This window comes from Salmo salar, chromosome ssa09, assembly GCF_905237065.1.
Source record: "Salmo salar chromosome ssa09, Ssal_v3.1, whole genome shotgun sequence".
In the NCBI taxonomy this organism is placed as follows: domain Eukaryota; kingdom Metazoa; phylum Chordata; class Actinopteri; order Salmoniformes; family Salmonidae; genus Salmo; species Salmo salar.
Window position 1 is genome coordinate 75,833,834 of NC_059450.1, and position 72,089 is coordinate 75,905,922.

General features: G+C 43.0%; 1 protein-coding gene across 2 annotated transcripts; it reads left to right on the plus strand.

Annotated features, from left to right (window-relative positions):
* Positions 1-14,904: 14,904 nt before the first annotated feature.
* Positions 14,905-48,802, plus strand: LOC106611946 (glutamine--fructose-6-phosphate aminotransferase [isomerizing] 2). Of its 2 annotated transcripts, XM_014212647.2 has the most exons (19): positions 14,905-15,210; positions 18,799-18,906; positions 20,761-20,865; positions 21,558-21,683; positions 23,837-23,895; positions 26,672-26,806; positions 30,022-30,083; positions 33,692-33,771; positions 34,678-34,755; positions 37,344-37,470; positions 37,559-37,722; positions 38,308-38,403; positions 40,203-40,300; positions 40,432-40,552; positions 41,616-41,888; positions 43,770-43,897; positions 44,133-44,300; positions 44,526-44,687; positions 46,368-48,802. In XM_014212647.2, the coding sequence occupies exons 1-19, from the start codon at positions 15,204-15,206 to the stop codon at positions 46,410-46,412; spliced, it is 2,142 nt and encodes a 713-aa protein (XP_014068122.1). In that variant the 5' UTR covers positions 14,905-15,203; the 3' UTR covers positions 46,413-48,802. The 2 variants fall into 2 exon arrangements, with proteins under 2 accessions (XP_014068122.1, XP_014068124.1); XM_014212649.2 differs by lacking the exon at positions 34,678-34,755.
* Positions 48,803-72,089: the final 23,287 nt, after the last annotated feature.

Here is a 72,089-nt window from a genome sequence, read left to right on the forward strand (position 1 = left end):
AGTACAATGCCTTGTAAAAGTATTCATCCCCCTTGGCGTTTTTCCAATTTTGTTGCATTACAACCTGTAGTTTAAATGGATTTTTATTTGGATTTCATGTATTGGACATACACAAAATAGTCCAAATTGGTGAAGTGAAATTAAAAGAATAACGGAAAGGTGGTGCGTGCAAATGTATTCACCCCTTTGCTATGAAGCCCCTAAATAAGATCTGGTGCAACCAATTACCTGCAGAAGTCACATAATTAGTTAAATAAAGTCCACCTGTGTGCATTCTAAGTGTCACATGTATACACCGGTTCTGAAAGGCCTCAGAGTCTGCAACACCACTAACTGGTCCTGTGTGGCTCAGTTGGTAGACCATGGTGTTTGCAATGCCAGGGTTGTGGGTTCGATTCCCACGGGGGACCAGTATGGGAAGAAAAAAAAAAATTATGAAATGTATGCATTCACTATTGTAATTTGCTCTGGATAATAGCATCTGCTAAATTGCTAAAATGTAATTAAGGGGTGGCACCATGGAGAACAAGGAGCTCTCCAAACAGGTCAGTGACATTGTTGTGGGGAAGTACAGATCAGGGTTGGGTTATAAAAAAGATCAGAAACTTTGAACATCCCATGGAGTACCATTAAATCCATTATAAAAAAATTGAAAGAATATGGCACTACAACAAACCTACCAAGGGAGGGCTGCCCCCCAAAACTCATGGACCAGGCAAGGAGAGCATTAATCAGAGAGGCAACAAAGAGACCAATGATAACCCTGACGGAGCTGCAAAGCTCCACAGTGGAGATTGGAGTATCTGTCTATATGACCACTTTAAGCCGTCCACTCCACAGAGCTGGGCTTTACGGAAGAGTGTCCAGAAAAAAGCCATTGCTTAAAGAAACAAATAGGCAAACACATTTGGTGTTTGCCAAAAGGCATGTGGGAGACTCCCCAAACATATGGAAGAAGGTACTCTGGTCAGATGAGACTAAAATGTAGCTTTTTGGCCATCAAGAAAAACGTTTTGTCTGGCGCAAACCCAACACCTCTCATCACCCCAAGAACACCATCCCCACAGAGAAGCATGGTCAAATCAAATTTATTTGTCACATACACATGGGTAGCAGGTGTTAATGCAAGTGTAGCGAAATGCTTGTGCTTCTAGTTCCGACCATGCAGTAATATCTAACAAGTAATCTACCAATTCCACAACAACTACCTTGTACACACAAGTGTAAAGGAATGAATACGAATATGTACATACAAATATATAAATGAGTGATGGCCGAACGGCATAGGCAAGATGTAATAGATGGTATGGAGTACAGTATATACATATGAGATGAGTATTGTAGGGTATGAAAACATATAAAGCAGCATTGTTTAAGGTGGCTAGTAATACATTACATCAGGATGGCAAGATGCAGTAGATGGTATAGAGTACAGTATATACATATGAGATGAGTAATGTAGGTTATGAAAACATTATATAAAGAGGCATTGTTTAAAGTGGCTAGTGGTACATCTAATTACATCAAGATGGCAAGATGCAGCAGAAGGTATGGCGTACAGTATATACATATGAGATGAATAATGTAGGTTATGTAAACATTATCTAATATAAATAATATAAAGTGGCAAGTGATAAATTGATTACATCAATACAGCAGCCACTCAATGTTAGTGATGGCTGTTTAACAGTCTGATGGCCTTGAGATAGAAGCTGATTTTCAGTCTCTCGGTTCCAGCTTTGATGCACCTGTACTGACCTCGCCTTTTGGATGTTAGCGGGGTGAACAGGCAGTGGCTCGGGTGGTTGCTGTCCTTGATGATCTTTTTGGCCTTCCTGTGACATCGGGTGGTGTAGGTGTCCTGGAGGGCAGGTAGTTTGCACCCGGTGATGCGTTGTGCAGACCTCACTACCCTCTGGAGAGCCTTCCGGTTATGGGCGGAGCAGCTGCCGTACCAGGCGGTGATACTGCCCGACAGGATGCTCTCGATTGTGCATCTGTAAAAGTTTGTGAGTGTTTTTGGTGACAAGACTAATTTCTTCAGCCTCCTGAGGTTGAAGAGGCGGCTGCGCCTTCTTCACCACGCTGTCTGTGACCATTTCAGTTTGTCCGTGATGTGTACGCCAAGGAACTTAAAACTCTCCACCCTCTCCACTACTGTCCCGTCAATGTAGATAGGGGGCTGCTCCCTCTGCTGTTTCCTGAAGTCCACGATCATCTCTTTTGTTTTGTTGACAGTGAGTGCAAGGTTATTTTCCTGACACCACACTCCGAGGGCCCTCACCTCCTCCCTGTAGGCCATCTCGTTGTTGTTGGTAATCAAGCCTACCACTGTAGTGTCGTCTGCAAACTTGATGATTGAGTTGGATGCGTGCATGGCCACTCCGTAGTGGGTGAACAGAGAGTACAGGAGAGGGCTGAAGAACGCACCCTGGTGGGGACCCAGTGTTGAGGATCAGCGGGGTGGAGATGTTGTTTCCTACCCTCACCACCTGGGAGGCGGCCCGTCAGGAAGTCCAGGACCCAGTTGCACAGGGCGGGGTAAAGACCCAGGGTCTCGAGCTTAATGACGAGTTTGGAGGGTACTATGGTGTTAAATGCTGAGCTGTAATCGATGAACAGCATTCTTACATAGGTATTCCTCTTGTCCAGATGGGTTAGGGCAGTGTGCAGTGTGATGGCGATTGCGTCGTCTGTGGACCTATTGGGTCGGTAAGCAAATTGGAGTAGGTCTAGGGTGTCAAGTAGGGTGGAGGTGATTTGGTCCTTGACTAGTCTCTCAAAGCACTTCATGATGACGGAAGTGAGTGCTACAAGGCGGTAGTCATTTTGCTCAGTTACCTTAGCTTTCTTGGGATTAGGAACAATGGTGGCCCTCTTGAAGCATGTGGGGACAGCAGACTGGGATAAAGATTGATTGAATATGTCTGTAAACACACCAGCCAGCTGGTCTGCGCATGCTCTGAGGACGCGGCCGGGGATGCCGTCTGGGCCGGCAGCCTTTCGAGGGTTAACACGTTTAAATGTTTTACTCACGTTGGCTGCAGTGAAGGAGAGCCCGCAGGTTTTGGTAGCGGGCCGTGTTAGTGGCACTGTATTGTCCTCAAAGCGAGCAAAAAAGTTGTTTAGTCTGTCTGGGAGCAAGGCATCGTGATCGGCGACAGGGCTGATTTTTCTTTTGTTGTCCGTGATTGACTGTAGACCCTGCCACATACCTCTCGTGTCTGAGCCGTTGAATTGCGACTCCACTTTGTCTCTGTACTGACGCTTAGCTTGTTTGGTTGCCTTGCGGAGGGAATAGCTACTCTGTTTGTATTTGGTCATGTTTCCGGTCACTTTGCCCTGATTAAAAGCAGTGGTTCGTATATTCAGTTTTACGCGAATGCTGCCATCAATCCACGGTTTCTGGTTGGGGAATGTTTTAATAGACGCTGTTGGTACGACATCACCAATCCACTTGTTAATGAACTCGCACACCAAGTCAGCGTATTCGTCAATGTTGTTGTTCGCAGCATTGCGGAACATATCCCAGTCCACGTGATCGAAGCAGTCTTGAAGCGTGGAATCCGATTGGTCGGACCAGCGTTGAACAGACCTGAGGGCGGGAGCTTCCTGTTTTAGCTTCTGTCTATAGGCTGGGAGCAACAAAATGGAGTCGTGGTCAGCTTTTCCAAAGGGAGGGCGGGGGAGGGCCTTATATGTGTTGCGGAAGTTAGAATAACAGTGGTCTAGGGTTTTGCCCGCCCTGGTAGCACAACCGATATGCAGATAGAATTTGGGGAGCCTTGTTTTCAGATTAGCCTTGTTAAATCCCCGGCTACAATAAATGCAGCCTCAGGATATGTGGTTTCCAGTTTACATAGAGTCCAATGAAGTTCTTTCAGGGCCGTCGATGTGTCTGCTTGGGGGGGATATACACGACTGTGATTATGATCGAAGAGAATTCTCTTGGTAGATAATGCGGTCGGCATTTGATAGTGAGGAATTCTAAGTCAGGTGAACAAAATGACTTGAGTTCCTGTATGTTGTTATGATCACACCACGTCTCGTTAATCATAAGGCATACACCCCCACCCTTCTTCTTACCAGAGAGATTTACATTTACATTTATATTTAAGTCATTTAGCAGACGCTCTTATCCAGAGCGACTTACAAATTGGTGGATTCACCTTATGAGATGCGTGTTTCTGTTGGCGCGATGCGTGAAGAAACCAGGTGGCTGTACCAACTCAGATAGCATGTCTCGAGTGAGCCATGTTTCCGTGAAGCAGAGAACGTTACAGTCTCGGATGTCTCTCTGGAATGCTACCCTTGCTCGGATTTCATCTACCTTGTTGTCAAGAGACTGGACATTGGCGAGTAGTATGCTCGGGAGCGGTGCGCGATGTGCTTGTCTACGGTGATGGTGGCAGCATCATGCTGTGGGGATGTTTTTCATCGGCAGGGACTGGGAATCTGGTCAGAATTGAGGAAATGATGGATGGCGCTAAATACAGGGAAATCCTTGAGGGAAACCTGTTTCAGTCTTCCAGAGATTTGAGACTAGGACAGAGGTTCACCTTCAAGCAGGACAATGACCCTAAGCATACTGCTAAAGCAACACTCAAGTGGTTTAAGGGGAAACATTTAAAGCCTGAATGTCTTGGAATGGCCTAGTCATGGCCTAGCAAAAATCCCAGTGGCTAGATGTGCTAAGCTTATAGAGACATACCCCAAGAGACTTATAGCTGTACTTGCTGCAAAAGGTGGCTCTACAAAGTATTGGCTTTGGAGGGGTGAATAGTTATGCGCGCTCAAGTTTTCTGTTTTTTATGTCTAGTTTCTTGTTTGCTTCACAAGAAAAAAATATTTTGCATCTTCAAAGTGGTAGGCGTGTTTGTAAATCAAATGATATGAACCCCCCCAAAAAATATTTTTTAATTCCAGATTGTAAGGCAACAAAATAGGAAAAATGCCAACGGGGGTGAATACTTTCGCAAGCCACTGTAGTTTGCGTCATACCTATGGTATATAGTCTGATAGACCAAGGCTTTAAGCCAATAGGCATCCAGGACCCAAACTACCCTGTTTCTAATGAATAATAACTCCTACTGTAACTCTGTGTTGTTGTTTTTGTCGCACTGCTTTGCTTTATCTTGGCCAGGTCGCAGTTGTAAATGAGAACTTGTTCTCAACTGGCCTACCTGGTTAAATAAAGATGAAATAAAATAAAAATAAAATAAATACTGCAGCTATCTGATAGTGAGTTAAGCAATTAAAGTAGGGTATCACAGGTATTAAATTGTCCCTCTGAAAGGAGGGTATCAGGGATTAAACTGTCCCTCTGAAAGGAGGGTATCAGGGATTAAACTGTCCCTCTGAAAGGAGGGTATCAGGGATTAAACTGTCCCTCTGAAAGGAGGGTAAAACGGGTAATAAACTGTCCCTCTGAAAGGAGGGTAAAACGGGTAATAAACTGTCCCTCTGAAAGGAGGGTAAAACGGGTAATAAACTGTCCCTCTGAAAGGAGGGTATCAGGGATTAAACTATCCCTCTGAAAGGAGGGTAAAACGGGTAATAAACTGTCCCTCTGAAAGGAGGGTAAAACGGGTAATAAACTGTCCCTCTGAAAGGAGGGTAAAACGGGTAATAAACTGTCTGTCTTCCTCTTATTGATGCCTGTCAAGGAGTAACTGTTGTCTGCTTTCTCGCTCACCTGGAATCTATCTCACCCTGATTAATAACTTGTAAATCCATATTCACAAGGTTAACATGGTGTTATCAATGTTTGAGGAACTGTAAAATAGAGTTCAAGTTAATGCCTCATCCATACACACAAATACAACCCACCCAAACCATTCCTAATGTAAAAACCAAGTATGTTCTTGACAAAAGGCTTAAAAATGATGATGAAGCGTAACGTTGAAGCAAACCAACCCTGTCTCATTTATATGGCTGAGTGCTGAATGGATGCCCATCCTTTCATATCACCATAGCGATTAGGGAACCTTTGATCTCTGAGGTGGAATTGATAGGATGAGGAGGAGGGACGGTGAACACATCATAAGAACACGCCAATGCTCACAGGCACGCACACACACCTTGCACACAAAACACACACACGACTACGCCACGACTACGCCTCTTCAAATATTTGGCATGGCCCCTCACATCCTCAAAAAGTTCTACAGCTGCACCATTGAGAGCATCTTGACTGGCTGCATCACCGCTTAGTATGTCAATTTCACCCCGCTCGATCACAAGGCCCTACAGAGGGTAGTGCGCATGGCCTAGTACATCACTGGGGCCGAGCTCTCTGCCATCCAGGGCCTCTATACCAGGCAGTGTCAGAGGAAGGCCCTAAAAATAGTCAAAGACCCCAGCCACCCAAGCCATAGACTGTTCACTCTGGTACCTCCTGGCAAGCGATACCAGAACGCCAAGTCTGGGACCAAAAGGCACCTGAACAGCTTCTACTCCCAACTGATATTTTGCCGAGGCAGAGATGATTGGCCGATACCGAGATGTGCGAGGACAGCAGTGGAGGCATAAATTCTGGCCCAATGACAACCACCAAATGTATTTTTTCTTTCTTTTTTTATATACCTTTATTATTCCCCGCAAACCCTACCACCCCTCCCCCAATTGGAGTAAACTAATAAACAATAACACTTAGGCTTCTACCTTCAGTTTATACATACTATACACATTTTACAGACACAATCTGTTTTACAATAGTTATCTTCTGTTTGTTTTTAGTCCTGGCCTTCCTCTATTTCTGATGTCCATCCAGTTTAATTTATATTTGTAACTGTGCTATTTCACAAAAGTTCTGAACCTATATAGATTTTACAGACACCGTATGTTTTACATTTGTTCTCTTATTGTTGTTAGCCCCACCCTTCAGCTCCATTCAACCCCTCCCATCTATCTCTTAACACCATCCATTTTGGATTTCTTTTTGCCATATATTTTTTAACTGTGCTGTGATGCTTCACAAACATACTGAACGTTTCTATTCACATAGTTTCTACAGATTGTAAATGAAAGATAAACATTTTTGCTGAAATAATTATTATAATATTGATCAATTGACTGTGACTTTTCAAATCACCCAGTGTTGCTATCTGCCGCGTTAGTTCTAGGTAAATGGTGCAATTCTTCATCCATTCCTGGATCTGTGACCAAAAACGGGCTACATATGGACAGTACCCAAACAAATTATCTAATGGCTCTGCCTCCTCACAGCAAAATCTGCAGAGCTGGGAAGATTGTATCCCCCATTTATATAACATTCTATTGGTTGCAAGAATTTTGTATAATAATTGAATTTGAAAAATTAGAAGTCTTGAATCCAGCATTGTTTTGCGTATCAATTCATAAACAATGTGCCATGGAATTGGTACATCGAAAATCTCTTCCCAACTATTTAGCAATTTATATGGCACAGCTGTACATTTTTTGGTCCTTAAATGAAACTGGTATATATTTTTATTTATCACAATTTTCTTTTACCATTTTTGGTCTTTAATTCAGGGTTGACAGACAAGTTCCTTACTTTTTCCCCCTTCCATTTTTTGTGGTAATGCTACAATTAGTTGGTTGTAATTTTGGGTGGAGCAGACATTTCCATATGTCTGTGTTAGCTGCATGTGTGACATAACTCCACCAGTTATTTTTTAATCAATTAGTATATTTGAGTTTAACCACAATATTTGTTGTATTATTTGTTCTCTCTTTTCAGGTGGATTAAACTGAAATTGCAACCAACTTTCTAAGGCTTGTTTAAAAAAATAACAATATTTACTTCTAGGAATAGTAGGTCAACTTTTTCTGGAGCTTCTTTCCAGAGGCCTCAGCAGAGGTTTGGGTCTGGAGGACTTAAAGCACCGGTTAATGCTAATACCTGTCACTACTGTTTAGTTGAAGGACATTGGAAGAAAGATTGTACTCTACTTAAATCAAAAAAGTCAGGTCAAGTTGAACCTGCTGTGATGATGGCAGCTCCTGTTTCAGCCTCTGACCACCAGGGTGAGCTTTTTCAGCCACTAGTTGAGTTTGATTCTCAGTCTTCCCACTGATTTTTCAGCCTTTATTTCAGATGGTGTAGAGTCCCTGAAAGATGGCAACCAAAATGTTTCAATCAAGATCTTAAGAGACACTGGCGCTTTAGATTATTTTATGCTGGAATCTGTTTTGCCGTTCTCTAAAGAGTCTGATACTGGCAGATGTGTAATGGTACGTGGTATGGGTTTAGTTCCATTCTCTTCTCCTTTACATGAAGTTACCCTAAAATGTGGTCTGGTAGAGGGTGATGTTGGGGTTAGACCCCAGTTGCCAGTAGAGGGAGTCCACATGATTTTGGGAAATGACTTGGCAGGTAATAAGGTGTGGGCAGATGGAAAACGAAACATCTTTACGAAGCAACCTTCAGTGCCCCCAGCAAGTGTATCTTCAGATCGCAACTGTGTGTCTCCTGAGGTATTTCCAGTTTGTGCTGTTACCTGCGCTGCCTCTCGTAATAAGGTTGAGTAAGCCAGAGGCTTGAGTTGCCAGTCAAACTCCAGACAGAACAGTTGACTAGTTCTAGAGATTCATTGATGGCTGAGCAGAAGGCCGATACTACCTTGGCTGATCTGTTTGATAAAGTTGTTCCTGATTCAGTGGTGAGGAATAGTGCTCAGTGTTATTTTCTTCTTGATGGGCTGTTGGTAGGGAATGGGTTCCACACTATGATCAGGGTCTAGGAGAACCAGTCTTTCAAATAGTTGTACCTACTACTTTGTATAAAACTGCTCTACTAACCTCTCTCTCTCTCTCCCTGCTCCTCCAGGTATGATCCTGTTTTGTTTGTTCCTTTGTAGTTTGACGTAGTTTCCACTCAGTCATGTTCACACACATATTCACACATCCATGCACTTTACATACACCCTACATTGACATTTCCACACCTCATTCCTTTTTCTTTGTTTAGAGTTAATAGTTTTGTTTACAATAAACCTATTTTTGAATTGGCCTATACCTGATGTTGATGTCACCTCATTTTTGCCACAGGCTATGAGCTGGCCTGTGACAAGATATTTTCATAAAATTAATATCCCAGGCATTTATATATAAACTCCAGTCATACTTATGGTCCCGTGTGGCTCAGTTGCTAGAGCATGGTGTTTTCAATGCCAGGGTTGTGGGTTCGATTCCCACGGGGGACCAGTATGGAAAAAAAAAAATAAATAAATAAATGTAAAAGAAATCTATGCATTCACTACTGTAAGTCGCTCTGGATAAGAGCGTCTGCTAAATGACTAAAATGTAATACTTTATCAAAAGCCTTTTCAAGGTCAGCTATGAACCTGGCCTGGTTTCCCTGATATTTCATAGTGTTCTATTGTTTCCAGTACTTGTCTTATAGTATCTCCAATGTATCATCCATGTCAAAAACCTGTCTGATTAGGATGAATAATATCTGACACAACCTTTTTAATTCTATGCGCCAAGCATTTAGCTAGAATTTTTGCATCACAACACTGAAGTGTAAGAGGCCTCCAATTTTTTTCATGGACTGGATCTTTATATATACCACTTGGATCCTGTTTCAGTAATAATTCAATCAGATGATCTTGTTGCGTGTCCGATAATCTACCATATATATATATATATATGTATGTATGTATATATATATATATATATATATATGTATGTATATATGTAGTAGTAGTGGTTTAAACATGCTAATAATGGTCCTCTGAGTACACTGGTATACTTCCACAAGTATGCCATCCAGACGTGGAGTTTTCCTGGACTTAACTGCCTTAATTACATCAAGAAGTTCCTCCTCTGTAATTAGCCGAGCATTCAGAGGTCGAGACAGCAGGTGCGGTACAGAGAGAACGAGTCTAAAACAGCATGTCCGAGACAAGGTAGCACATCCGATGAACAGGTCAGGGTTCCATAGCTGCAGGCAGAACAGTTGAAACTGGAGCAGCAGCACGACCAGGTGGACTGGGGACAGCCAGGAATCATCAGGCTGGTTAGTCCTGAGGCATGGTCCTAGGTCTGTTGCACGGTACTGTATTTCAAAGCTAGTCGGAAGACTTCCAGTTTGGTGGAGCGCCATTTCAGTTCCATTTTTCTGGAAGCTTGCTTCAGGGATCGGGTATTTTCTGTATACCAGGGAGCAAATTTATTGTGACAAATGCTTTTTTTTGGGGGGGTGAGACTGCATCTAGGGTATTCCACAAGGTTACATTTAGATCCTCAGTTAGGTGGTTAACCAATTTTGGTACTCTGATGTCCTTGGGTAGGTGGAGGGAGTCTGGAAGGGCATCTAGGAGTCTTTGGGTTGTCCGAGAATTTATAGCAGAGCTTTAGATGATCCTTAGTTGGGGTCTGAGTAGATTATTTGTTGTGATTGCAGATGTAATAAGATGGTGGTCTGATAGTCCAGGAATATGAGGAAAAACATTTATATCCACAATAATTATTACATGGGACAAAACTAGATCCAGGGTATGACTGTGGCAATGAGTAGGTCTGGAGAAATGTTGGACAAAACCCCACTTAGTCGATGATGACTCCGAAAGCCTTTTGGAGTGGGTCTGTGGACTTTTCCATGTGAATATTAACGTCACAAAAAATGTTAATATCTGCCATGACTATAAGTTCCGATAGGAATTCAGGGAACTCAGTGAGGAATGCTGTATACAGACCAGGAAGATTGTAAACAGTAGCTGTAAAAAGTGATTGAGTAGACTACATAGATTTCATGACCAGAAGCTCAAAAGATAAACGCAGTCATTTCCTAAATTGTTTTTATTCAATGTAGATTTCTTTTTGGTCTCTGGCCTACACACAATACTCCATAATGACAAAGTAGAGTTATGTTTTTCAGTTAGTTCAGGAGTAAAACATTTGCTTAATAAATCACACAAAAATGACAATACATTTTTATCCCAATTTGGAACAAAACTAAATGTGGAAAAAGTGAAAGGGTGTGGATACTTTCTGAAGGCGCTGTACATATTATCTCAACTACCTCGTACCCCTGCACATTGACTCGATACCAGTAGTCCTTGTATATAGTCTCATTACTACCTCGTACCCCTGCACATTGACTTGGTACCGGTACTCCTTGTATATAGTCTCATTACTACCTCGTACCCCTGCACATTGACTTGGTACCGGTACTCCTTGTATATAGTGTCATTACTACCTCGTACCCCTGCACATTGACTTGGTACCGGTACTCCTTGTATATAGTCTCATTACTACCTCGTACCCCTGCACATTGACTTGGTACCGGTACTCCTTGTATATAGTCTCATTACTACCTCGTACCCCTGCACATTGACTTGGTACCGGTACTCCTTATATATAGTCTCATTACTACCTCGTACCCCTGCACATTGACTTGGTACCGGTACTCTTAATCCCATAGAAAGTTGTGGGCAGAACTGAAAAAGCGTGTGCGAGCAAGGAGGCCTATAAAACCTGACTCAGTTACACCAGCTCTGTCAGGAGAAATGGGCCAAAATTCACCTAACTTATTGTGGGAAGCTTGTGGAAGGCCACCTGAAACATTTGACCCAAGATAAACAATTTATTGGCAATGCTACCAAATACTAATTGAGTGTATGTAAACTTCTCACCCACTGGGAATGTGATGAAATAAATAAAAGCTAAAATAAATCATTCTCTCTACTATTATTCTGACATTTCACATTGTTAATATAAAGTGGTGATCCTAACTGACCTAAGACAGGGAAGTTTTACTAGGATTAAATGTCAGGAATTGTGAAAAACTGAGTTTAAATGTATTTGGCTAAGGTCTATGTAAAACGTCCGACTTCAACTGTATACCCTTACACAGAACGCACTCACTGCAAGCACCTGCCTGCAGATAGGAAATCCTTATCCACAAAACATGCCCGTCACCTGATAGACTCTAGCTCTTGTATAACTGTGAATACATAACCAGTTGAACTTGGTGGAGTGTGATAATGTTTTGTGAGGAGGTCTCTGTGGATGAGGATTACTTTCCATTGACTGAAGGATGGGGCTCTCGTACTGTACATTACAGCACTGAAGACAGATACCCTCATCTGCTCAGATCTCTCTTTCACTGGAAAATGTCTGGGCCTTCCTGAGATGGCATTAAGTTTTATTTTTATGACAGGGCAGGCCACCTGTAAAATGAGGCCTGATTCCTGTAGTGTGAGAGGCTATCGTCTGGCTGGGTTAGGGTTATGTCCTGGGTCAGACATAGCGCAGAAAGGCGTGTGACTTGGCCGGACTCGCTCAAATTCCTCAAGCAGAGTCAGAGGGGATGATGTGGTCAGACAGAACCGTACTAGCGCAGATCTCACTCTCCTCTCTGTTTCTCCCTTTTCTACATTTCTCTGTTTCTCTGTTTCTCTGCTTCTCTGTTTCTCTGTCTCTCTGTCTCTCTTGATCTTACACTTTCTGCCCATTGTCTTTCTGTCATTGTCAATACGATTTTTTTATTAATGGACCTGCCTGGTAAAATCAAGGTTACAATAAATAAAACTCTCTCAGTTTTTTCTATCTTTAATTTTAGTGTGGTTTATCTGTACAGTTTCAATATTAGTACACTCTTAGTCTCAGTAAGAGTTGACACACAATCCAGAGACTTCACGTCATACAGTACATTTTACATCTTAGTCATTTAGCAGACACTTTTATCCAGAGCGACTTACAGTAGTGAATGCATACATTTCATTTCATGAATTTTTTTGTACTGGCCCCCAGTGGGAATTGAACCCACACCCCTTGCCTTGTACACACCATGCTGGCGTTGCAAACACCATGCTCTACCAACTGAGCCACAGGGAAGACCATACATTAAACTGAACTAATACCTGACACATTGCATAATCAAAAAGAGCCAAAGCCATAATTAACACACTTCCATGGAGGTAAAATGTCCTGGAAGCACAGGGCGTGCAACTTGTGATGCACGCCATCATCCTCCTCCTCATCATCATCACCTTCCTTCTTCCCCTCATCAACTTCCTCCTTCCCCTCATCCTCCTCCTTCTCCTCTTATTCATCATCATCATCATTAGCTTCCTCCTTCCCCTCATCTTCATCATCTTCCTCCTTCCCCTCATCATGATCCTCAGCATCATCTTCCTCCTCCCCCTCCTCATCATAATCATCATCTTCCTCCTTCCCCTCACCATCCTCATCATCAATATTATTCGATGTCGTTGCATATAGGCTAGTCTAGTTCTTGTGGCAGTTCTGTTTGGCAATCCCAGAAGTCTGGAGCGACCACCTGGCAGTCAAACCTGGGCTGTCAACACACCTCAAGACCATGTTAGTACACATAGCTAAACGCCTAGGCTCGGGTCTCAGACGAGATCACTCCGAACCAACTTGTACGTAGAGCGATAGATAATCAGAGCAACTATACCAACTTGCCCTGCCAATGGAGTCTATAGTCCAGTCAGGTCTTTATCAGACTGACTCAACTCCTACTGAGACTGACTCAACTTGTACTAAGAATGACTCAACTTCTACTGACTCAACTTTTACTGAGAATGAATCAATTTGTACTGAATAATCTTAGGAAAGGGTTCTTTATAGCACCATACAGGTTCCATTTAGAACCTTATGAGCAAGGTTCTTTAATTAACCTTCAAAAAAGGTTCTATATAGCACCAAAAAGGGATCATCTATGGTTACAAACCAAAGAACCCTAATTTGGCACTATATAGAACCATTTTCTTTGTGTGTATTCTCCCCTCTGTCTTTCTGTTCTGACTGTCTCTACCCTCTACTCTCTCTTTAGAAACGGTCAATCAAACAACACTGTGGACAAATATCACTTTGCATCACCTTAATATAACCGATGTGAAATGGCTAGCTAGTTAGCGGGGTGCTTGCTAATAGCATTTCAATCGGTGACTTCACTTGCTCTGAGTCCTTGAAGTAGTTTTTCCCCTTGCTCAGCTTTTGTGGAGTGATGGGTAACGATGCTTCGTGGGAGGCAGTTGTTGATGTTTGCAGAGGGTCCCTGGTTTGAGTCCAGGTAGGTGCGAGGAGAGGCACGGAAGCTTTACTGTTACACAACAGTTTATAAAGAAGGTTTATCACTACAGTTCCTATGTTATACAACCATATATATTTAATATGTGCAATAAAGCTCAGTTACTGTGTGCACAATCAACCCACGCCTAAATAAATCTCTCTGTATTCACTGCCATTAATTTAAGGTGGGCTATCCCTTGGTGGATGTTTCTTTCTATCGCCCTTTATTTGTTGCTAAATGATTGTGAGTAATTACTCTCAAGGTCCTCCCTTGGCCAACCCTACAAAGTTATAAACCACCATGTCACGATTGTAAAATTACAGGGATTGGGAATATATCAGTGCCCCACTGACAGTAATGGTATGATTAAGACTGGACTGAACTATAGACTCCATTGGCAGGAAAGATTGAGCCTAGGCTTTAGCTCTGTGGAATAACATGGTCTTGAGGTGTACAACCCAGGTTTGACTGCCAGGTGGTAAGTCCAGACTGCTAGAGTCACCAAACAAAACTACCACAAGAACTAGACCAGCCTATATGCAAGAACATCTATTAATATTGATGATGAGGATGATGATGAGGGGAAGGAGGAAGATGGTGATGATGAGGGGGAAGAGGAAGATGATGAGGAGGATGATGTGGATGATGATGAGGAGGATGTTTAGACTTTCCATATAAAATTCCTTTCATAACTCATCACAAGTTACATTCCCAGGTTCTTGATAACCATCACTGATGATAGAAAATATGCTTCCAGGAAGCTTTACCTCCATGGAAGTTTGTTAAGAATGCCTTGGTCTCTTTTTGATTATGCAAATTGCCAGGTATTAGTTCAGTTCAGTGTACATGATGTCTCCATTATAGTATGATGTGAAGTCTCTGGAATATGGAAGGACAGGTTTACAGTCAAATTTGAGTTCTAGGAAGTAGTCCACATTACAGTATGAAGGTGTACGTTACAGTGAAAGGGTGGTTACCCTAGTTGCCTTGGAGACGAGGCCGGGGGTGGAGCCCGCGCTCGCGGAACTGGCTTTAAATAAATGCTGGGAGTGAGAAGTTTTACACAGTTTCATTTGAATTCTACTCGGGAACTACTGACAGTAGTAACGGCGTAAACTACCACGAACCGGCCATCGCCTTGAATAGTATCCATTTGGACAAGACAATCAGAACCATGTGTGGTAAGGTCAGATAGAGCTACATCTTTCACTGTGCATCATGGAACTGGGAATCTGGATTGCCTAATCAGGAGACAGATTACGCGTTATTCAAAAACATGATTAGGTTAGTTTAGCCTAGGTTATTACTATTGTTGATATCTGACAAAATGATTATGTATGTTGTTATTGTAGGCTATTTTAAACCAGTCCGTTCAGACAGTTTGTGTATGTGCGTCACTGAATGCTGAATGAGGTGCCATCCTTGTAGGCAATTTACATGTCAGTTCAGGCATTTTTTATATCTAAATATAAACCTCGATTTAATGTAATAGAGTTAAGCTGCGGTCCTCAGTACAATATATTTGTGGGACTCTGATCCTCCGCCGTAGATAACATGCTTCTTCCATGCATCCTGAATAGGACGTTGAGCTGCTACGTGTCAATGTACCTCCTTGGGGTAGGCCTGTCAATGACAGCTCAGCATTGTCTTGTGAGCAGGTTACGATGATACACATCGATGTGATATTATCAGCCCATGGAGCTTCATTCTCAAATGTCCAACTTTTGGGAAAACGAAACGTAGCCTATGCTTAAAGATGTAGGTATCAATCGAGTCGTTGGATTCTAGGCCTATGCACATTTCTGTTGCTGAAATATGATTATGCATTATCATGAAAATGTAGGGTTGTTTAAGCAATAAGGCATGAGGGGGTGTGGTATATTGCCAATATACCACAATATACCACAATATACCACGGCTGAGGGCTGTTCTTAAGCTTGACGCATCTCGGAGTGCCTGGACACAGCCCACAGCCCTTAGCGGTGGTATATTGGCCATATATCACAAACCCCCGATGTGCCTTATTGCTATTATAAACTGGTTACCAATGTAATTAGAGCAGTAAAAATGCATGTTTTGTCATACCCGTGATATATGGTCTGATGTACCATGGCTGTCAGCCAATCACCATTCAGGGCTCGAATGAACACGTTTATAAATAGTATTAAATACTTTTAGTTTAATAGTAATAGTAACTATTTTGCCTCGAGGTGAGAAATCTAAGCAATGCTTTACAGGAGACAGTATATCTAGGTCGGCCAGTTCGCTTTTCTCAGCAACTCAGAAAAAAAGATGCGATCTAGAACCTAAAAGGTTTCTTCGGCTGTCCCCATAGGAGAACCCTTTGAATAATTATCCCTGTTTTGAATCCAGGTAGAACTATTTGGGGTTACATGGATAACCCTTTCCACAGAAGGTGAGGGTTCTACCTGAACCTCCCTCCATCGCACAGCGCGCAGACTGGGAACTTTAATTGCACACATCACGGATCCCCATTGAGGTGCTCTCCAGAGCATAAAGCGTGTTATGTTTTTATCAGAACCCCAGCAATATAGTGCACCAGTGGTTCCCATCCCTTTTCAGTTCCTAGTATCCCTGGTTGGGAACCACTGTAGTACACTGTAAAGGAGGTTTGCTAATTGAGACAGGCCCTTTAAATCAAATCAAATTGTATTTATCACATGCCCGAATACAACAGGTGTAGACCTTACAGTGAAATGCTTACTTACAAGCCCTTAATCAACAATGCAGTTTAAAAAAATAAATAATAATATAACAAATAATTAAGGAACCACAATAAAATATTCAGACAGCAGCAAATATTATATAAATGCTACCATTATTTCCCCAGTTGGATAGAGACTAATTCATTGATATACAACAAAATAGAAAAATAAATAAATAATAATAATAATAATAATAAAAAAAAATATATATATATATATATTATGATTTAATTTCACTTAGAAAAAAAGATGGTTTGAGCCCAGGTAGGGGCGAGGAGAGGCACGGAAGCTATACTGTTACACAACAGTTTATAAAGAAGGTTTATCACTACAGTTCCTATGTTATACAACCATATATATTTAATATGTGCAATAAAGCTCAGTTACTGTGTGCACAATCAAAAAAAATCAAAACAAATATATATATATATATTAAATCATAATATATATATATATATTATGATTTAATTTCACTTAGAAAAAAAGATGGCCATGTCAGTAACCCATCTGCATAGGCCACTGCTTCCATGTTTACAGTATATTATAGAGGAGGATTTTTCCAAACACAGGAAGAGAGGATTATGAAATACAACAAACAACTGTTGGGTTACTGAGTGACACTTTATCCGTCTGCTCTCAATTTCTTACGCAACTTTGCTGAGCGTTTTATTCTATATTTGAATGAATACACTGTAAAAAATGTATAGTACAAGACTCATCTTATCAACTGTTTGCTGCACCATAACAACAGAATAGGATTTACACCCTTTGCAAACAGAATATAGGACGAATTGTAACACGACTATGGGAAATGGCAGCCCTATCCCTAACTCAACAACCCAGTACTGAATGTGCAATCTACATTATACCTACACACTGCTCATTTCAGTAAAATAACTGATAAAAAGGCTCAAGTTGAATATGAAGATTGAAGAAGGAAAGGGAGGGTAAAAAAAGCTGTGAAAAGACCAGAGAGCTGATCTGTCTCTATGCCTCTATCTCTATGTCTCTATCTTTATGTCTCTATGTCTCTATGCCTCTATCTCGATGTCTCTGTCTCTATGTCTCTATCTTTATGTGTCTATGCCTCTATCTCGATGTCTCTATCTTTATGTGTCTATGTTTCTATCTTTATGTCTCTATGTCTCTGTCTGTATGTCTCTGTCTCTATGTCTCTATCTTTATGTCTCTATGTCTCTGTCTGTATGTCTCTGTCTCTATGTCTCTGTCTCTCTCTATATCTCTGTTTCTATGTCTCTGTCTCTATGTCTCTATCTTTGTCTCTATACCTCTATTTCTATATATCTGTCTCTATCTCTGTCTATCTTTATGTCTCTATGTCTCTATCTCTATGTCTCTCTCTATCTCTATGTCTCTATTTCTATGTCTCTGTCTCTGTCTTTATGTCTCTGTCTTTATGTCTCTGTCTTTATGTCTCTATCTTTATGTCTCTATGTCTTTGTCTCTGTCTCTATGTCTCTGTCTCTATGTCTCTGTCTTTATGTCTCTATCTTTATGTCTCTATGTCTTTGTCTTTGTCTCTATGTCTTTGTCTCTATGTCTCTGTCTCTATGTCTCTATGTCTCCATCTTTATGTCTCTATCGTTATGTCTCTATGTCTCTGTCTCTATATCTCTATGTCTCTGTCTCTATCTTTTTGTCTCTGTCTCTATGTCTCTATCTCTATGTCTCTGTCTCTATTTTTATGTCTCTGTCTCTCTCTGTCTGTCTCTATGTCTCTGTCTCTGTCTCTATTTATGTCTCTGTCTCTGTCTTTATGTCTCTGTTTTCATGTCTCTATGTCTCTATGTCTATGTCTCTATGTCTCTATTTCTATTTCTCTGTCTCATTGTCTCTGTCTTGATGTCTCTGTCTCTATGTCTCTATTCCTCTGTCTCTATGCCTCTGTATCTCTCGCTATCTTTCTCTCTCTCTCTCTCTCTCTCTCTCTCTCTCTCTCTCTCTCTCTCTCTCTCTCTCTCTCTCTCTCTCTCTCTCTCTCTCTCTCTCTCTCTCTCTCTCTCTCACTTGGCCTCATTGTAGGGATCTTTGCCTACCTGAATTACTGTGTGCCTCGCACCAGAAAGGAGATATTTGAGACGCTGGTGAAGGGACTACGGAGGCTGGAGTACAGAGGCTATGATTCAGCAGGTAAAGAAATAAATATGTTTTATTTTCCCAGTTACATTTTTGCAGTGAAATGTGTTGTTTTACAGGGTCAGCCATAGTAGTACAGTACCCCTAAAGCAAATTGGGGTTAAGTGCCTTGTTCAAGGGCACATCGACAGATCTTTCACCTTGTCGGCTTGGGTATCACCCTGAACACACACACAATTAATGTATCCAACCTTACTGTGTAACTGTACAGACAGTTTAAGGCTTATAGCACAACTCAACTCATAGTAAAGCACTATTACATCATAAAACCCTAAGGACTACTGATTTCTGCCCTGTGTGCTTCAGGCTGGTAAGACAGTATTGGTACATGCTCTGTGTGGTCATAATGAAGGTATGGTATCTAATCACTTACATTTTAGCAGACGCTCTTATCCAGAGCGACTTAGAGAGCAAAATGAGTGCATATATTTCATTTTGTTTTTTGGCCCCCCGTGGGAATCAAACCCACAACCCTGGCATTGCAAACACCATGCTCTACCAACTGAGCCACAGGGAAGGCCCACTTACACTGCCACTTACAAGGCAGCTGATAGCTGCCAGTTGCTGTCAGTTATAGATCATCCTGATGAGTGCATTGTAGATCTAGGTCCAGGAATCAGGGCTAAGTTGACACACAGGTAGGACAGGTAAGATGAGGTGGGGTGTGGACATCTGATTACATGCTCCATCTGAAACTGGTGTGGGCACTCCATCTAGCTCTAATGCCTTATTACTTCCACTATCTGTTCATAGCTACAGCTAGGGGTTGATGTGGGACAGGGCATCGGTCAGCAACGTTCAGATAAGTCTGATGAGTTGAATTTATAACAGAGAAGGTAGTAGTAGAGAGCCCTCGTGAGGAGAGAATCTGTAGCCTTTAGTTCTGTTCTGAGCCTCACCGTGCACCAATGATATCTGCCTCACTGGTATTTACTATTGCTTTGGCATTCCTCCAATGGCATATTCCAGAGTACACAGACACGCATGAACCCCCCCATGTTTGTTTATCCTGGAACACAGCCCCTTTCATGGACGGTAAAACCCATATGCTACACACACACACACCCACAGTCATTACCTGTCATTCTATGTGAGCTGGTTAACATTCACAGGGGTTCCACAGTAATCAGCTGGTTAATATTCACAGGGGTTCCACAGTAATCAGCTGGTTAACATTCACAGGGGTTCCACAGTAATCAGCTGGTTAACATTCACAGGGGTTCCACAGTAATCAGCTGGTTAATATTCACAGGGGTTCCACAGTAATCAGCTGGTTAATATTCACAGGGGTTCCACAGTAATCCGCTGGTTAATATTCACAGGGGTTCCACAGTAATCAGCTGGTTAATATTCACAGGGGTTCCACAGTAATCAGCTGGTTAATATTCACAGGGGTTCCACAGTAATCAGCTGGTTAATATTCACAGGGGTTCCACAGTAATCAGCTGGTTAATATTCACAGGGGTTCCACAGTAATCAGCTGGTTAATATTCACAGGGGTTCCACAGTAATCAGCTGGTTAACATTCACAGGGGTTCCACAGTAATCAGCTGGTTAACATTCACAGGGGTTCCACAGTAATCAGCTCTTTGCTCTAAATTAACAACTTAACTCTTCCCCGAATGATCTCAGGGAAGATCATTTAATCACATTAAAGAGTTTTAAATGGATTAGGATTTGGAGTCTTTCAAACAAGCTTTCACATTGTCATGACTATTGTCTCAGTTAAAGTTGAACTGATTCATTGACTGGCCCTGCAGCCTACTAGCCAGCTAATATAGCCTGCATTGATGATGATTGGTTTAAGGTTGGTATTGGTATAAGATTGCCTTGTTTCTCTTGTTTCAGGCATCGCTGTGGATGGCAACAAGAAGACAACGACAGAAGACAATGGCAAAATTGTTCTCATCAAGAAGAAAGGCAAAGTGAAGGCCCTGGATGAAGAGCTCTACAGTAGGTCTCATGACTACCTGCATCCATCACATTCCTGTTGTCAGGCGTCAGTATTATGTGTTTATAAAGTATTCTATAGTCTGTAGCTCTCTCTCTTCTTGGTAACTCCTCTGTCCTTCTGCCTCAGGACCCTTCCAGTTTACTTCCCTTCTTCTTTGCCATAACTAATACCTCTCTAATGAAAGAGGCGACAGTGTAGGGTTACGGTAAGGGAAGCCTCTGCTGAGTCCCCAACAACTGGATGTTCAGGTTTTCAGGAGGAATGAAAAGAGTGCGTGTGGCACGACTTCCGTTTTTCCACGTTAACAAGGCGACACAACAGAGTTACTAAACCTACGTACTATACTGTCTCTGGCGACACTCCATCTTAACTCCTCCTCCACATTTACTGGATTGGTTGAACAGTGCAGAAGGGAACCTCCCCTGACAGTTTTTTTTCTTCTTCTCGTCAAGACCAGTATGTAGAGGATCTAGTCTCAGGCCTTTCTTTTACACCTGCTACGTTAGGTAATGCTAAAAGGTTGAATTACACTTCCGTAGTCCCCTGTCAGCGTCACCCTTTATCACAGTGCTTTATAATGCACCTTTATTGACCGATGCAATGTTTCTCCCTTTCATGTTACTGTTCAGTCATTGCCATACATGTAAAATGACATGCTAATGGCATTGATCTTGATGTGTCTTGTGAGCAGAGAAAGACTGCATGGATCTGGAGGTGGAGTTGGACACACACTTTGGCATTGCTCACACACGCTGGGCCACACACGGTGAACCCAGTGCCCTCAACAGCCATCCCCAGCGCTCCGACAAGAACAACGGTAACACACACTACACACACATACGCACACATGCCATACATACAGTTGCAAGAATACGTTTGTGAACCCTTTGGAATTACCTGGATTTCTGCATTGATTACTCATAAAATGTGGTCTGATCTTCATCAAAGTCACAATAATAGACAAACACAATCTGACTAAACTAATAACACACAAACAGATGTACTTTTCACATTTTTATTGAAGACATTGAGTAATCATTCATAGTGCAGGCTGGAAAAAGTAAGTGAACCTTTGAATTTAGTAACTTGTAGATCCTACTTTAGCAGCAACAACCTCCACCAAACGTTTCCTGTAGCTGCTCAGAAGACTTGCACAACGTCGTGGAGGAATTTTGAACCATTCCTTCCTACAAATCTGTTTCAGTTCATCAATATTTCTGGGTTGTCTTGATTGCACAGCCCTCTTCAGGTCATGCCACAGCATCTCATTTGGGTTAAGGTCAGGAATCTGACTTGACCATTCCAAAACACAAATTTTCTTCCTTTCAGTCATTCTTTAGTTGATTTACTTGTGTGCTTTGTGTCATTGTCTTGTTGCATCACCCAACCTCTCTTAAGCTTGAGGTCATAGACTGCTGCCCAGACATTCTCCTGTAAAATGTCTTGATACACTTTTGAATTCATTGTTCTCTCAATGATTGCAAGGTGTCCAGGCCCTGAGGCAGCAAAGCAGCCCCAAACCATGATGCTCCCTCCACCATGCTTCACAGTTGGGATGAGTTTTTGGTGTTGGTGTGCAGTGCCCTTTTTCCTCCACACATAGCATTGTGCATTTTTCCCAAAAAGTTCAACTTTTGTCTCATCTGTCCACAGCACATTTTCCCAGAAGCATTATGGTACATCCAGGTGGTCTTGGGCAAACTTGAGATGTGCCACAATGTTTTTTTTAGACAGCAGTAGTTTCCTTCGTGGTGTCCTTCCATGAACACCATTGTTGTTCAGTGTTTTTCTGATAGTGGACACATGAACACAGACTATTGTTGTTTGTAGAGTTTTCTGGAGGTTTTTTGCTGTTACCCTTGGGTTCTTTCTCACCTCTTTTAGGATTGCGCTTTGTGCTCTTGGAGTGATCTTCGCAGGACGCCCACTCCTAGGGAGAGTAGCAACAGTCATGAATCTTCTCCATTTGTAGACATTTTGTCTTACTATGGATTGATGAACACCATGGTCTTTAGCCATGCAAATGTAACCTTTTCCAGCTTCTTGCATCTCTATAATGCGTCTTCTAAGGTCCTTTGAAAGTTGTTGGAATCGAGGCATGGTTCAAACTAACCAATCATTCTGGAGAAGAACAGATTTGTCAGAAACCAGGTTTTGTGTGGCTTTATTTAAAGGGCAGGGCACCTGTGCAACCCACACCTCCAATCTCATCTCTTTAATTGAAACACCTGACTCCAAATAGCTTTTGGAGAAGTCGTTAACACAGAGGTTCACTTACTTTTTCCATCCTGCACTGTGAAGGATTACTCAATGTCTTCAATAAAAATGTGACAAGTACAACTGTTTGTGTGTTATTAGTTTAGTCAGATTGTGTTTGTCTATTATTGCGACTTAGATGAAGATCATACCACATTTTATGAGTAATCAATGCAGAAATCCAGGGTTCACAAATGTATTCTTGCAACTGTACATAGATACATGCATACATACATACATACACACACACACACACACTGCTCTGCCACATAGTTTTCTGGAACGGAGGGGAGAGAGCTTTTTTTCTGTTTACCAATTGTCCAGAGATGTCAATGTGTAGTTAGAGTTACACCTCACAGAGGTATCTGGCCTCTGACAGAGTCCAGACAGAGACAGAGGCCAGACAGAGACAGAGGCCAGACAGAGACAGAGGCCAGACAGAGGCCAGACAGACACAGACAGAGGCCAGACAGACAGAGGCCAGACAGACAGAGGCCAGACAGACAGACAGACAGACAGACAGACAGACAGACAGACAGACAGACAGACAGACAGACAGACAGACAGACAGACAGACAGACAGACAGACAGACAGACAGACAGGTTCTACTTCAGTTGACCATAGCCATGTCCTTCCTCAGGCACACATCATATTACACATATTTTGTACAGTATCTTTACTGTATTCTCCCTCTCTCTCTCTCTTTTCCCCAGAGTTTGTTGTCATCCACAATGGTATCATCACCAATTACAAAGAGTTAAAGAAGTACCTGGTAAGTCCTACCCTACCCCTCCACTCCCCAGTATGTATTTCTGTAGTTTCACTCTATTTCAGTATCAAGGCTGTTTTGGGTCAAACCCTTGGTTATGGTCCGAGATATGATCAGAAGTGTTATAGGGTTTCAAGCCTTCTGTCATGCGAAGCTTTGCCTTTGACAATCTTAGGCCTGGGTCCTTTGTGTAGGGCTTTTTGACTGTTGCACTATTCCACACAAATGCAAGTGAATTGAAATGGCATTGACAAAGTGGCAATGGGCAATGTTTACTTTAGGCAGAAGTCGTACATAGGCTATGTAGAAATCCTACAGCGTTTGTTCAGCTCCCCTCTACATTGTGGACTTCACAGCGTGAGCAGCGCAAGTGATTTAAATAAGGAAGGGAGTTCGTCAAATCGGAAAGTATGCATCTAAGAAATAGTTTTCAATATGAACTTTATATGCCCGAAATCACTTGGGCTCTCCAAAAAGAATATGGTCGCTGTGATAGAACATTTATTTTGATTGCCGATTACAGCTGTAGCAGGCTAGCTCCCTCTCCCGCCTCCATTTTAACCCACACCTCTTTCAACTGCCACATAAGCAGGCCATCCTGAATAGTTACTTATAGCTACCGCTACTGGTATTACTAGTTGCCGCTCCTTATTATTGTGGTATATAATGTTGATACCTGTCCCATTGCAACTACACTGAGTATAAAAACATTAAGAACTCTTTCCACGATATAGACTGACCAGGTGAATCCAGGTGAAAGCTAGGATATCTTATTGATATCACTTACAATAAACATACACCAGGGAAAGTTGCTGGGAAAGTAGTGCTGTTTCTGCCACAGTCATGACTGTACTATACATGCTGTAAACTACAAAGGGAGAAACCAAATTCTGAACCACACCCTTCTCAAGTACGTACTTTGATGTCGTTTACCCCGTTCTTTCCCCATTTGACCATATCTCAGCTATTACCGATGTTATCACTAATTATTAGCAATTCATTTATCATAAGCAGTTGATATGCTATAACAATAAGTCAATAAGGTACGTACTAATTAAGTTTGTCACTGTTTCCTGTCTCACTGGTTTCTTGTGGCAGGTGAAGTCTCAATACATGGTAAAATACACTGAGTATGCAAAACAACTCTTTCAATGACAAGTGAATCTGGGTGAAAGCTATGATCCCTTATTGATGTCACTTGTTAAGTTCACTTCAATCAGTGTATATGAAGGGGAGGAAACAGGTTAAAGAATACTTTTAAAGCCTTGAGACAATTGAGACATGTATTGTGTATGTGTGTCATTACGAGGGTGAATGGGTAGGACAAATGATTTGCGTGCCTTTGAGCAGGGTATGGTAGACGGTGCCAGGTGCACCGGTTTGGGTCAAGAACTGCAATACTGCTGTGTTTTCTAACAGATGAGTTGTTATGCTAGAGGAGTTGTTTTGCTAGAGGAGTTGTTAGTCTAGAGGAGTTGTTATGCTAGAGGAGTTGTTAGGCTAGAGGAGTTGTTAGTCTGGAGGAGTTGTTATGCTAGAGGAGTGTTATGCTAGAGGAGTTGTTATGCTAGAGGAGTTGTTATGCTAGAGGAGTTGTTATGCTAGAGGAGTTGTTATGCTAGAGGAGTTGTTAGTCTAGAGGAGTTGTTATGCTAGAGGAGTTGTTAGTCTAGAGGAGTTGTTAGTCTAGAGGAGTTGTTATGCTAGAGGAGTTGTTATGCTAGAGGAGTTGTTATGCTAGAGGAGTTGTTATGCTAGAGGAGTTGTTATTCTAGAGGAGTTGTTAGTCTAGAGGAGTTGTTATGCTAGAGGAGTTGTTATGCTAGAGGAGTTGTTTTGTTAGAGGAGTTGTTTTGCTAGAGGAGTTGTTTTGCTAGAGGAGTTGTTATGCTAGAGGAGTTGTTAGTCTAGAGGAGTTGTTAGTCTAGAGGAGTTGTTATGCTAGAGGAGTTGTTAGTCTAGAGGAGTTGTTAGTCTAGAGGAGTTGTTATGCTAGAGGAGTTGTTATGCTAGAGGAGTTGTTATGCTAGAGGAGTTGTTAGTCTAGAGGAGTTGTTATGCTAGAGGAGTTGTTATGCTAGAGGAGTGTTATGCTAGAGGAGTTGTTAGTCTAGAGGAGTTGTTATGCTAGAGGAGTTGTTATGCTAGAGGAGTTGTTAGTCTAGAGGAGTTGTTATGCTAGAGGAGTTGTTAGTCTAGAGGAGTTGTTAGTCTAGAGGAGTTGTTAGTCTAGAGGAGTTGTTTTGCTAGAGGAGTTGTTATGCTAGAGGAGTTGTTAGTCTAGAGGAGTTGTTAGTCTAGAGGAGTTGTTAGTCTAGAGGAGTTGTTATGCTAGAGGAGTTGTTATGCTAGAGGAGTTGTTAGTCTAGAGGAGTTGTTATGCTAGAGGAGTTGTTATGCTAGAGGAGTTGTTATGCTAGAGGAGTTGTTATGCTAGAGGAGTTGTTATGCTAGAGGAGTTGTTAGTCTAGAGGAGTTGTTATGCTAGAGGAGTTGTTATGCTAGAGGAGTTGTTTTGTTAGAGGAGTTGTTTTGCTAGAGGAGTTGTTTTGCTAGAGGAGTTGTTTTGCTAGAGGAGTTGTTATGCTAGAGGAGTTGTTTTGCTAGAGGAGTTGTTAGTCTAGAGGAGTTGTTATGCTAGAGGAGTTGTTATGCTAGAGGAGTTGTTATGCTAGAGGAGTTGTTAGTCTAGAGGAGTTGTTATGCTTGCTAAAGGTACATCTGGGAGTGCTGCTTCAGTAAGCTTGTAACATTCATTCTGATCCCCAACCTCTTTAAGATCTCCAAGGGCTACGAGTTTGAGTCCGAGACGGACACAGAGGTCATCCCTAAACTGATAAAATATGTTTACGACAACCGTGAGAGAGACGACTTGTCCTTCTCTACGCTGGTGGAGAGGGTCATTCAACAGCTGGTGAGTACTGGGACACCTCAACCCTGTGCTAATATGTTATTACTATGGTGCTACTAAGTAATGTACTACTACTGCTACTCTGCTACTACTGTTACTGCTACTACTATTACTACTACTATTACTATTATTACTCTGCTACTACTACTATTACTACTCTACTACTACTGCTGCTGCTACTACTACTACTACTACTACTACTACTACTACTACTACTACTACTACTATTCTTACTACAACTACTGCTGCCAATGGTGCTACCACTACTACTACTACTACTTTTACAACTACAACTACTACAACTACTACTGCTGCCAATGGTGCTACTACTACTACTACTACTACTACTACTACTGTTGCTACTACTACTACTACTGCTGCTGCCACTGCTGCTACTACTATTACTATTATTACTACTACTACTACTACTTCTGCTATTAGTGCTGCTGCCACTGCTACTGATGCTACTACTACTATTATTACTACTACTACTATTACTACATTGACTTCTACTACTATCACTACTAATAATACTACTATTAGTACTACTACTTCTGCTACTACTATTACTACTACTATTATTACTACTACTACTATTACTACATTGACTTCTACTACTGCTACTACTACTACTATTACTATTATTACTACTACTACTGCTACTACTACTACTATTACTACTGCTACTGCTGCTACTACTACTACTACTACTACTACTATTACTACATTGACTTCTACTATTACTATTATTACTACTACTAATACTACTACTACTGCTACTACTAGTACTACTATCACTACTACTATTACTATTATTACTACTACTACTGCTACTATTACTACAACTACTGCTACTACTACTACTACTACTATTACTACTACTACTGCTACTAAACAAAAATGAATTGCTTGACAAAATAACAAGAACCCCCCTCAGATTCCATCTGGCACTATGATGAATGCCAGCTCTTAAACAGCATTGTAAAATGGGTATGTTTTTAACAACAACAGAGCAACAATATCTCCCAGTTCCTCTCGATGACGTCATCATACCATACCCCTGTCCCGTAGCTCTGTGTCAAAGAGGGGGTCATTGAGTCCAATCTGGCCTATAATCTCCCCCCCTCCTCCCATCTATCTCCATTGAGCCCAGTATGATGTTACTTCACTTTCCGTCCTATTAATAGCGTTACATCATCGCCAAAACAGTCATCATGGCAACCGCCCTAACAACATCTTTAGTGACATCACATCTGTATCTGGGGACCAGGAGCGACACAGACTAACTTACTTAATCACTTTTTCACTTATTAGATTGTCCAGTCATTTTCTCTCATTTTCTCTCTGTCTCGCTCAGTTCTTAACAAACTCTTTTGTGTTTAATGTTGTTGCAAAAAAATAAATAATAATAAATAAAATTTAAAAAAAAAATTCTTATTGGAGCCCGTCCCATCTCAGCCCCATCTCCCCTCTCCCTGGCTCATCACAGCCCCATCTCCTCTCTCCCTGGCTCATCACAGCCCCATCTCCCCTCTCCCTGGCTCATCACAGCCCCATCTCCCCTCTCCCTGGCTTATCCCAGCCCCATCTCATCTCTCCCTGGCTCATCACAGCCCCATCTCCCCTCTCCCTGGCTCATCACAGGCCCATCTCCCCTCTCCCTGGCTCATCCCAGCCCCATCTCCTCTCTCCCTGGCTCATCCCAGCCCCATCTCCCCTCTCCCTGGCTCATCACAGGCCCATCTCCCCTCTCCCTGGCATATCCCAGCCCCATCTCCCCTCGCCCTGGCTTATCCCAGCCCCATCTCCCCTCTCCCTGGCTCATCCCAGCCCCATCTCCCCTCTCCCTGGCTCATCACAGGCCCATCTCCCCTCTCCCTGGCTCATCACAGCCCCATCTCCCCTCTCCCTGGCTTATCCCAGCCCCATCCCCCCTCTCCCTGACTTATCCCAGCCCCATCTCCCCTCGCCCTGGCTTATCCCAGCCCCATCTCCCCTCTCCCTGGCTTATCACAGCCCCATCTCCCCTCTCCCTGACTTATCCCAGCCCCATCTCCCCTCTCCCTGGCTCATCACAGGCCCATCTCCCCTCTCCCTGGCTTATCCCAGCCCCATCTCCCCTCTCCCTGGCTTATCACAGCCCCATCTCCCCTCTCCCTGGCTCATCACAGGCCCATCTCCCCTCTCCCTGGCTCATCACAGCCCCATCTCCCCTCTCCCTGGCTTATCACAGCCCCATCTCCCCTCTCCCTGGCTTATCACAGCCCCACCTCCCCTCTCCCTGGCTCATCCCAGGCCCATCTTCCCTCTCCCTGGCTCATCCCAGGCCCATCTCCCCTCTCCCTGGCTCATCCCAGCCCCATCTTCCCTCTCCCTGGCTCATCCCAGGCCCATCTCCCCTCTCCCTGGCTCCCTGTAAAAGCTCTGAGAAGATCACAGAGGATCAAGAGTATCTTACAGCTTCACAGGGTTTGGGCGAATAGAAACCAGACCAGAGCAGACCCTTTACAGTCTAAAGACCACTGCCTCCCCTCTCTTTCTTCTCCTCTCCCTCCTCCTTCTCTCTCCACCCCACTCCCTCCGTCCCTCTTCTCAATCTCTCCCCTCTTCCCCGTCCTCTCCACTCACTCCCCTCTCCTCTCTCCTCCTCCTCCTTCCCCTCCTCTCTATTCCATCTCCCTCTCCTTCCCTTCCTCTCCTCTCTCTCATCCATCTCCTTCTCCCCCCTCCTTCCCTCCTCTCCACTCTCTCCTCCATCTCCTTTTCCCATCTCCTTCCCTTCCTCTTCCCTCTCTCTCCTTCCCTTCCTCTCCCCTCTCTTCTCCATCTCCTTCCCCTCCTCTCCCCATCTCCCTCTTCCCCTCCTTCCTTTCCTCTCCCCTCTATCTCCCCCCACTGGTTTTATGCAATAAGGGTCTTATTCCCCTTAGCTTCCCTAAACATCACCATCATCTCTCTCTCACATCCCCACTACTACCCCCACGAGGGGGAATACAGGTTAAGAAGTCTATCTAAAAAGAGACAGGGAATTTCAATGTTGCTTTTTAAGCTCACTGTTTGTCTGTTCGACTGAAACTGATGTCTACATTTTCCTCCCATGTATTTAGCATTTTTACAATTACTTCTCATCTTCATCCTTCTTCTCCTCTTCATCATCATCTTCATCATCATCATCATGAACACTAGCATATTCTCTCCTCTTTTTCATCCTGTTTTAGGAGGGGGCCTTCGCCCTGGTGTTCAAAAGCCATTATTTCCCCGGAGAGGCTGTAGCCACCAGGTCAGTGTACATGTCCACTTCCTCACACGTCTCTCTCCGTCTGGTCTTGTCTGTGAGTCCTCCACACACTAGCGTATGGAAACATGATCAAAAAAATAATCAAGACCCATTGGCATTGACTCATCGTCTATTGCCACAATAAAGCAATAAAAGCTGATTATATATATAGCCATATATTGGTCTTCAGATTGTGTCTCTGCCTACATCTATTCCGTCTATTCCATGGGTCACGTTTGTTGACTGGAAGTTGAAACAGTCAGGGTTTACAGGAAAGGGGTGAAAGTGTGAGGTGGATCTTTCTTTGTGTGTGTGTGTGTGTGTGTGTGTGTGTGTGTGTGTGTGTGTGTGTGTGTGTGTGTGTGTGTGTGTGTGTGTGTGTGTGTGTGTGTGTGTGTGTGTGTGTGTGTGTGTGTGTGTCGCGTGGCTGGTAGCCTAGTGGTTGAGAGCATCCTGTAATTTGTTCTGGATAAGAGCGTCTGCTAAATTACTGAAATGTAAATGTTATTTTGTGTCCCTCATGCATACTTGTGTGTGTGGTACTGTATAGAGAAGCAGTGTGGCTTTGAGATCCAGACAGAGGGGGAGAAGGAGAGGAGTGTGGTCCAGGTTCAGTCACTCCTTGCTGGGCCTCTCTAAAGCTGGCTGCTGGCCTCTTGCCTGGCTCTCCTCTACTCTACGCTCTGTGACTCATTAGGCTCTGCTCTGTTTCCTCTTCCTTCTCAGGGAGAAAACCCTGGCCAGCACCTATTACACTCAATCACCTCTGACGTCTTGATTTCTTCAATTATTTCTCTCTGTTTCCTCGTTGGTAGGCTGAGGGAAAGAGGGTGAGGGCTGTTGACCTATGGTTTATAGTACACAGTAAAGAGGATGATTGGTTGATGTTGTTGCTAGGGTTCAGTTAGTCCACCTGTTGTTGCTCCACCTGGATACAGTGAGTTTCACTGAATACTATCTCTCGCTCTCTCTCTCTCTCTCTCTCTCTCTCTCTCTCTCTCTCTCTCTCCCTACCCTCTCTGTCTCTTTCTCTCATTTTCTCTCTGATAGTTACCTGATGTTTTTAGCTTAGTCTTGTCTTGAGAGCCAGGGACTGAGCTGACAGTTCATGTCTTGCGTTGTTAGGGCTGTCTCCCAGGGTAGAGGGAGAAATGGAGGGATGGAAGGGATTAAGCAGTGATGCTAGCCCCTGCTCTCTCTCTTTTTGGCAGAACTATCAGCCTGAGAATCACTGTCTCTACATCTCTCTCTCTCTCTCTCTCTCTCTCTCTGTACCCTGTCATCACACCTGCAACCCTATACATGTGACTATTAAACACGGTACCCTGCCATCACACCGGCAACCCTGTACATGTGACTATTAAACACTGTACCCTGCCATCACACCTGCAACCCTGTACATGTGACTATTAAACACTGTACCCTGCCATCACACCTGCAACCCTGTACATGTGACTATTAAACCCTGTACCCTGCCATCACACCTGCAACCCTGTACATGTGACTATTAAACACTGTACCCTGCCATCACACCTGCAACCCTGTACATGTGACTATTAAACACTGTACCCTGCCATCACACCTGCAACCCTGTACATGTGGCTATTAAACACTGTACCCTGCCATCACACCTGCAACCCTGTACATGTGACTATTAAACACTGTACCCTGCCATCACACCTGCAACCCTGTACATGTGACTATTAAACACTGTACCCTGCCATCACACCTGCAACCCTGTACATGTGGCTATTAAACACTGTACCCTGCCATCACACCTGCAACCCTGTACATGTGACTATTAAACACTGTACCCTGCCATCACACCGGCAACCCTGTACATGTGACTATTAAACACTGTACCCTGCCATCACACCGGCAACCCTGTACATGTGACTATTAAACACTGTACCCTGCCATCACACCTGCAACCCTGTACATGTGACTATTAAACACTGTACCCTGCCATCACACCTGCAACCCTGGACATGTGACTATTAAACACTGTACCCTGCCATCACACCGGCAACCCTGTACATGTGACTATTAAACACTGTACCCTGCCATCACACCGGCAACCCTGTACATGTGACTATTAAACACTGTACCCTGCCATCACACCGGCAACCGTGTACATGTGACTATTAAACACTGTACCCTGCCATCACACCTGCAACCCTGTACATGTGGCTATTAAACACTGTACCCTGCCATCACACCTGCAACCCTGTACATGTGACTATTAAACACTGTACCCTGCCATCACACCGGCAACCCTGTACATGTGACTATTAAACACTGTACCCTGCCATCACACCGGCAACCCTGTACATGTGACTATTAAACACTGTACCCTGCCATCACACCTGCAACCCTGTACATGTGACTATTAAACACTGTACCCTGCCATCACACCGGCAACCCTGTACATGTGACTATTAAACACTGTACCCTGCCATCACACCGGCAACCCTGTACATGTGACTATTAAACACTGTACCCTGCCATCACACCGGCAACCCTGTACATGTGACTATTAAACACTGTACCCTGCCATCACACCTGCAACCCTGTACATGTGACTATTAAACACTGTACCCTGCCATCACACCGGCAACCCTGTACATGTGGCTATTAAACACTCTGAATCTGAAAAAAAACAGCACAGCATACTGTCTTTCAGCCTGACGTCACTCTGGCCAAGTGTACAGCTCTGTGCTCCCTGCTCCCAGCCCCGCGTACAGTGCTGACAGAGAAGAGAAGGATACAGGAAACAGAGGGAAAGAAAGAGTGTAATTGAGAAACGTTGCTGTTTTCTTTGAGCCTCAGGGGGGAATTACCCCAGCCAGGTGTAAGCTGTCAAACAGGAAAATGCTACATACCTAGGTGTAATTGAGATGTAGATATTTATGATGGAGTGTTAAGTACTTTTATCAGGTGCTTGGTGTACAGTGCACTCTGTCATAGGTCCTACTTGATGTATATACAGGTTAGTTTTGCCACGCCTTCTCTCCTCACCTGTTATGCACACACACACACCGGCACACCCGCATCAGCCAATCAGAGAAGCACACATGGAGTACTGGAGACAGAATGCATGGCTGATGAGCTAGAAACATGAGCAGGAACTGACTCAACCACCTGTAGGGGAGAGGGAGGAGGTGAAGGAGCAGGAACCTGCTAGAAAACGAGAGAGACATGGAGGGGAGAGGTGAATTAGGGGACAGACAGGCAGAGAGTAAAAGTAAGAGATAGTATGACAGAGAGAGACACACAGAGGAGAAAAATGAGCGAGAGAGCGAGGAGTGCTCCAGGTACTTCATTATAGTGTAGTGAACAATGGGAGTCATTCAACGGCAACACTCGGGAGAAAGAGTTCAGCTGAGGTGTGGAGACCAATCCCAGCTCATGTTCCCCTGCTGTGGGAAATGTTACACTCACAAGAAATGTTTTAAGACATTACACTGTGTGCGCGTTTGTGTTCTCTCACACAAGATAGAAATCTAACCATTTCTCCCCTTCTACCCCCTCTGTCTTTCCCACTCTCTCTTCTCCATTTCCCCTTCATCCCCATCCCGCTATCATCCCCCCTTTCTCTCTCTCTCCTTCAGGAGAGGAAGTCCTCTTCTCATTGGTGTGCGGAGCAAGTATGAGCTTTCCGCAGAGCACATCCCGATCCAGTACAACAGTGGTGAGCTCTGTTCCTCTCTCCCAAGCCTCTTCTCCAGCTGACGGTCTCACTTCAGTGTACTCCAACCTCTCTGTCTGCCCACTGTCCTCACAGAAACCTGACTGTGTTCGTTAATGCATCTCAACACGTTCTGTTACATAATATTCATGGACAGATCTCTAACTTGAGACACGAGTGCGTAACTGGAACTGACGCATACATCATATAGATGAGGTTATATGTCTGTAACTCAAGTCATGATTCGGGTCAGTAGGAGTACACCCTTGCATAACAAACTAACCAACCTAATCAATCAATTAAGTGACTGTGTCCTAACCCTAACAGTAGCAGTACTTACTGTGAGCAGTATCTTCACCTGTCCTAACCGTAACAGTAGCTGTACTTACTGTGAGCAGTATCTGTACCTGTCCTAACCGTAACAGTAGCTGTACTTACTGTGAGCAGTATCTTTACCTGTCCTAACCGTAACAGTAGCTGTACTTACTGTGAGCAGTATCTGTATCTGTCCTAACCGTAACAGTAGCAGTACTTACTGTGAGCAGTATCTTTACCTGTCCTAACCGTAACAGTAGCTGTACTTACTGTGAGCAGTATCTGTATCTGTCCTAACCGTAACAGTAGCAGAACTTACTGTGAGCAGTATCTGTATCTGTCCTAACCGTAACAGTAGCAGTACTTACTGTGAGCAGTATCTGTATCTGTCCTAACCCTAACAGTAGCTGTACTTACTGTGAGCAGTATCTGTATCTGTCCTAACCGTAACAGTAGCTGTACTTACTGTGAGCAGTATCAGTATCTGTCCTAACCATAACAGTAGCAGTACTTACTGTCTGGTCCAGACTAATGATAACCCTCCTGTGTGTGATAACATGTAATCATCTAAGACTAACCCTGTCCTATCCGTAGCACCGTACTACTCTTTCCTGAGGGACTGTGCAATCACCCCAGAGTTTACAGAGCGACAGGGGGCTGCTGAGCCCGTAGGTGCGCTAACTACCAAATAAACTCGTGGGTGTTGTGGGTTCTGACCTCTGATTGGATTGAACCGCCTCATAAGAGTTGCATGACTAACAACAATCAGATTCCCTTTAATCAGACACACGTCTCCAATGATTCGACTGTTAAATTATTGTCTACTTGTGCAAAAATTATGCAGAATCACAAAAATTATGGTTATGAGAAATGAGACTCTTGCTTCTTGTGGAAATGCTGCCAATACTATGGGTTAACATCATGATCACACTCAGTGGAAAGTAGTGTCAGGCTAATTACATAACATTGCAATATGACATTCTGACTCTAAAGCTCCCTTTTTTCTAATGAATAGGGTGCTGAATCCTCATCCAGTAACTATTATCTAGAAACAAGGAGTAGGACAGCCCTCTCCAAATGATAGATTTCAAAGATTTATCTTGACATGCGTGTTATAACAAATCTGCTCCTTACATACTCATTGGCCAGTTAATAACAGTTCTGTTCTCTCTGTGTGTGTCAGTTATCTAGAGAACACCCCATAGATGTGTTGGACTGTCTTCACCCTGCTGTCTGTTAACTTAGCTAAACTCCACTTCAATAGTAATGTATCCTGCTGGAGTCCAAAGTCTGAGAAAGGGAAAGGAACCAGGAAGAGTAGGAGGATAATGGGTTGCATCTCAATGCTATAAAGTGGCTTCCTCCTCTCCGCTCCTTTCCCTCATCTCCTCTCATCTAAAAACACAAGATAGGTGAAAGCAACATAGTGGATGGAAATGTATTTTCACCTGTCAAGTGCAGATGAAGGAAAGAAACAAGGAGACAAGGAGATGTCACTTATCGCTATTAGGGACTAATACTCCTGTAACTGTGACAAAGGACAAAGGTCACTGTGTGTGAGTCACCTCATAAATACCATGGACAAATCAATACAGATTGCAAATTGAACCTCCATATCCACCTGGTTATTGATTCCAGAATCTTCTGAGGTGAAGAAATGTAAACATATGATTAGCTTGTTTATTGATGGTCAAAGGACCCTTGACTCCTTTCCTCTGTCTGTCAATCACGATCATGAACTCTAATCCCACCTGTCTTGTTTTGGTTTAAATCATTGGGTTGTTGATTAAATCCCTCTCTGTTTGTCATTGTTCACTGTTCACACTCCCAATCTTTAGTTTACAGCACTTTACTTGAACCCTTCACCTTGAAGGCTAAGTATCAAATCGAATCAATGGAAGCTGTTTTTCAGTCTCTCGGTCCCAGCTTTGATACACCTGTACTGACCTCGGCTTCTGGATGATAGCGGGGTGAACAGGCAGTGGCTCGGGTGGTTGTTGTCCTTGATGATCTTTTTGGCCTTCCTGTGACATCGGGTGCTGTAGGTGTCCTGGAGGGCAGGTGGTTTGCCCCAGGTGATGCATTGTGCAGACCTCACTACCCTCTGGAGAGCCTTGCGGTTGTGGGTGGAGCAGTTTGTGAGTGGTTTCGATGACAAGCCAAATTTCTTCAGCCTCCTGAGGTGGAAGAGGCGCTGTTGCGCCTTCTTCACCACGCTGTCTGTGTGGGTGGACCATTTCAGTTTGTCCGTGATGTGTACGCCGAGGAAATTAACATTTTCCACCTTCTCCACTGCTGTCCTGTTGATGTGGATAGGGGGGTGCTCCCTCTGCTGTTTCCTGAAGTCCACGATCATCTCCTTTGTTTTGTTGATGTTGAGTGTGAGGTTATTTTCCTGACACCACACTCCTAGAGCCATCACCTCCTCCCTGTAGGCTGTCTTGTCATTGTTGGTAATCAAGCCTACCACTGTAGTGTCGTCTGCAAACTTGATGATTGAGTTGGAGGCATGCATGGCCATGCAGTCATGGGTGAGCAGGGAGTACAGGAGAGGGCTGAGAACGCACCCTTGTGGGACCCCAGTGTTGAGGATCAGCAGGGTGGAGATGTTGTTTCCTATCCTCACCACCTGGGGGTGGCCCGTCAGAAAGTCCAGGACCCAGTTGCACAGGGCGGAGTCGAGACCCAGGGTCTCGAGCTTAATGACGAGTTTGGAGGGTACTATGGTGTTAAATGCTGAGCTGTAGTCAATGAACATCATTCTTACATAGGTATTGCTCTTGTCCAGATGGGTTAGGGCAGTGTGATTGCGATTGCGTTGTCTGTGGACCTATTAGGGCGGTAGGCAAATTGGAGTGGGTGTAGGGTATCAGGTACGGTGGAGGTGATATGATCCTTGAGTAGTCTCTCAAAGCACTTCATTATGACAGAAGTGAGTGCTACAGGGCGATAGTCGTTTAGCTCAGTTACCTTAGCTTTCTTGGGGACAGGAACAATGGTGGCCCTCTTGAAGCATTTGGGCACAGCAGACTGGGATAGGGATTGATTGAATATATCCATTAACACACCAAACACACCAGTCACCACCATCATAATCATGACATACAGTATAAGCAGTTATAAGCATGTCACAAGCAGTCACTAGTTAATAACAAAATACTTAAAACAGTTTAGGTGAAACGTTCAAGTAAAGCAGGAAGTGTTGATTACCCTGACCCAGTCTGAACCATGACCCCTAACCCCTGCCCTCTGTCCTGTAGGTCTGTTCAAGGAGGGGGTCCAGGATAAAAACAGCCACAACCGGCCAGACAAGCCAGACAAATCCACTGCTGTGAATTCAGCTGGAGACGGCAAGGCTGTGGAGTACTACTTTGCCTCTGACGCCAGGTGAGCTGAAAGCCCTAGGTGTATGTGTTTGTGTGTGTGTACAGCATGCATGTGTGCTTGTCTCATGCTCCCACCTGTCCCTGCCCAGTGCCATCATAGAGCACACCAACAAGGTGATCTACCTGGAGGATGATGACATTGCAGCAGTGGTCGGGGGCAAGTTGTCCCTCCATAGGCTGAACAGCCTGGCAGGGGAGGATTCAGTCCGGGCCATCCAGACCCTCCAGATGGAACTACAGGAGATTATGAAAGGTCAGAGGTTAATCATAGGGCTAGTCGCCATGGCAACCTAGGAGTTTACTAGGAGTAGGATATAGTGTCCCAGGCCCTACACAGTAATGTAAGATCTGTTTTGTGCCAGGTTGGGATTTGAGGAGGGTAGGGAAAGCCTCATTCTAGATCTGTGTGCCTAAGGGTAACAAATACCTGGAGTGGTCAATACCAATACACATTCCTATTCACACAGAGGTCATATACCTGGAGTGGTCAATACCAATACACCTTCCTATTCACACAGAGGTCATATACCTGGAGTGGTCAATACCAATACACCTTCCTATTCACACAGAGGTCATATACCTGGAGTGGTCAATACCAATACACCTTCCTATTCACACAGAGGTCAAAGATAGGGTCTTGTGTCATACCTGAGAAATGTAGTCTGATTTACAGAGAGACAGGCCCATGGCCAACCATACTTTACTGCAGTCACTAGCTCTAAGAACAGTAGAACAAGATCTCCCCCTGCTGGCGTTAAGGGAGTACTTACACCAGTGTGCTGTAGACTGAAACAGTCATCATGCTCCGTGTCCCTCATCTCTCTCTCTTTCTGTGCAGGTAACTTTGATGCATTTATGCAAAAGGAGATCTTTGAGCAGCCAGAGTCTGTCTTCAACACCATGAGGGGCCGGATCTGTTTTCACACCAACAAAGGTAGCTTACCATTGTGATGTCATATTCTGATTGATGCCACTCCCTGTTGTTCCGGAATGCCGATGGTACTGTGCCGTATCCTCAATCAATATTAGCACAGCAACTCACGGAGGCAAGCATAGGTTATTAACAGTTACTACATGGATGTATAGCGTGATTCCTCAGGAAACCCAGACAAAACAAATACTATGATTTTTGGGGGGGAATTTTCACGAATTGTAATCCATAGATGGGTCCTTTGGAGGAAGGATTATTTGACATTTGTATTTTAAAGCATAATTGAGTAATAATTCATCAAAGTTAGCATATTTAATACAGGCCTCCTTTAAGACTCCATAGTTTTTAATCTGTAGGTGCCACAAAGAAAACATGTATGTCATATGAGGCTTTACGGCTTGCTCTGTAATATGATTCGTATTTTGATTTCCAATGGTTTTGTTTTTACACTCATTTATGAATATAGAACAATATAAACATTTTTTTAAATGTATTTTTTATTTCACCTTTATTTAACCAGGTAGGCTAGTTGAGAACAAGTTCTCATTTGCAACTGCGACCTGGCCAAGATAAAGCAAAGCAGTTCGACACATACAACAACACAGAGTTACACATGGAATAAACAAAACATACAGTCAATAATACAGTAGAAAAATCTATATACAGCATGTGCAAATGAGGTAGGATAAGAGAGGTAAGGCAATAAATAGGCCATTGTGGCAAAGAGTAATTACAATATAGCAATTAAACACTGGAATGGTAGGATGTGCAGAAGATGAATGTGCAAGTTGAGATACTGGCGGTGCAAAGGAGCAAGATAAATAAATAAATACAGTATGGGGATGAGGTAGATTGGATGGGCTATTTACAGATGAGCTATGTACAGGTGCAGTGATCTGTGAGCTGTTCTGACAGCTGGTGCTTAAAGCTAGTGAGCGAGATATGAGTCTCCAGCTTCAGAGATTTTTGCAGTTCCTTCCAGTCATTGGCAGCAGAGAACTGGAAGGAAAGGCGGCCAAAGGAAGAATTGGCTTTGGGGGTGACCAGTGAGATATACCTGCTGGGGCGCGTGCTACCGGTGGGTGCTGCTATGGTGACCAGTGAGCTGAGATAAGGTGGGGCTTTACCTAGCAGAGACTTGTAGATGACCTGGAGCCAGTGGGTTTGGCGACGAGTATGAAGCGAGGGCCAGCCAACGAGATCATACAGGTCGCAGTGGTGGGTAGTATATGGGGCTTTGGTGACAAAACGGATGGCACTGTGATAGACTGCATCCAATTTGTTGAGTAGAGTGCCATATAGAATGACACATTAACACTATAAACCAGCTCAGTGAAACATGAATATTGAAAATATACCAATTTATGATTTGGCAAATTTTTTCACTATATTGTTGAACATAATATACTCTATGGGCATATCAACGTTCCAGAGTGGGATCTCTTCTTGTGTTAAAGTTATGGCCCATTTTATATAGACAAACATCGTTGTCAATGTAACCAATCACAGTCCCCCTTTTACTTGTATCATGTCACATCCTGCAAATCACCAGCAGAGGGTGACCATTTTGCATCCATTTTCACATTCACTCTGTTGGTAATACTTACAAATTGGACCATAACTCTAAAAGTAGCAGAGATCCCACTCTGGAACTTTGATACTGTATGCTTGTTTCTCTCCTGAACTTACTTTGTGTCGTCAACGTAGTGTGATGTAAAGAGGCTCATAGTTACCCCTCTTACCTCCTTGGACTAAATATGAATGCTGATGGTCTCTCCACTCCTGTCCTGTCTTGTTCTCAGTGATCCTGGGAGGGCTGAAGGACCACCTGAAGGAGATCAAACGCTGCAGACGCCTCATCATGATTGGCTGTGGAACCAGCTTCCACGCTGCCGTAGCTGTAAGTGAACCAACCAGAAGTGTGATTGAGGAAGAGGAGGAGAAAGAAAAGATGATGATGACCATTGTAATTATGATAAGGGTCGCTCTCTTTCTCTCTCTCTCTCTCTTTCTCTGTTTCTCTCTCTCCAGACCAGACAGATTCTGGAGGAGCTGACAGAGCTTCCTGTCATGGTGGAACTGGCTAGTGACTTCCTGGACCGCAACACACCCGTCTTCAGAGACGATGTCTGCTTCTACATCAGCCAATCAGGTAATTCCTCAGAGTGATTAATCTGCTATACGTTTTTGTATTGCTGGTGTTTCATAAAACTCTCTCTGGTGGAGACTAGATGTTCTAATAGAGAGAACTCTCTGGTGGAGACCGGACGTTCTAATAGAGAGAACTCTCTCTCTGGTGGAGACTGGATGTTCTAATAGAGAGAAATCTCTCTCTGGTGGAGACTGGATGTTCTAATAGAGAGAACTCTCTCTCTGGTGGAGACTGGATGTTGTAATAGAGAGAACTCTCTCTCTGGTGGAGACTGGATGTTGTAATAGAGAGAACTCTCTCTCTGGTGGAGACTGGATGTTCTAATAGAGAGAACTCTCTCTCTGGTGGAGACTGGATGTTGTAATAGAGAGAACTCTCTCTCTGGTGGAGACTGGATGTTGTAATAGAGAGAACTCTCTCTCTGGTGGAGACTGGATGTTCTAATAGAGAGAACTCTCTGGTGGAGACTGGATATTCTAATAGGGAGAACTCTCTCTGGTGGAGACTGGATGTTCTAATAGAGAGAACTCTCTGGTGGAGACTAGATATTCTAATAGGGAGAACTCTCTCTGGTGGAGACTGGATGTTGTAATAGAGAGAACTCTCTCTCTGGTGGAGACTGGATGTTCTAATAGAGAGAACTCTCTCTCTGGTGGAGACTGGATGTTGTAATAGAGAGAACTCTCTCTCTGGTGGAGACTGGATGTTGTAATAGAGAGAACTCTCTCTCTGGTGGAGACTGGATGTTCTAATAGAGAGAACTCTCTCTCTGGTGGAGACTGGATGTTGTAATAGAGAGAACTCTCTCTCTGATGGAGACTGGATGTTGTAATAGAGAGAACTCTCTCTCTGGTGGAGACTGGATGTTCTAATAGAGAGAACTCTCTGGTGGAGACTGGATGTTCTAATAGAGAGAACTCTCTCTGGTGGAGACTGGATGTTCTAATAGAGAAAAGGCTGGTATGGATACTGTGGGTAATCTGTTGAGTAAGGGAGAATTCGAGTGTGTTTTGCTGGTATGAATGATGACGTGCCTTGGTTATCTCCCTCTTTCCCCCCTCAGGTGAGACAGCAGACACTCTGATGGCTCTGAGGTACTGTAAGGATAGAGGAGCTCTGACCGTGGGGGTCACCAACACAGTGGGCTCCTCCATCTCCAGAGACACAGACTGCGGGGTGCACATCAATGCCGGTCCAGAGATCGGGGTGGCCAGCACCAAGGCCTACACCAGCCAGTTTGTGGCTCTCATCATGTTTGGTCTGATGATGAGTGAGGACAGGATCTCCCTGCAGCCGAGGAGGCTGGAGATCATCAATGGACTCAAGATTCTCCCAGGTGAGTTCTTATATTAGAGCCATGTAGAATGACACATTAACACTATAAACCATCTCAGTGAAACAAAACTGCATCTATAACCGTCACACACTATAGCCAATAGATTACTGCCAGGTGTTACAAAATGGATGAATGAGAATTAACCAAACCCTCTCTCCCTCCTCCTTTTTCTCTCCCTCGCCCCCTCTCTCTCTCTCTTCTCTCTCTCCCTCCTCCTTTCTCTCTCCCTCGCCCTCTCTGTCTCTCTCTCTTCTCCCTCTCTCCCTCCTCCTTTCTCTCTCCCTCGCCCTGTCTCTCTCTCTCTCTCTTCTCCCTCTCTCCCTCCTCCTTTCTCTCTCCCTCGCCCTGTCTGTCTCTCTCTCTCTTCTCCCTCTCTCCCTCCTCCTTTCTCTCTCCCTCGCCCTCTCTGTCTCTCTCTCTCTTCTCCCTCTCTCCCTCCTCCTTTCTCTCCCTCGCCCTCTCTCTCTCTCTTCTCTCTCTCTCCCTCCTCCTTTCTCTCTCCCTCGCCCTCTCTCTCTCTTCTCTCTCTCTCCCTCCTCCTTTCTCTCTCCCTCGCCCTTTCTCTCTCTCTCTTCTCCCTCTCTCCCTCCTCCTTTCCTCTCTCTCTCTTCTCCCTCTCTCCCTCCTCCTTTCTCTCTCCCTCGCCCCTCTCTGTCTCTCTCTCTCTTCTCCCTCTCTCCCTCCTCCTTTCTCTCTCCCTCGCCCTCTCTGTCTCTCTCTCTCTTCTCCCTCTCTCCCTCCTCCTTTCTCTCTCCCTCGCCCTCTCTGTCTCTCTCTCTCTTCTCCCTCTCTCCCTCCTCCTTTCTCTCTCCCTCGCCCTGTCTGTCTCTCTCTCTCTTCTCCCTCTCTCCCTCCTCCTTTCTCTCTCCCTCGCCCTGTCTGTCTCTCTCTCTCTTCTCCCTCTCTCCCTCCTCCTTTCTCTCTCCCTCGCCCTCTCTGTCTCTCTCTCTCTTCTCCCTCTCTCCCTCCTCCTTTCTCTCTCCCTCGCCCTCTCTCTCTCTCTCTCTCTCTTCTCCCTCTCTCCCTCCTCCTTTCTCTCTCCCTCGCCCTCTCTGTCTCTCTCTCTCTCTTCTCCCTCTCTCCCTCCTCCTTCCTCTCTCCCTCGCCCTCTCTGTCTCTCTCTCTCTTCTCCCTCTCTCCCTCCTCCTTTCTCTCTCCCTCGCCCTGTCTGTCTCTCTCTCTCTTCTCCCTCTCTCCCTCCTCCTTTCTCTCTCCCTCGCCCTTGTCTCTCTCTCTCTTCTCTCTCTCTCCCTCCTCCTTTCTCTCTCCCTCGCCCTCTCTGTCTCTCTCTCTCTTCTCCCTCTCTCCCTCCTCCTTTCTCTCTCCCTCGCCCTCTCTCTCTCTCTCTCTCTCTTCTCCCTCTCTCCCTCCTCCTTTCTCTCTCCCTCGCCCTGTCTGTCTCTCTCTCTCTTCTCCCTCTCTCCCTCCTCCTTTCTCTCTCCCTCGCCCTGTCTGTCTCTCTCTCTCTTCTCCCTCTCTCCCTCCTCCTTTCTCTCTCCCTCGCCCTCTCTGTCTCTCTCTCTCTTCTCCCTCTCTCCCTCCTCCTTTCTCTCTCCCTCGCCCTCTCTCTCTCTCTCTCTCTTCTCCCTCTCTCCCTCCTCCTTTCTCTCTCCCTCGCCCTCTCTGTCTCTCTCTCTCTTCTCCCTCTCTCCCTCCTCCTTTCTCTCTCCCTTGCCCTCTCTGTCTCTCTCTCTCTTCTCCCTCTCTCCCTCCTCCTTTCTCTCTCCCTCGCCCTCTCTGTCTCTCTCTCTCTTCTCCCTCTCTCCCTCCTCCTTTCTCTCTCCCTCGCCCTCTCTCTCTCTCTCTCTCTTCTCCCTCTCTCCCTCCTCCTTTCTCTCTCCCTCGCCCTCTCTGTCTCTCTCTCTCTTCTCCCTCTCTCAGACATGATCCGGAATGTTCTGACTCTGGATAATAAGATCAAGTCCATAGCAGATGAGCTATATCAGCAGAAGTCTCTGCTGGTCATGGGACGAGGCTTCAACTACGCCACCTGTCTGGAGGGGGCACTGGTGAGGACAGATCTACAATCAGCTTACACACCCCAAATCCTGACCCTAAACCATTACAGGAAACTTGCCAAACTGACGTTAAATCAGTTTCTAGGGGCAATGTTTTCCTTTTACTCCTATTTTTCACTCCTTTATATATCATTAAACATCTCACTCTATATTCACATGCCTGTTCATCTATATGAATTATAGACTATTGATTATGTTATGTCACTGATTGATTCTTCCCAAACAGAAAATCAAGGAAATCACGTACATGCATTCAGAGGGCATCCTGGCTGGGGAGCTGAAGCACGGCCCCCTGGCTCTGATTGACAAGCACATGCCGGTCATCATGATCATCATGAAAGACGCCTGCTACACCAAGTGTCAGAACGCTCTGCAGCAGGTCACAGCCAGATCGGTACGTCACATTCCTCACTCACATCACATATTCAAATGCACGTAGACACAACTAAATACCCACCTCGTATGCACACCCATGACTTAACTGGCTCACGCGCATTACACAGGTAAAAACTAGTAACACACACACAGCCTCACTATCAAAAGCTTTGAATAATGAATTCAAATGAATTGATTGATATACTTCTGTAAACCGCTTTGTCTTTCTCTCCTACCCGTTCAGGGGCGGCCTATTATCCTGTGTTGCCAAGACGACCAGGAGATGTCTGAAAATGCGTATAAGACCATTGAGCTGCCTCACACGGTGGACTGTCTCCAGGGCATCCTCAGTGTCATCCCTCTGCAGCTCCTGTCCTTCCACCTGGCCGTGCTACGGGGATACGACGTTAGTCTACCACTACCTGCTCTTTCCTTATGGACTTTAATTACCTAGTATTGAATATGTTTTATTTCAATTTCATTACCAAAAGCATCAAAATCAACGGTTACAAGTACACACCAAATCAACTACTCATACACAAGTGGCGGTCGGTGCCGTTTAAGATGAGGTAGGACCATTATTTTTTTATATTACAGCATACTGGATGACTGTCATTCATATTCCAGTCACCCAGCTCAATGTAACATTGATAGGTTTAGGCTGCTACATGATACTCAAATCTTTCCTGTACCCATCATGAGGTTGCTACAACCTAGCCTATGAATGAAAGTTTACAACGTAGGTGCACAGGTCGAGAAAATGTTTAATAATCAAGGTGACAGACATTGACACATTCAATACCGCCTTGAACAATTTTGCCTGCATCTAGCTGATCTAGGGTGTAATCATTAGTCCAACAGAAACGAGAGTTTCTATTGGACAAATTCAGGTATGTTTAACCCCGTTTTGTTCCATATGCTTCCGTTTAAGGAACGTTTTTCAACAGAATCGGTGGAATGAATACACCCCTGATCACATGCAAACACAGTTCACTTTCATAGCAGCCACATATAAACAGCATGATACCTGTGATTGTAGTATAATTCCTTCTCTCATCTACGTGCTCTCCTCTCACCTTTTACATTCGCTTGTGGACTTCAGTGCACAACACATCAGCTGTATGTGACCAGGCGAAAAAACCCTTCCAAGCCAAAACTTCATATCATAACCGCAAACCGCTATACACAGCCTACATCATTATTAGCTGTTAGCTAATGTCATAGACAACATAGCTACTAGAACTAAAACGTTAGTAAACCCGCTACAATCATGCAGTACAGTGTACAGTCAACAGCAAGCAGTTTAGCAGATACACTGGCGTGCCCCGGTGGCAATAAATTAATAAAACCAAAAGCTTACCTTGACTTGGAAGAAATGCAATGTTGGATAGCCATAGCCAGCTAGCTAACATATGTTTGAGTATGCTAAACTAGCTTGCTGCATTTGGTAGCTAAGTGAAAGTGAAAAAAAATATGAAATATAGCTAGCTCTCGCTCTCTCTGTCTCACTCTTGCTTCACCTTCATTTTTGAAAGAAATTGTTCAAAACTGTTCGACTATTGTCTTTCCCTCTCTTTGAGTGAACTACTGACAACATGTTATGCACTGCAGTGCTAGCTAGCTGTAGCTTATGTTTTCAGTAGTAGATTCATTCTCTGATCCTTTGATTGGGTGGACAACATGTCAGTTCATGCAAGAGCTCTGATAGGTTGGAGGACGTCCTCCAGAAGTTGTCATAATTACTGTATAAGTCTATGGAAGGGGTTGAGAACCATGAGCCTCCTAGGTTTTGTATTGAAGTCAATGTACCCAGAGGAGGCCGGAAACTACTTTAGATGTCCTCTGGCTACACCATGGTGTTACCCTACAGAGTGCTGTTGAGGCTACTGTAGACCTTCATTGCAAAAGTTGTGAATATATTTAGTATAGTTTTATCTCAAAATCAACTTTTTTTTGAATGTTTCACTATTTTTATTTTTCTGAGGAGCCTCCACTGCCATATACCTATGCTGTATGTGTATATAGTCTTGTCTCCTTTACTCATCAGTATTGATCTGATTTAATGGCTGTCTCTCTCTGGTTGCAGGTGGACTGTCCCAGGAACCTGGCCAAGTCTGTCACTGTGGAGTGATAAAAGACAGACAGACAGGAGGCAGTAGAGACCATAACACTGCTTTGCCTCTGCTCAAGAGAAAGACTGAGTGGAGGCTTACACATCAAAGTGCAATTGTGTGTGTGTGTGTGTGTGTGTGTGTGTGTGTGTGTGTGTGTGTGTGTGTGTGTGTGTGTGTGTGTGTGTGTGTGTGTAAATCTCACGAGTGTTTGACCATCTGTCCAATCAGCAGCATTATCACCAATAATGTTTCCAAAGCAAGAGACTATACACTACTGTATGCACTGTGCCTTGTACCCAATTGGTGCCTTGTCCACAAACAGTTGAGCCAAAAACACCAAATGTAGGAATAATGCATTAACTTGGTAGATTGAAGTGCTTATAACTGTGCAATATGTGAAAAGTGCATTGTGAATGTTTATGATAATATTCTCTTCATGTGTATTGGGCTCTCTGTCCTGTGGCAGTCTATTATCTTCACTTTGTATCTTGGGAAGTGTAGTCTATTCCATAGCATTCCTTTATACAGAATAGCCTATAGAGCCCCACAGTGGAAGAGTCATAATATCCATAAAACACAGTGGTCAAACAGGGAAATGGTTCCAATCGTTTTTCCACCATTCATGTTCCCCATTGGGGATTTTAGAAAAACTTAAAATAAGAGCTGTGTTTCATGTAGGCTTACCCTGGTGTGATGTTTTAACAATCATGTAAATCTCGCTCAGACAAGGTGACTTTTATCAATATATTCGGCTCTACTTACTCTCAGATTCGAAAAATGCTAATTAGCATTAAAGTATACTACAAATCCCTGCAAGCTCCTGCATGTCATCTCAACTAATAGGTATTATATCAATAAAAAAATTCATTGCACAAGACAGTTCACAGAATTGTCAATTTAAAGAAATGTTGCCAATTTATTCATTACTAAATTTAACTAACATTAGAGAGTTAATCCAGAGATTCTTACCTTTGCTTTGATTCGGCAGTCTCGTCCAGATCATCATGGTATTTGTAGTTTGTTTTTATAGCCACATTAGCAGCTAATTAACATTTCATTTGGGGGGGTAAATACAGGCCAATATATTAATAAAAGTCACCTTGTCCTCGAGAGATTTACATGGTTATCAAAATGTAACGCCAGGGGAAGCCTACACAAAACACAGCCCTTATTTATTTTAAGTATATTTTTATTTATTTTAAGTGTTTCTAAATGAATGGTGGGAAAACGATTGGAGCTATTTTTTTGTTTGACCGCTAGGTTTTATGGGTATTATGACTCATGCTGTGGTACTCCATAGCTAGCACATTGTAAGGAACTATTCCAGAAAGCGCTATTTATGTACAATGTATGTACATCATAACACTTATGGTGTTATGATGTACACACTGCTTTGATGTACTGTATACAGCCTCTATTCATTGTGCCTTATAGTCCATTTTAATCCTTCTGAGTGAATCTTTTACTCATGAGGGGATTACTCTTAATCTACACTCCAATCTGTTGAAAAGGGCTGGATGATACTGCTACAGTTTAGTCTCTCAAGACACCATAATAATTATACTTTATTTAATTCACTATCCTTTCATGAATCCTTATTCTGTGTCGAGTCGTTGTGTGGCGCTCATCATCATCATCATCACAATCTTATTCTATTTTCTGTCATGCAGCATTGTGAGGGACATCTGTCACATTCTCTGAAGATTGTCTGCACTTCATTGTCTTTTTTATCCCATGTATGATCCCACTTTCTTTTATATTGTATTTCATCTCCCATAATGCCAGTGTTAACATAACTATTGTTTTCATGACGCACTACCTTGACATCTCATTGGAAGAGTGATATCCAGAAGAAAAGGAGCAATATATAATATGAATTGTAGTTTTGGCCATTTCACTACATGTACTGTATAGGGTAAAATATGTTAGATGTACTGTATAGGGTAAAACATGTTAGATGTACTGGATAGGGTAAAACATGTTAGATGTACTGGATAGGGTAAAACATGTTAGATGTACTGGATAGGGTAAAACATGTTAGATGTACTGGATAGGGTAAAACATGTTAGATGTACTGGATAGGGTAAAACATGTTAGATGTACTGGATAGGGTAAAACATGTTAGATGTACTGGATAGGGTAAAACATGTTAGATGTACTGGATAGGGTAAAACATGTTAGATGTACTGGATAGGGTAAAACATGTTAGATGTACTGGATAGGGTAAAACATGTTAGATGTACTGCAGTCGGTGTATTTATCAGGTTATTTTATGATGATTAAAGAAAGTGATGCTGATTTATTACTTTAACTATGATTGTATTTTATACCGTAGGTTTTATAGCAACCTGATATTCTATTAATTAATTAATGAATGAATAAAGGAAACTTTAGGTGAAAATGGAAAGCGTGCTTACCTTTACCTTTTACTGTGCCTCTATGACCCATTTCAAACAGACAAAATACAAGTTTATATGACCCCTTTCAAACAGCCCCTTGTTGACCACTTATTTGCAGGAATACCCCTTTTATACATACAGTATCAGTGGGTAACTGGCAAATGGGGAGAGGTGGTGGGTGTTGTTAAACCATGGGGGCTGTTTGCAGTTAAAATTATGGAGGTGTTAAAACAATGGAAGTGTTCATGAATTTAGCTGCTAGAAAATAGAGAACCGTTCACACAGACCCAATACCTGTATTTTGCTTAAAGGCTAGGTCTTTAGGTGGGTTTTATTTGTCCATGTTTTTGACCCCCTTGCCCTGTCAGATATACCAACAGATGGTATAAAGAAGCAGGCTGGTATATTAGTGGGATTTTGATCTGTGTATGAAAGGGATAATACAGTGGGCGTTGGGCCACCATGAGCTACCAGAACAGCTTCAATGCACCTTGGCATGGATTCTACCAGTGTCTGGAACTCTATTGGAGGGATCATTCTTCTATGAGAAATTCCATCATTTGGTGTTTTGTTGATGGTGGTGGAAAACGCTGTCTCAGCTGCCGCTCCAGAATCTTCCATAGGTGTTCAATTTGGTTGAGATCTGGTGACTGAGACACACACACACACACACACCCTTTAAACCGCCTAGGCTCCTTTGAGACCCCTGTTTCAAAGTCACTGAGATCTTTTGGTAGCCATAATAATGCTTATTTAACTCAGTGTGGAAGCACCTGCTTTCAATATACTTAGTGTCCCTCATTTACTAAGTTTTCCCCTAATATGTTCATAGAATACTGGTGCTTTCTGTTATAGTTACATTTCAGACATGATATGAAATTGAAACAATGTTTCTTTTGACAATACAAGAGTTTGTCACAGACTTTCAGGATCTCGTGATTACGTCATTCACTTTGTACCAAGACTACCCTCCACCCCATATAATTAGGAATTACAATACTTAAAATAGTCATGTAAATAGATCTTTACGCTCCTCCCCCGCCTCAGTTGTCACTAATTACCACAGCCACAAAGTCTAAATAGGTATCCTAATCATTTATATTTTTTTGCTTTTGCTTTTTGGTATTGTTTTAAGGTTAGGGTTATCAGTATAAGGTAAGCAGTGTGGTTAGGGTTATGGTTAGGTTTAAAATCAGATTTTAAAGAGATTATTTTTAGAAATAGGCGGGTTTAGCCATATGTATGGGGCGGCAGGTAGCCTAGTGGTTAGAGCGTTGGACTAGTAACCGAAAGGTTGCAAGATTGAATCCCTGAGCTGACAAGGTACAAATCTGTCATTCTGCCCCTGAACAAGGCTGTTAACCCACTGTTCCTAGGTCATTGAAAATAAGAATTTGTTCTAAACTGTCTTGCCTAGTTAAATAAAGGGATTGTGCAGGAGTTTTCACTTTTTATTGTGTCAGTTAGGAAAACTGTTCTCCTTAACTTTTCTTTATTCTGATAGGAGCTGTTTTCTTGCCTTTTCCATGCATGGGACCTAGGAGAAGCGAAGGGAGAAGGTAGGTGTTGTATGATTCTGCCCGCAGTCCGTCGATCCACTTTCCATTCCTACTACCACGTACCGCATTGCCGGCGAGAAGTGAATGAAAGAGCCCAGCTCCAGGTCTTGGCAAATGATAAGTGGTACGTGAGGTTGAACAGAAACGTGATCAGCAGGTAGGATAAGGTATAGCAGATTACCAATGGTATGCGGTGTCATAAACCGGGTGGCGAGGAAGTGGTGGGTGATTACTTCATCATTCAAACTGTTTGTGTGTGCCTATTTAATCTGTATAAACTTGAAATTGAATGGAACTAAATAGCAGCACGGAGAGAGAGAGAGTAGAGAAAGAGAGAGAGAATTTAATTGAATTGAGAGAGAGAGAGAGAGCACTATTCATTCATTCATCTGAGTCATCGGCAGTTCTCACTGTGGACCTATGCCTCATCGTCACATTCTCTAGGGCCGTATGTGTGTGTGCGTATGTGTCACGTGTGTGTACCAACAGCTGCTGTGTTTTTACATGCAATCGTGGTTGCATAACATGTGTATGTATGTGTAGTCTCTGTGTGTCTGAACTTGTTTCCACAAATTGCTATTTTGACCAATCTCATCAGATATTTTCACAATAGATCTTTTTCAGAGCTGATCTGATTGGTCAAAAGACCAAATAGTGAAAAAAAAAGATCCGAATTGGGCTGTCTGTGTAAACTCAGCCTTTGCGTCATTGTCTATGAGTGTTGTCGTAATGCTGTCTTAGTGCATGTTTTAAAGTGCTATAACTCCTATGCCTTCCCTTTTCCTGGCTCTGGCAATGGGAGTGACTGAAAGGCTGTAATGCACCCTATTCCAGTTCACATCTGCGTATTTGTCATGGTACACTGCTAACCCCAGTGTGGGAATCTGCTATTACGCACGCACGCACGCACACACACACACACACACACACACACACACACACGCACACAGGCAAACATGGATCTCAATCAATTCTTTTCAACCAATCAAATCAATTCAATCAAAAAAATTTTTGCAGAGTACGACCCTGCCTCACACAGGAAGCGGCGCAGGTCCTAATCCAGGCACTTGTCATCTCCCGTCTGGATTACTGCAACTCGCTGTTGGCTGGGCTCCCTGCCTGTGCCATTAAACCCCTACAACTCATCCAGAACGCCGCAGCCCGTCTGGTGTTCAACCTTCCCAAGTTCTCTCACGTCACCCCGCTCCTCCGCTCTCTCCACTGGCTTCCAGTTGAAGCTCGCATCCGCTACAAGACCATGGTGATTGCCTACGGAGCTGTGAAGGGAACGGCACCTCCATACCTTCAGGCTCTGATCAGGCCCTACACCCAAACAAGGGCACTGCGTTCATCCACCTCTGGCCTGCTGGCCCCCCTACCTCTGAGGAAGCACAGTTCCCGCTCAGCCCAGTCAAAACTGTTCGCTGCTCTGGCACCCCAATGGTGGAACAAGCTCCCTCACGATGCCAGGACAGCGGAGTCAATCACCACCTTCCGGAGACACCTGAAACCCCACCTCTTTAAGGAATACCTAGGATAGGATAAAGTAATCCTTCTAACCCCCCCCTTAAAAGATTTAGATGCACCATTGTAAAGTGGTTGTTCCACTGGATATCATAAGGTGAATGCACCAATTTGTAAGTCGCTCTGGATAAGAGCGTCTGCTAAATGACTTAAATGTAAATGTAATGTAAATGTAAATCAACAGAGATGAACTGTTGTGTCAGTGTTTGTGTGTACATTTATGTTGCATGTGTGTGTCAGGGTGCATGTGCTTGCCAGAGGCAGCAGGGGAGCCAAATCAAATCAAACTTTATTTGTCACATGCGCCGAATACAACAAGTATAGACTTTACCATGAAATGCTTACTTACAAGCCATTAACTTACAAGCCATTAACCAACAGTGCAGTTCAAGAAGAGTTAAGAAAATATTTCGTCTGAAGTCATGACACCCTCATCCAGCTGGTTCTATGTTTCAAAGACCTCTCTGATGAGAGTAGGCTACCCGTCCTGTTGGGGGAGGATGCAGAGAGCTGTGGGTTGACAGCGCACTACATTGCTGCCTGCCATAAGATGAGGGACAGTGTCTGACAGACCAATCAACCTGCACATGTACTGTATGCTTATTGTTATTGTTGAATGTATGGTTATGTTGACCCTTGGTTATTGTTGTTACTGTTGTCCTGTTGACAATTTTGATTATAATTTTTATATTGTAAATATCCAAAATAAGCTTTGGCAATATGTACATTCTTACGTCATGCCAATAAAGCAAATTGAATTGAATTGAATTGAGAGAGAGAGAGAGAGAGAGAGAGAGAGAGAGAGAGAGAGAGAGAGAGAGAGAGAGAGAGAGAGAGAGAGAGAGAGAGAGAGAGTACACTGTGGCAGAATACCTGAACACTGTGAGTGACCCAAAATTAAGGAAATCTTTGACTATGTACAGACTCAATGAGCATAGCCTTGCTATTGAGAAAGGCCGCCGAAAGCAGACCTGGCTCTCAAGAGAAGGCAGGCTATGTGCACACTGCCCACAAAATGAGGTGGAAACTGAGCTGCACTTCCTAACCTCCTGCCAAATGTATGACCATATTAGAGACACATATTTCCCTCAGATTACACAGACCCACAAAGAATTCCAAAACAAATACAATTTTGATAAACTCCCATATCTATTGGGTGAAATACCACACTGTGCCATCACAACAGAAAGATTTGTGACCTGTTGCCACAAGAAAAGGGCAACCAGTACAGAACAAACACCTTTGTAAATACAACCTATATTTATGTTTATATATTTTCCCTTTTGTACTTTAACTATTTGTACATCACTACAACACTGCATATAGACCTAATGACATTTGAAATGGCTTTATTTCTTTGGAACTTTTGTGAGTGTAATGTTGGCTGTAATTGTTAAAAAATTTGTTTCACTTTTATTTATTATCTATTTCACTTGCTTTGGCAATGTAAACATATATTTCCCCATGCCAATAAAGCCCTTATATTGAATTGAGAGAGCACACACACACACAGAGAGCAAGAGAGCACAAGAGAGAGAGAGCACACGCACAGAGCACACATTCTCTGACTCTGACTGTTATTATGCTGACAATAACAGAACTTGGCTTGATGGATGGAAGGATGCAGATTTGAGTGAGACATCCATTTTGAATTATATTAGGACCAGAACTAACACATCGATCTCTGTGTCTTCCAGACTGGTTCCGGCCCCTGATTCAGCAACAGTATGAGTGAGGGTGAGGGTGAAGGCCAGTTCTACAGTGTACAGGTGGATGATTGTAGCAACATGATTCATGTTTAAAACCTCTTAGCGATAGGGGGCAGTATTTTCACGGCCGGATGAAAAACGTACCCAAATTAAACTGGTACCTACTCTGGCCCAGAAACTAGAATATGCATATTATTAGTAGATTTGGATAGAAAACACTCTGAAGTTTCTAAAACTGTTTGAATGGTGTCTGTGAGTATAACAGAACTCATAAACTCAAGTTATTTCAGCCTTCTCCTGTTACTGGGCAGATAATAGTAGCTCAGTCAATCAGTGGACTGCCTATGGACAAAGGGTTTGGGTATGCGCGGTCCCGCGAGCGCGCCGGAATGAATACGCTATTGTCCAGTTGGAATATTATCGCAATTTTACGTAAAAAATACCCTAAAGATTAATTGCAAACAACGTTTGACATGTTTCTACGAACGGTAATGGAACATTTTGACTTTTCGCCTCTGGTACCGCGCTCGCGCATTATGCCTTTGGATAGTGACCTGAACGCATGAATAAAATGGAGGTATTTGGACATAAATATGGATAATTTAGAACAAAAACAACATTTCTTGTGGAAGTAGCAGTCCTTGGAGTGCATTCTGACGAAGATCAGCAAAGGTAAGAGAATATTTATAATACTAATTCTGAGTTTAGGTGACCCCAGAACTTGGCGGGTGTCTGTATAGCTTGCTTTGATGGCGAGCTATGTACTCAGAATATAGAAAAATGTGCTTTCGCCGAAAAGCTATTTTAGAATCTGACAAAGCGGTTGCATAAAGGAGTACTGTATCTAGAATTCTAATAATTGTTATGTATTTTGTCAACGTTTATGATGAGTATATGTAAATTGATGTGGTCATTCACCGGAAGTTTTGGTGGGAATACATTTTCTGAACATCACGCGCCAATGTAAAATGCTGTTTTTGGATATAAATATGAACTTTATTGAACAAAACATACATGTATTGTGTAACATGACGTCCAAGGAGTGTCATCTGATGAAGATCGTCAAAGGTTAGCGCTTCATTTAGCTGTGTTTTGGGTTTTAGTGACATATCTCCTTGCTTGGAAAATGGCTGTGTGGTTATTTTTGTCTATGTACTCTCCTAACATAATCTAATGTTTTGCTTTCGCTGTAAAGCCTTTTTGAAATCGAACAATGTGGTTACATTAAGGAGAAGTGTATCTTTAAAATGGTCTAAGTTTGAGAAATTGAAATGATTATAGTTTTGTTGTTTTGAATTTCACGCCATGCTATTTTGTCAAACGATCCCGTTAACCTCTCTGGGCTAGGTGGGACGTTTGCGTCCCACCCTAGTCAACAGCCAGTGGAATCCCGTGGCGCGATATTCAAATACCTTAGAAATGCTATTACTTAAATTTCTCAAACATGACTATTTTACACCATTTTAAAGACAAGACTCTCGTTAATCTAACCACACTGTCCGATTTCAAAAAGGCTTTACCACGAAAGCAAAACATTAGATTATGTCAGCAGAGTACCCAGCCAGAAATAATCAGACACCCATTTTTCAAGCTAGCATATAATGTCACAAAAACCAAAACCACAGCTAAATGCAGCACTAACCTTTGATGATCTTCATCAGATGACACTCCTAGGACATTATGTTATACAATACATGCATATTTTGTTCAATCAAGTTCATATTTATATCAAAAAACAGCTTTTTACATTAGCATGTGACGTTCAGAACTAGCATTCCCACCGAACACTTCCGGTGAATTTACTAAATTACTCACGATAAACGTTCACAAAAAACATAACAATTATTTAAAAAAATTATAGATACAGAACTCCTTTATGCAATCGCGGTGCCCGATTTTAAAATAGCTTTTCGGTGAAAGCACATTTCGCAATATTCTGAGTAGTTAGCCCGGCCATCACAGGCTAGCTATTTTGACACCCACCAAGTTTGGTACTCACCAAACTCAGATTTACTATAAGAAAAATTGGATTACCTTTGCTGTTCTTCGTCAGAATGCACTCCCAGGACTTCTACTTCAACAACAAATGTTGGTTTGGTTCCAAATAATCCATAGTTATATCCAAATAGCGGCGTTTTGTTCGTGTGTTCAAGACACTATCCGAAGGGTGACGCGCCGGCGCATATCGTGACAGAAAATTTCAAAATATTCCATTACCGTACTTCGAAGCATGTCAAACTCTGTTTAAAATCAATTTTTATGCGATTTTTCTCGTAAAATAGCGATAATATTCTGACCGGGAGTCGTTGTTTTCGTTCAAAGACTGAAAAAGTAACATGGACTCTTCACGTGCATGCGCGCACCTGTCTCATTGTTCTCAGATCGACCACTTACCAAATGCGCTACTGTTTTTCAGCCAGTAACTACAGAGTCATCATTCAACGTTCTGGCGCCTTCTGAGAGCCTATGGGAGCCTTAGAAAGTGTCACGTTACAGCAGAGATCCTCTGTTTTGGAAAGAGATGACAAAGAAGTCCAAGAAATGGTCAGAGAGGGCGCTTCCTGTTTGGAATCTTCTCAGGTTTTGGCCTGCCATATGAGTTCTGTTATACTCACAGACACCATTCAAACAGTTTTAGAAACTTTAGGGTGTTTTCTATCCAAATGCATATTCTAGTTACTGGGCAGGAGTAGTAACCAGATTAAATCGGGTACGTTTTTTATCCGGCCGTGTAAATACTGCCCCCTATCCCCAACAGGTTAACGGGATCCTGTCTCGAAGGGGTCACTAAGAGGTTTTAATGAGGATCACCACTCATAGCTCTTCACTAAAAAATTTTTCTTCTTTTCTCTATCTTGTGTCTCATCCACTCCTTCATGTCTCTCTCTCTCTCTCTCTCTCTCTCTCTCTCTCTCTCTCTCTCATACCCTCTCTCTTTCCCTCCCTTCCCTCTTTCCAGCTCTGCTCTAGACTCAGTGTTAGGTATTCCATTGGTGGTAAAGAATCTGTGTCGGCCCTTCCAGAACCAAACCCATGCCAAGCGGGACTACAGGGAACTGGTGCTGCTCAAATGTGTCAACCACAAAAACGTACGCTCTCCCCATTAAAAATAAATATGTTTGAATGCTCTGTCTACTGAGCTGATGGGTAACATTCTGATATTATAACCTTTAATTACTATTCAAATGCAGAGTTGTTGGTCGATCTGTCTTCAGATTATCAGGCTGGTCAATGTGTTCACGCCTTAGAAGTCACTGGAGGAGTTTCAGGACCTGGACCTAGTGTACTCAGGCCAGTGATCTTGTGCTTCTATCCACATAGTTCCTAGTGTTTTACTCTAGTTTGATAGAGTATATTACACACAGGTAGACGTTCTCTTTTACTCCACCTGTGTTCCTATTCCATTTATAGTACTGACAACGGCCCTTTGGTCTACGTATTTCTTTCTGATCCACTCTTCTCCCCTCCTCTCTCCTCCACTCCCCTCCTCTCTCCTCCTCCTCTCTCCTCTGCTCCCCTCCTCTCTCCTCCTCTTTACTCCTCTTTACTCCTCCTCCCTCCTCCTCTCTACTCCTCTTTACTCCTCCTCCCTCCTCTCTCCTCCTCTCTACTCCTCCTCCCTCCTCTCTCCTCCTCTCTACTCCTCTCTACTCCTCTCTCATCCTCCCTCCTCCTCTCTCCTCTCTCCTCCTCCACTCCTCTCCTCTCTCCTCCTCTCTCCTCCTCTCTCCTCCACTCCTCTCCTCCCTCTTCCTGTCTCCTCCTCTCTACTCACACACACACTCTCAACACTAAAACACACACACACACACACACTCTAACCACTAAAACACACACTCTAACCACTGAAACACTTTGATAGGAGAATGTTTAAGTAGTAGTGTTACATAGTGAATGGTATGCCATGTACATTTGCTGTGTGTATGATTAACCTATAGCTAAACCTATCTTCCTGTGTAGGAAGTGAAGGCTAATTGTTCCACTGCATCAAAAGTTTCCCATTGACCTTTTCAGAGAAAATACCTCTTTAAATAATCATAGGGTTGAAAGTGGGAGGAGTTGAAGACCATTTGTTAGAAGCACACAGTCCAACGCAAACACTACCCACCCACTGACCTCATCACATCCTACTGTACTGGCTACACACACGCACACACACACACGCACGCACACATGCACGCACACACACACGCACACACGCACACACACACACACACAGGTGTGTAAACTGATAAGCAGTGCTCCTTAGCATGGGAGAGGAGCCTGGAAGGCTGTTAGTTAGCCTGTCCTTCCCATCCCATCCCAACCTGTCCCCTCCTAATCCTGCATTTTAACCATTTCATAACTCAAAGAATTCAGAATTATTTTATTCATCTTTAACCACTGTGCCATCTGTCTGTCTGTGATTTTGACGATCCGTGTTATGTGATTCATTCTGTTTCACAAATAAGACATCCACCCGTATGTTCGACCACCGTATGTTCATGTTTGTTTGTTTTTGTTTTCTTCCTGTTCACAGTGGACATCTGGTCAGTGGGGTGCATCGTGGGAGAAATGGTGAATGACAGCGTTGGCTTCCAGGGCACGGAACGTATCCTTCATCCACCATCCGTACCATGAGTCATCTCTCTCCCGGTTGCTCTTCCTCTCACCCCTTCTTACTTGTTTCTTTCATTGTCTCTATATCTATACTTTGACATAGTGTTAGATTAGATCCACGTGGATGTCTGGGCTTCATGTGTGTTTCCTTAACAGTTAAGATGTGTGTCAGACGTCTACACTGATTGTGTACAAACAGTTCAGATGACTCACTGATGATTATCATTTATATTGACTGTTTCACCTTTTCTAAGGGTTTGGCATCCTTTCTCCCCTCTCTCTGCCAGACTCTTTTCTTCAAAGTTTTATAGTTAAGGTATCTGAGTATCAGGGTTGTGTGGATTAAATAAAAAATGTAATCTGTTACTAATTAGTTACATGACAAATTAAGTAATCGGTAACGTAATCCTTTGGATTACTCGAAATGAGTAACATAATCTAATTACTTATGGATTACTTTCCCTTCTAACCCCGACATCTTTTAAAATGTTTAAAAATGGTAATCTACTATTTAAAAACAAAATTGTAACTTGAGTATTTTCAAATTGGGGACTAGTGTTCTATCTATTAATTGTTAAAGCATAGTCACAGGCCTCCATGCAAAACATTTCAGTTAGTGGCACCAGCCCATGATTTGGTTGCATCACAATTAATTTAAAGTGTTTCATTAAGAAATGTACAAGACTAGTAAAACGGTAAGATTAAAAAAATACATTGCTTATTCTAACATCATGTTCAAGCATGAACCACTATCTGGCCGGCCAGACCTAGGTTTCTGTGACCAGTAGCAGGATACATAGATACTGTTACGAACCGGCTCAGAGTTAGCAACAAAAGGGAGACAACGTGGAGACAAGGAGTATCAAAATATATATATATATATATATATATATATATATATATATATATATATTAGATACCACAACCAAAAACAACACCCAAGCCCAGGTGTTTCCCATCTAGCTGACGACCCTTCCAACTCCGCCCACCGGCATCCTAATAAGGAAACAAGAGCAGAGAGAGAATACGGCAGACAGAGTGGGAGGGTCGTCACACACCCCCCCCCCATAAAACCGGGGACCAACAAGGGCCCCGGAACAACGTACCAGCCTCTGCGTCCCAAATTGACACAGGCCTCTGCGTCCCAAATTGACACAGGCCTCTGCGTCCCAAATTGACACAGGCCTCTGCGTCCCAAATTGACACGAAAGGTTACATGTTCACCTTCCACTTGCCCCAGCCAACCTCCTTCTCCCCAGACCTCAGCAACCTTTGCGCACAGGAAGCAACGTTTAAGAGGAAAGAAGAACACAAGACCAGGAGGGAACAGACAGGAAAGTTAGAACATGACAAAACCAAACAATGGTCAGTCACATAACACTCAGGAACAGGGCACACAAGAGACCGTATCAGCTACAAACGCAAACAACATCTCCCAACGGTTCATAGTCACTCCAACGGTTCATAGTCACTCCAACGGTTCATAGTCACTCCAACGGTTCATAGTCACTCCAACGGTTCATAGTCACTCCAACGGTTCATAGTCACTCCAACGGTTCATAGTCACTCCAACGGTTCATAGTCACTCCAACGATTCTGCTGAGCACACCAGACCACAACAAGAGAAAATACAATCACACCGGGCACAACAGAAAAGAGATGAGAAATGGAGCTTCCCCAAAACCTACAATAACTCAACCCTAGTCTTCATGCAGATTTGCAGTGGGTAATTATGCACTGTAGCCCGCTGGCAAGGAAGTAACCCCCCAGCACGCTGGTAGATTCCACCAAGCCACGGATGTGCCCCCGAGACAACTGCTCAGTCCACAGACACCACACAAAATTAACAAACATTAACAATGCCCAACATATTCCAAAGTGAAACACGTCGCTAAGCCTATCAGGGGAAAAAGGCTATAGCTCCGGGTAGTAAGTTTCACTACCCTATCCAAATCTCCCACCAAGGTACACAGCCGATTGTACTCACCTCCTCAGACCAATGTCCCAACAGCGAGTAGAACAAGCGTTTCCAGGCTGGGCAGGGGCCTGGAAACTAACCAATGTACTCTCTCCAACGCAGCACACAAACCAAACAAAGGCAACCAGTACTGAGCACCAAACTCAAACAAAGCACCTACAGCATTTAACATACCTCCACGTTTTCTCCCAAACACAAGTTCAAGATCCCGGACGAGCCCCCACTTGTTACGAACTGGCTCAGAGTTAGCAACAAAAGGGAGACAACGTGGAGACAAGGAGTATCAAAATATATATATATATATATATATATATATATATATATATATTAGATACCACAACCAAATACAACAAGGTGTCTGCATGGAGAGAGTCTCCCCAATGAATGTGGAAGAGGTGCCTTTATCCTGGGACACACCCAAGCCCAGGTGTTTCCCATCTAGCTGACGACCCTTCCAACTCCGCCCACCGGCATCCTAATAAGGAAACAAGAGCAGAGAGAGAATACGGCAGACAGAGTGGGAGGGTCGTCACAATACTAATGGTAATATATGCATGTAAACAGGAGTAATAGTGACCAGTAGCAGGATACATAGATACTAATGGTAATATATACATGTAAACAGGAGTAATAGTGACCAGTAACAGGATAAATAGATACTAATGTCACGGCTGTCGTTGGGAAAGGAGGACCAAAATGCAGCAGGTGTGCGGTTGCTCATCTTTAACTTTTATTAGACTCAAAAATGGACACCAAAATAACAAAACGAACTCACGATCACCGAACAGTCTTCTCAGGCTCATACACGCTAGACAAGAAACAATCTCCCACAAAACCTACACCAAACAATTACCCATATATAGGACTCTCAATCAGAGGCAACGAGGAAGCACCTGCCTCCAATTGAGAGTCCCAACCCCCCCATTAACCTAACATAGAAATACACTCACTTGACTAAACATAGAAATACCTAAACATAGAACATAAACCAAAACCCGGAAATAATAAATCAAACGCCCTTCAACAAACACACCACCCCGAACCACATAAAACAAATACCCTCTGCCACGTCCTGACCAAACTACAATAACAATTAACCCTTATACTGGCCAGGACGTGACAACTAATGGTAATATATTCATGTAAACAGGAGTAATAGTGACCAGTAGCAGGATACATAGATACTAATGGTAATATATACATGTAAACAGGAGTAATAGTGACCAGTAACAGGATACATAGATACTAATGGTAATATACACATGTAAACAGGAGTAATAGTGACCAGTAGCAGGATAAATAGATACTAATGGTAATATATAAATGTAAACAGGAGTAATAGTGACCAGTAGCAGGATAAATAGATAGATACTAATGGTAATATATACATGTAAACAGGAGTAATAGTGACCAGTAACAGGATACATAGATAGTAAGGGTAATGTATACATGTAAACAGGAGTAATAGTGACCAGTAACGGGATAAATAGATACTAATGGTAATATATACATGTAAACAGGAGTAATAGTGACCAGTAACAGGATAAATAGATACTAATGGTAATATATACATGTAAACAGGAGTAATAGTGACCAGTAACAGGATAAATAGATACTAACGGTAATATATACATGTAAACAGGAGTAATAGTGACCAGTAGCAGGATACATAGATACTAATGGTAATATACACATGTAAACATGAGTAATAGTGACCAGTAGCAGGATAAATAAATAGATACTAATGGTAATATATACATGTAAACAGGAGTAATAGTGACCAGTAACAGGATAAATAGATACTAATGGTAATATATACATGTAAAAAGGAGTAATAGTGACCAGTAGCAGGATAAATAGATAGATACTAATGGTAATATATACATGTAAACAGGAGTAATAGTGACCAGTAACATGATAAATCGATACTAATGGTAATATATACATGTAAACAGGAGTAATAGTGACCAGTAACAGGATACATAGATACTAATGGTAATATATACATGTAAACAGGAGTAATAGTGACCAGTAACATGATAAATAGATACTAATGGTAATATATACATGTAAACAGGAGTAATAGTGACCAGTAACAGGATAAATAGATACTAATGGTAATATATACATGTAAACAGGAGTAATAGTGACCAGTAACATGATAAAATAGATACTAATGGTAATATATACATGTAAACAGGAGTAATAGTGACCAGTAACAGGATAAAAATAGATACTAATGGTAATATATACATGTAAACAGGAGTAATAGTGACCAGTACCAGGATAAATAGATACTAATGGTAATATATACATGTAAACAGGAGTAATAGTGACCAGTAACAGGAGAAATAGATAGATACTGATGGTAATATATACATGTAAACAGGAGTAATAGTGACCAGTAACAGGATAAATAGATAGATACTAATGGTAATATATACATGTAAACATGAGTAATAGTGACCAGTAGCAGGATAAATAGATAGATACTAATGGTAATATATGCATGTAAACAGGAGTAATAGTGACCAGTAACAGGATAAATAGATAGATACTAATGGTAATATATACATGTAAACAGGAGTAATAGTGAACAGTAACAGGAGAAATAGATAGATACTGATGGTAATATATACATGTAAACAGGAGTAATAGTGACCAGTAATGGGATAAATAGATACTAACGGTAATATATACATGTAAACAGGAGTAATAGTGACCAGTAACATGATAAATAGATAGATACTAATGGTAATATATACATGTAAACAGGAGTAATAGTGACCAGTAGCAGGATACATAGATACTAATGGTAATATATACATGTAAACAGGAGTAATAGTGACCAGTAACAGGATAAATAGATACTAACGGTAATATACACATGTAAACAGGAGTAATAGTGACCAGTAGCAGGATAAATAGATACTAATGGTAATATATACATGTAAACAGGAGTAATAGTGACCAGTAGCAGGATAAATAGATACTAATGGTAATATATACATGTAAACAGGAGTAATAGTGACCAGTAACATGATAAAAAGATAGATACTAATGGTAATATATACATGTAAACAGGAGTAATAGTGACCAGTACCAGGATAAATAGATACTAATGGTAATATATACATGTAAACAGGAGTAATAGTGACCAGTAACAGGAGAAATAGTACTAATGGTAATAATAGATACTGATGGTAATATATACATGTAAACAGGAGTAATAGTGACCAGTAACAGGATAAATAGATAGATACTAATGGTAATATATACATGTAAACAGGAGTAATAGTGACCAGTAGCAGGATAAATAGATAGATACTAATGGTAATATATACATGTAAACATGAGTTATAGTGACCAGTAAAAGGAGAAATAGATAGATACTGATGGTAATATATACATGTAAACAGGAGTAATAGTGACCAGTACCAGGATAAATAGATACTAATGGTAATATATACATGTAAACAGGAGTAATAGTGACCAGTAACAGGATAAATCGATACTAACGGTAATATATACATGTAAACAGGAGTAATAGTGACCAGTAACAGGATACATAGATAGATACTAATGGTAATATATTCATGTAAACAGGAGTAATAGTGACCAGTACCAGGATAAATAGATACTAATGGTAATATATACATGTAAACAGGAGTAATAGTGACCAGTAACAGGAGAAATAGATAGATACTGATGGTAATATATACATGTAAACAGGAGTAATAGTGACCAGTAATGGGATAAATAGATACTAACGGTAATATATACATGTAAACAGGAGTAATAGTGACCAGTAACATGATAAATAGATAGATACTAATGGTAATATATACATGTAAACAGGAGTAATAGTGACCAGTAGCAGGATAAATAGATAGATACTAATGGTAATATATACATGTAAACAGGAGTAATAGTGACCAGTAACAGGATAAATAGATACTAACGGTAATATACACATGTAAACAGGAGTAATAGTGACCAGTAGCAGGATAAATAGATACTAATGGTAATATATACATGTAAACAGGAGTAATAGTGACCAGTAGCAGGATAAATAGATACTAATGGTAATATATACATGTAAACAGGAGTAATAGTGACCAGTAACATGATAAAAAGATAGATACTAATGGTAATATATACATGTAAACAGGAGTAATAGTGACCAGTACCAGGATAAATAGATACTAATGGTAATATATACATGTAAACAGGAGTAATAGTGACCAGTAACAGGAGAAATAGATAGATACTGATGGTAATATATACATGTAAACAGGAGTAATAGTGACCAGTAACAGGATAAATAGATAGATACTAATGGTAATATATACATGTAAACAGGAGTAATAGTGACCAGTAACAGGATAAATAGATAGATACTAATGGTAATATATACATGTAAACATGAGTTATAGTGACCAGTAAAAGGAGAAATAGATAGATACTGATGGTAATATATACATGTAAACAGGAGTAATAGTGACCAGTACCAGGATAAATAGATAGATACTAATGGTAATATATACATGTAAACAGGAGTAATAGTGACCAGTAGCAGGATAAATAGATAGATACTAATGGTAATATATACATGTAAACAGGAGTAATAGTGACCAGTAACAGGATAAATCGATACTAATGGTAATATATACATGTAAACAGGAGTAATAGTGACCAGTAGCAGGATACATAGATACTAATGGTAATATATACATGTAAACAGGAGTAATAGTGACCAGTAGCAGGATAAATAGATAGATACTAATGGTAATATATACATGTAAACAGGAGTAATAGTGACCAGTAGCAGGATAAATAGATACTAATGGTAATATATACATGTAAACAGGAGTAATAGTGACCAGTACCAGGATAAATAGATACTAATGGTAATATATACATGTAAACAGGAGTAATAGTGACCAGTAACAGGATAAATAGATACTAACGGTAATATACACATGTAAACAGGAGTAATAGTGACCAGTAACAGGATAAATAGATACTAACGGTAATATACACATGTAAACAGGAGTAATAGTGACCAGTAGCAGGATAAATAGATAGATACTAATGGTAATATATACATGTCAACAGGAGTAATAGTGACCAGTAACAGGATAAATCGATACTAATGGTAATATATACATGTAAACAGGAGTAATAGTGACCAGTAACAGGATACATAGATACTAATGGTAATATATACATGTAAACAGGAGTAATAGTGACCAGTAACGGGATAAATAGATACTAATGGTAATATATACATGTAAACAGGAGTAATAGTGACCAGTAACATGATAAATAGATAGATACTAATGGTAATATATACATGTAAACAGGAGTAATAGTGACCAGTACCAGGATAAATAGATACTAATGGTAATATATACATGTAAACAGGAGTAATAGTGACCAGTAACAGGATAAATAGATAGATACTGATGGTAATATATACATGTAAACAGGAGTAATAGTGACCAGTAACAGGATAAATAGATAGATACTAATGGTAATATATACATGTAAACAGGAGTAATAGTGACCAGTAATGGGATAAATAGATACTAACGGTAATATATACATGTAAACAGGAGTAATAGTGACCAGTAACAGGAGAAATAGATAGATACTAATGGTAATATATACATGTAAACAGGAGTAATAGTGACCAGTAGCAGGATAAATAGATAGATACTAATGGTAATATATACATGTAAACAGGAGTAATAGTGACCAGTACCAGGATAAATAGATACTAACGGTAATATATACATGTAAACAGGAGTAATAGTGACCAGTAACAGGATAAATAGATACTAATGGTAATATATACATGTAAACAGGAGTAATAGTGACCAGTAACAGGATAAATAGATACTAATGGTAATATATACATGTAAACAGGAGTAATAGTGACCAATAACAGGATAAATAGATACTCATGGTAATATATACATGTAAACAGGAGTAATAGTGACAAGTAACAGGAGATCATATTTAAGTAGGGGTTTTTCTCTTCCTGTTTGTGGGTTATTATTTTTTTGAGTAGTGTGTTTTCCTCTCTGCATCACGGTTTGTTGTTTTTGTGGTTTCAAGTATTTCAGTGTATTGCATTCAGTTTCACTTTAATTAAATATGTGGAACTACGAACACGCTGCATTTTGGTCCGCTCCTTCGAACAGCCATGACAGAATAACCCACCAACAAAGGACCAAGCAGTGTGGAATGGAGCAGCGGGACTCGTGGACATGGGAGGACATACTGGAGGGAAAAGGATCTTGGACGTGGGAGGAAATCCAGGCCGGAATGGATCGCCTCCCATGGGAACAGCTGGAAGCAGCGAGGGAAGTACAGTGGCGAGATCAACATCAAGGCAACGAAGGAAGCACGAGAGGCATTCCCCCCAAAACATTTTGGGGAGGCACATGGGAAGTTTGGCAGAGTCAGGGTGGAGACCTGAGCCAACTCCCCGTGTTTACAGTGGGGAGCAAGTGACGGGCGGGCACCGTGTTGTGCGGTGATGCGCACTGTGTCGTCAGGGCGCATTCACAGGCCGGTGCAATCTGTGCCCGCACCCTGCAGTTGTCGAGCTGAGTTGAGTATCCAGCCAGGGCGGGTTGTGCAAGCCATACGCTCCAGACCTCCAGTGTGCATCCGCGGCCCAGTACATCCTGTGCCTGCTCCTCGCACTCTCCCTCCAGTGCGCCTCCATAGCCCAGTATGTCCTGTGCCTGCTCCCCGCACTCGCCCTGAGGTGCGTGTTACTAGTCTGGCGCCTCCTATGCCAGCTCCACGTATCAGGCCTCCAGGGCGCCTGCCCAGTCCGGGGTGTCCTGTTCCTGCTCCCCGCACTCGACCTGAGGTGTGTGTTACCAGTCTGGCGCCACCTATGCCAGTCCCACGCATCGGACCTCCAGTGCGCATCCCTAGTCCGGAGCCTTCAGCGGCGGTCTGCAGCCAAGAGCCTTCAGCGGCGGTCTGCAACCCAGAGCCTTCAGCGGCGGTCTGCAACCCAGAGCCTTCAGCGGCGGTCTGCAGCCCAGAGCCTTCAGCGGCGGTCTGCAGCCCAGTGTCTTCAGCGGCGGTCTTTAGCCCAGAGTCTTCAGCAGCGGTTGGCGGTCCGAAGCCTCCGGCGATGATCCATTGTCTGGTTCCTCCGAACATACAGAAGCGGGGGGATCAGCAGGCGGTGGGGGTACTACGCCCGGAACCAGAGCCGCCACCATAGACATTAGTCACCCACCCTACCCTCCCTTTGTGTTTTGTGGTTGTTTTTTGGGGGGGGGTTTTGCATTCGGAATCTGCACCTTTGGGGGAGGGGGTACTGTCACGTCCTGACCTTAGTAAGATGTCATTTTCTATAGTAGAGTAGGGCAGGGCGTGACAGGGGGTGTTTTGGGTTGTTCTATGTTTACTATTTCTATGTTTAAGTTCTAGTGTGTCTATTTCTATGTTGGGATTGTTTGGGGTTGACCTCTAATTGGAGGAAGCTGATCCTCAATGCCTCTGATTAGAGATCATATTTAAGTAGGGGTTTTTCTCTTCCTGTTTGTGGGTTATTATTTTTTGAGTAGTGTGTTTTCCTCTCTGCGTCACGGTTTGTTGTTTTTGTGTTTTCAAGTATTTCAGTGTATTGCATTCAGTTTCACTTTTAATAATTATGTGGAACTACGAACACGCTGCATTTTGGTCCGCTCCTTCGAACAGCCGTGACACAATTTTGAAGTTTTGGTCTCCATCAGCAGTTTTTCTTTCATAGCAGTTACTGATAGTCAGTCAGCTACAATTTTTTTGATTGCTAAATCAGATTAGAGGCCAGCTATGTAAACTTCTTATCATGGTCAAGTTACTGGCCAGGGGGCCCCCGTTCATTTTATTAGTCAGTCTCACTGAGATGTCATATTAAATAACTGCAAACATTTCTCCACCTTATGTAAAATTCCATTACATTTTCTGTAAAACTGTCACGTCCTGACCATAGTAAGTTGTTATTTTCTATGATAGAGTAGGTCAGGGCGTGACAGGGGGTTTTCTAGTTTAGTTTTTCTATGTTGTATTGTTCTAGTTTTGTATTTCTATGTTGGGTTGTTCTAGTTTTTGTATTTCTATGTTGGGCTTTGTTTGAGATAATCTACAATTAGAGGCAGCTGGTCATCATTGTCTCTAGTTGGAGGTCATATTTGGGTTGGTGGGAGATTATTTGTGAGTAGTGTATGTTTCACCTCTGCGTTACGATTTGTTGGTTTGTCATTCAGTTTATTTATATGTATTGCATAGTTTCACAGTGTAAATAAAATGTGGAACGACACACACGCTGCAGTTTGGTCTACTCCTTTCGACAACCGTGACAGAATCTCCCACCACCAAAGGGCCAAGCAGCGTGATCAGGAGTGGACCTGGGAGGACATTTTGAACGGCGAGGGATCCTGGACGTGGGAGGAGATCCAGGCTGGATGGGAACAGGTGGAGGCAGCGAGAGCAGAGTGGCAACGAGAAGAGGAACTAGCCCGGCAACGAGGCAAGCACAAGAGGGGGGGGGGCACATGGGGAGATTGGCAGAGTCAGGGTGGAGACCTGAGCCAACTCCCCGTGCTTACCATGGGGAGCGAGTAAAGAAGCAAGCACCATGTTATGCGGTGATGCGCACTGTGTCGCCAGTGCGCATTCACAACCCGGTGCAATCTGTGCCCGCGCCCCACATTTGCCGAGCTAGGTTGAGCATCCAGCCAGGACGGGTTGTGCCAGCCATAAGCTCCAGACCTCCAGTGTGGCTCTACGGCCCAGTATACCATGTGCCTGCTCTGTGCATCCGGCCTCCAGCGACGTTTCCTAGTCCAGAACTCTCAGTGACGTTCCCCAGTCCGGAGCCTCCAGCGACGTTCCCTAGTCCGGTGAGACCTGTTCCGGCTCCACGTACGAAGCCTCCAGTGATGATCCATGGCCCGGAGCCTGTAGAGATGATCCATGGCACGAAGCCTCCAGTGATAATCCATGGCACAAAGCCTCCAGTGGTGATCCATGGCACGGAGCCTGCAGTGATGATCCATGGCATGGAGCCTGTAGCGACGGCCTGCAGCCCGGAACCTCCTGAGACGGCCTGCAGCCCGGAACCTCCTGAGACGGCCTGCAGCCCGGAACCTCCTGAGACGGCCTGCAGCCCGGAACCTCCTGAGACGGCCTGCAGCCCGGAACCTCCAGTGGCGGTCTGCAGTACAGAGCCTCCCGCGATTATCTACTGTGTGATCACGCTCTCCGTAGCCGACGTGAATAAGACCTTTAAACAGGTCAACATACACAAGGCTGCGGGGCCAGATGGATTACCAGGACGTGTGCTCCGGGCATGTGCTGACCAACTGGCAGGTGTCTTCACTGACATTTTCAACATGTCCCTGATTGAGTCTGTAATACCAACATGTTTCAAGCAGACCACCATAGTCTCTGTGCCCAAGAACACAAAGGCAACCTGCCTAAATGACTACAGACCTGTAGCACTCACGTCCGTAGCCATGAAGTGCTTTGAAAGGCTGGTCATGGCTCACATCAACACCATTATCCCAGAAACCCTAGACCCACTCCAATTTGCATACCGCCCAAACAGAGCCACAGATGATGCAATCTCTATTGCACTCCACACTGCCCTTTCCCACCTGGACAAAAGGAACACTTATGTGAGAATGCTATTCATTGACTACAGCTCAGCGTTCAACAGCATAGTACCCTCAAAGCTCATCACTAAGCTAAGGAACCTAGGACTAAACACCTCCCTCTGCAACTGGATCCTGGACTTCCTGACAGGCCGCACCCAGGTGGTGAGGGTAGGTAGCAACACATCTGCCACGCTGATCCTCAACAGTGGAGCTCCCCAGGGGTGCGTGCTCAGTCCCCTCCTGTACTCCCTGTTCACCCACGACTACATGGCCAGGCACGACTCCAACACCATCATTAAGTTTGCAGACGACACAACAGTGGTAGGCCTGATCACCGACAACGACGAGACAGCCAATAGGGAGGAGGTCAGAGACCTGGCCGAGTGGTGCCAGAATAACAACCTATCCCTCAATGTAACCAAGACTAAGGAGATGATTGTGGAATACAGGAAAAGGAGCACCGACCACGCCCCCATTCTCATCGACGGGGCTGTAGTGGAGCAGGTTGAGAGCTTCAAGTTCCTTGGTGTCCACATCAACAACAAACTAGAATGGCCCAAACACACCAAGACAGTCGTGAAGAGGGCACGACAAAGCCTATTCCCCCTCAAGAAACTAAAAAGATTTGGCATGGGTCCTGAGATCCTCAAAAGGTTCTACAGCTGCAACATCGAGAGCATCCTGACCGGTTGCATCACTGCCTGATACGGCAATTGCTCGGCCTCTGACCACAAGGCACTTCAGAGGGTAGTGCATACGGCCCAGTACATCACTGGGGCAAAGCTGCCTGCCATCCAGGAACTCTACACCAGGCGGTGCCAGAGGAAGGCCCTAAAAGTTGTCAAAGACCCCAGCCACCCCAGTCATAGACTGTTCTCTCTACTACCGCATGGCAAGCGGTACCGGAGTGCCAAGTCTATGACAAAAAGGCTTCTCAACAGTTTTTACCCCCAAGCAATAAGACTCCTGAACAGGTAACCAAATGGTTACCTGGACTATTTGCATTGTGTGCCCCCCCCCCAACCCCTCTTTTACGCTGCTGCTACTCTCTGTTTATCATATATGCATAGTCACTTTAACTAAACGTTCATGTACATACTACCTTAATTGGCCCGACCAACCAGTGCTCCCGCACATTGGCTAACCGGGCTATCTGCATTGTGTCCCACCACCCGCCAACTCCTCTTTTTACGCTACTGCTACTCTCTGTTCATCATATATGCATAGTCACTTTAACCATACCTACATGTACATACTACCTCAATCAGCCTGAATAACCGATGTCTGTATATAGCCTTGCTACTCTTATTTTCAAATGTTTTTTAACTGTTGTTTTATTTCTCTACTTACCCACACACACACACACACACACACACACACACACACACACACACACACACACACACACACACACACACACACACACACACACACACACACACACACACACACACACACACTATAGAAGGTAATAAGAATCAGTGGGCAGCTGCCAATATACCTCACAGGAAACTGGACTCCAATCCACAATCATACAGTATAACACAACTACCCTGAGTACACAGAGAGAGTGAGAGACGGGGAATTGAGACAGATAGGTTCATGTGTGAAAGGTAGAAGAGATGTATTTTACAGTTTGCTGAACTGAAGAGGGAGGCGAGAGAGAAAGCGAGAGATGCTTTCCTAATATGAGTAATTTAGATGTTGGCACAGAGAAAAACATAATTATAACTGAAAGCTTTTAATAGTTTGTGTTAATGCACCTGACTCACTACAGGCTAGAAAGTGGGTTCTGGAGGTAAGTCATAGCCAGGGTTGTGTCGGTTACTTTTAAATGTAATCCGTTACAGTTACTAGTTACCTGTCTAGAATTGGAATTGGAATTTTTGGATTACCTAAACTCAGTAACGTAATCTGATTACTTACAGCTACTTTTGGATTACTTCTATAATATCTCCTCACAGTCAGACCACAATGCGTCTTTTAATCATGTACTCCTGTCTAAAAATGTGGACACAAACGCAATGTGCAGAACAAAGGATACATGTTAAAACCAGGTATAAGTAAGGGCTTAAGTAACACAGCAACATGGATGGCGCTAAACAAAAAAGTATGAAAATGTATGCACTCACTACTGTAAGTCGCTCTGGATAAGAGCATCTGCTAAATGACAACATGCAGAGTGTAATCACACATTTATTCCACAAAGTAGTTTTTTAAGTTTAACTAGGTGCAATAAACCCACATATCAA

What these genes read in the sequence shown, in the direction of transcription:
- LOC106611946 (XM_014212647.2), top strand. An exon ending in CTTCTACATCAGCCAATCAG is followed by an intron (nt 40,553 to 41,615) that starts GTAATTCCTCAG and finishes TTCCCCCCTCAG; the next exon opens with GTGAGACAGCAGACACTCTG. An exon ending in CCTGTCTGGAGGGGGCACTG is followed by an intron (nt 43,898 to 44,132) that starts GTGAGGACAGAT and finishes CTTCCCAAACAG; the next exon opens with AAAATCAAGGAAATCACGTA.